General features: G+C 37.9%; 1 protein-coding gene across 1 annotated transcript; it reads right to left on the bottom strand.

Annotated features, from left to right (window-relative positions):
• Window positions 1–24,828: 24,828 nt before the first annotated feature.
• MAL2 (mal, T cell differentiation protein 2) lies at window positions 24,829–54,496 on the bottom strand. The gene is made up of 4 exons (XM_049773517.1): window positions 54,319–54,496; window positions 40,645–40,815; window positions 32,309–32,467; window positions 24,829–27,399 (listed from the first exon to the last, which is right to left on the bottom strand). The coding sequence occupies exons 1-4, from the start codon at window positions 54,442–54,444 to the stop codon at window positions 27,328–27,330; spliced, it is 528 nt and encodes a 175-aa protein (XP_049629474.1). The 5' UTR covers window positions 54,445–54,496; the 3' UTR covers window positions 24,829–27,327.
• Between the last annotated feature and the right edge of the window lie 17,593 nt (window positions 54,497–72,089).

The following is a 72,089-nucleotide window of genomic DNA, read 5'->3' as shown; positions in this document are numbered from 1 at the left end:
TCTCCCGATAACTTTAGCTATGTTGTAGCTGACCCTCTAAATAATACTTCTTAATTTTATTTGTTTTTCTCCTACATATGTATTGATGTTGCTCTTCCCTTTCCTTGGATACATTTTAGTGGTGGGATCATCTACCTCATCTACCAGTCATTACTGACTACTCACATGATCATATCTTGAAAGCTGTCTTTAGTTCATAGACCTTCTACCATGAATTAACTATTACATCTTTGTTCATATCTTCAAAGGTAAATATTCACCTTATATGTTTCTCTAAGAACAGGATCTATAATTGAAAAAGCATTTGTGAATTCAATTGAGCTAATTAGTTTCAAAAGTAATTTATTATCCCTTTAATATTCATATATAGGGCTTGCTTTAATGAAAGGTATTGCCATCTTGTTCAACTTCTGGTAACAGAATGCTGAAGAAAAATTTTGTTGTTTATACCTCTCTTTTATATTCTCTGTACATTTTTGTTTCTCCATCATTTATTTTGCCACTTGAATTTCATCTCCTCTTGCTCAGATGACTCAGTTGTCTCCCACTAAACCCCTTGTTTTAGCAATCATTCCTTAGAATCCATCTTTCAAATGTTATCAGAGAAATTTTCTCATGCAAAACTCAAGTCACAACTCTGTTTTGTCTAATGGCTTTTTTGTTGTCAAGATTAAGTCTAACCTTCCTTGTATGACTAGACTCCAGTTTACTAATCCTCTAATTTTTAGTTTTATATCTAGCACTAATGCTGAATTCATGCTTTCATCTTAAAACAATTTATGGTTTTCCAAACATGCATATGTGTCGTTTAGTCCTAGTGCTCTGCACATAGAGTCTCCACTTTCTCTAGTTGCTCAGATGACTAATTAACTTCCATATCTAAATCAGACACAGACACTTGTTCCTTTGGGAAGATTTTCTGATTATGCTCAGCTGAAATATCACACCTATCTGACTCAATTTATAACTGTACTGTAATATGTATTGTGATTTCTATTTTCTAGATTGTTAGATATTTGTAAGAAGAGGCCAACAAGTTCATATTCTCTTCAGCTAGAGAAGTACCTAATCCATTAATCATAATATCCCTCAATAAATTTTGTTGAATTAATAGATGAATATGCCCTTATTCTTCACATTTTAAGTTTTTTTAGGAACTATGCAATATGATCATCTACACTCATAAAATATTGACTAGTATCTTGAAAACTCCTTTGGGAATATTTTATAATTCTTTTTTTGGTTTTGCACCATATCTTGTAGTACTCAGGATATGCTCCTGGCTCTGCACTCAGGAATCACTCTTAAAAGTGCTTGAGGGACTATATGGGATGCTAGGGATCATACCTGGGTTGGCCACATTCAAGGCCTCTGCCATGTATGCTTTGATGTCTACCAGATCCCATGAGAAACAATCTTTTTTTTGGGGGGGGGAATCATACGAGGGGATGTTCAGGTATTACTTCTGGCTATGAGATCAGAAATTGCTCCTGGCTTGGGGGACCATATGGGACACTGGGGGATTGAGTTGAGGTCCATCCTGGGTCAGCTGTGTGCAAGGCAAATACCCTACCGCTGTCCCATCACTCCAGCCCCAAACCCATGAGTAACAATCTTGAGTCTTGGAGCTGGAGCTGTGGTGCAAACGGTAGGACTCTTGTCTTGCACATGCTAACCTAGGAAGGACTGCGGTTTGATCCCCTGGCATCCTATATAGTCTCTCAAGCCAGGAGACATTTGTGAGTGCCTAGCCAGGAGTAACCCTGAATGTCACCAGGTGTGGCCCAAAATGCAGAAAAAAAATCTTGAGTCTTAGAGGTCATCTAGTTTCAACTCAGCACATGTGTCCTAAGCAATAAAATTAATTTGTGACAGAAACATGAACCATCTTGAGTCTTTCAAATGGACCATTTTGAGTCTTTCAAACCCAACAAAATTTTATGTACAAATTCTTGGGTTTAGTTTTCTACATTGAAAACTACACCTTTATGATAAAAACATAGTTTGAAAGCATAACGGGGCGATTTTTTTTTTGTTTTTGGGCTACACCCCGTGATGCTCAGGGGTTACTCCTGGCTATGTGTTCAGAAATCGCTCCTGGCTTGGGGGGAGCATATGGGATGCTGGGGACCTCTGACGTACTGCAGGGTCTGTCAGAGGTCAGCACAAGGCAAATGCCCTACTGCTTGTGCCACTGCTCTGGCCCTGAAATTGTAACAGTTTTAATTTAAAAAGGAAATTGCTAGATGTATAAGTTTATTTTATTTATCTTCTACATAGCATCCCAAACCCCAGTTTTCTTAATATCCAAATCTTGAATAATATCCTTCTTCCTACTCCTATCACCCTGATCATGATCTTTTTATATCTATACTCAACATTAGCTTGTTGGCTTACAGTTACTGAACCTCTGATCTATTTCTGTGCATTACAGTGAAAATAATCTTAATAAAATATTTCTTGCATGTTTGTGCCCCCAGAGCTGAGAGTAAAATATTAAACCTAGTGCTTATCATCCAAGGCTTATAATTTGCTCCAAACTTCCACTGTGACTGCATTTTCTCATCATTCCTCTGTAAAAGATATTGGCTTATACAAACTGGTTTTCATTGGGCTTTCTCTTTCTTATCTGTACTGGTGTAATAATGACAGAACCTATTTCACAGGTTTGTCATAAAGATAGAAGGAAGCAATAAATGAGAACCCCCTAGTAGACTGCCCTGACATTTTGATAATATTGTGGCCCATGGTTAAAAAGACACATTACACCTGACTTTGCATCAGCAACACCTTATTACCAGTGCCAGTGCAGTGTGACAATGTGTTGTCTTCCATTCTTTAGGATTCCTGGAGAATAAAGATCATATCAACCAACATACAAATGCTAGTCATCCAGGTTGAAAGCTACATAGTTATAATTCAGCTATTTTTGATAAATCATGCTTGTCATTTCACCTAAATTATAACATACATTTCTTTAGTTCCAAGTCTTGCTTAGTTTCTCTGGGATTTCCAGTGATTAATAAAAGGGGCACTATTATTTTGAAGATCATAATTTTTAGCTTTCCACATGGCATGTTATAATCCATTATGTTTTGTGGTATTACAGAGGGCTCAAGGCAGTAACAGCATCCACTGATATACTTGCTGCGAATAAGTGCTTGGTCCCATAAAAATGGTTCCTAATTTCTAAGTGTACCCTTGTTTAAGTTGTATAAAATTGGCCTGATAAGAAAATACTAATGCTATCTTGAAGAATTAATACCTGACTAGGTGTCTGAAAATCTGTCTTCTGAGATCTGTTAAAAGCTAATGGTGTGATCCATTAGTATCAGCTTATATCTTATTTGACTTCTCAAAAAACTGTAATAAATAACAAAAGGTATTGATGGAAGTTTTTTTTTTGCTAAAGTTGTTTAATTCCTATATGAAAAGAACACATTCAAGTTTAGTTTGAGGTACAAAGCATGCAAGAAGGACATTATAATTGTGGCATTTTCTGGAAACATTACTTCTGAATGTCAAGTCAGAGAACTTTCTAAAAGGTAACTATTGCATTTAAAGCCAACCACAAGTATCAAGAATATTTTTAAATTTTTTTATTGAGACCATTATGAATTACAAATCCTTCATAGTTGTATTTCAGGCATATAGTGACAGTGAATTGATCCATTCCCACTACCAGTATTGACCTTCCTCTACAAAAGTTCCCAGCATGCATCCCATACCTCTACCCTTAGCTCCCTGCTCTACCAATGTAATAGGTCCATTTTGTGTTTACATAAGAATGTTTTCTTAACCTTGATTTCTCTTGATATTGATCTCAAAGGAAAGAAGAAATATAGAATATATTCTTTCGGCCACACCCGTTTGATGCTCAGGGGTTACTCCTAGCTAAGTGCTCAGAAATTGCCCCTGACTTGGGGGGGACCATATGGGACGCCGGGGGATCCAACCGTGGTCCTTCCTTGGCTAGCTCTTGCAAGGCAGACACCTTACCTCTAGCACCACTTCAGTCCATTCTTATGTAAACACAAAATGGCCCCAAAGATACATTCTTTATAAAAGAAGGAATTTGAGAAAAATGACATTTTTAAGGTGACAAAATCTAAATTTTAATAGCTTGTTACTTAAAATGGTTTGGGTTATTAATAACCAAAATTAAAAGCTCTGTTACTACACAGATGGCAGTCTCTGGTTAAGCTGCTTTGGTCCAAAGAGTCGTGGCAAAACTATAGCAGCAGTCCCAGCTGCAACCCCTGTTGCTCAGCAAAATTACTCATCTTCCAGAGAAGAGGAAAACATTGACCCAGAAATCAAGAACCTGATCCTCAGTCTTATGACTAAGTCAAATATAAAACAAGTTCTACAAGGCCTTAGAGTCTTTGTTCCTTTGACTGCACTATCTGATCAAGCTGGATCTAAGAATAACTGTGAGTTTAAGAAAACAAAGACTTAATTAGAAAGTTTCCTACACATAATATCTGCCCTTTTTAACAATTGCATGAAATTCTTTCTTTTTCTTTCTTTCTTTCTTTTTTCTTTCTTCTTTCTTTTTTCTTTCTTTCTTTCTTTCTTTCTTTCTTTCTTTCTTTCTTTCTTTCTTTCTTTCTTTCTTTCTTTTTTCTTTCTTTCTTTCTTCTTTCTTTCTTTCTTTCTTTCTTTTCTTTCTTTCTTTCTTTCTTTCTTTCTTTTTTCTTTCTTTCTTTCTTTCTTTCTTTCTTTCTTTCTTTTTTCTTCTTTCTTTCTTTCTTTCTTTCTTTTTTTTCTTTTCTTCTTTCTTTCTTTCTTTCTTCTTTCTTTCTTTCTTTCTTTCTTCTTTCTTACTTTCTTTCTTTCTTTTGTCTTTCTTTCTTTCTTTCTTCTTTCTTTCTTTCTTTTTTCTTTCATTCTTTCTTTCTTCTTTCTTTCTTTCTTTCTTTTCTTTTTTCTTTCTTTCTTTCTTTCTTTCTTTCTTTCTTTCTTTCTTTCTTTTTTCTTTCTTTCTTTTCTTTCTTTCTTTCTTTCTTCTTTCTTTCTTTCTTTTTTCTTTCTTTCTTTCTTTCTTTTCTTTCTTTCTTTCTTCTTTCTTTCTTTCTTTCTTTCTTTCTTTCTTTCTTCCTTCTTTCTTCTTTCTTTCTTTTCTTTCTTTCTTTTCTTTCTTTCTTTTCTTTCTTTCTTCTTTCTTTCTTTCTTTCTTTCTTTCTTTCTTTCTTTCTTTCTTTCTTTCTTTCTTTCTTTCTTTCTTTCTTTTCTTTCTTTCTCTTCTTTCTCTTCTTCTTTCTTTCTTTCTTTTTTTTCTTTCTTTCTTTCTTTTCTTTCTTTCTTTCTTTCTTTCTTTCTTTCTTTCTTTCTTTCTTTCTTTCTTTCTTTCTTTTCTTTCTTTCTTTCTTCTTTCTTCTTCTTTCTTTCTTCTCTCTTCTTCTTCCTTTCTTTCTTTCTTTCTTTCTTTCTTTCTTTCTTCTTTCTTTCCTTCCTTCCCTTCTTCTCTTTCTTTTTTCTTTCTTTCTTTCTTTCTTTCTTTCTTTCTTTCTTTCTTTCTTCTTTCTTTCTTTCTTTCTTTTTTTTTCTTCTTTCTTTCTTTCTTTCTTTCTTTCTTTTTCTTTCTTTCTTTCTTTCTTTCTTTCTTCCCCTTCCTTCCTCCTTCCTTTTTTCCTCTTCTTTCTTTCTTTCTTTCTTTCTTTCTTTCTTTCTTTCTTTCTTTCTTTCTTTCTTTCTTTCTTTCTTTCTTTCTTTCTTTTTCTTTCTTTCTTTCTTTTCTTTCTTTCTTTCTTTTCTTTCTTTCTTTCTTTTTTTTTTAATTTTTTTTTTATTTAAACACCTTGATTACATACATGATTGTGTTTGGGTTTCAGTCATAAAAGGAACACCACCCATCACCAGTGCAACATTCCCATCACCCAAGTCCCAAATCACCCTCCTCCCCACCCAACCCCCGCCTGTACCCTAAACAGGCTCTACATTTCCCTCATACATTCTCAATATTAGGACAGTTCAAAATGTAGTTATTTCTCTAACTAAACTCATCACTCTTTGTGGTGAGCTTCCTGAGGTGAGCTGGAACTTCCAGCTCTTTTCTCTTTTGTGTCTGAAAATTATTATTACAAGGGTGTCTTTCAATTTTCTTAAAACCCATAGATGAGTGAGACCATTCTGCGTTTTTCTCTCTCTCTCTGACTTATTTCACTCAGCATAATAGATTCCATGTACATCCATGTATAGGAAAATTTCATGACTTCATCTCTCCTGACAGCTGCATAATATTCCATTGTGTATATGTACCACAGTTTCTTTAGCCATTCATCTGTTGAAGGGCATCTTGGTTGTTTCCAGAGTCTTGCTATGGTAAATAGAGCTGCAATGAATATAGGTGTAAGGAAGGGGTTTTTGTATTGTATTTTTGTGTTCCTAGGGTATATTCCTAGGAGTGGTATAGCTGGATCGTATGGGAGCTCGATTTCCAGTTTTTGGAGGAATCTCCATATCGCTTTCCATAAAGGTTGAACTAGACAGCATTCCCACCAGCAGTGGATAAGAGTTCCTTTCTCTCCACATCCCCGCCAACACTGTTTATTCTCATTCTTTGTGATGTGTGCCATTCTCTGTGGTGTGAGGTGGTATCTCATCGTTGTTTTGATTTGCATCTCCCTGATGATTAGTGATGTGGAACATTTTTTCATGTGTCTTTTGGCCATGCGTATTTCTTCTTTGTCAAAGTGTCTGTTCATTTCTTCTCCCCATTTTTTTGATGGGGTTAGATGTTTTTTTCTTGTAAAGTTCTGTCAGTGCCTTGTATATTTTGGAGATTAGCCCCTTATCTGATGGGTATTGGGTGAATAGTTTCTCCCACTCAGTGGGTGGCTCTTGTATCCTGGGCACTATTTCCTTTGAGGTGCAGAAGCTTCTCAGCTTAATATATTCCCATCTGTTAATCTCTGCTTTCACTTGCTTGGAGAGTGCAGTTTCCTCCTTGAAGATGCCTGTAATGTCCTGTAGTGTTTTGCCTATGTGCTGTTCTATATATCTTATGGTTTTGGGGCTGATATCGAGGTCTTTAATCCATTTGGATTTTACCTTTGTACATGATGTTAGCTGGGGGTCTAAGTTTAATTTTTTGCCAGTGGCTATCCAATTGTGCCAACACCACTTGTTGAAGAGGCTTTCCCTGCTCCATTTAGGATTTCCTGCTCCTTTATCAAAAATTAGATGGTTGTATCTCTGGGGAATATTTTCTGAGTATTCAAGCCTATTCCACTGATCTGAGGACCTATCCTTATTCCAATACCATGCTGTTTTGATAACTGTTGCTTTGTAGTACAGTTTAAAGTTGGGAAAAGTAATTCCTCCCATATTCTTTTTCCCAATGATTGCTTTAGCTATTCGAGGGTGTTTATTGTTCCAAATGAATTTCAAAAGTGTCTGATCCACTTCTTTGAAGAATGTCATGGGTATCTTTAGAGGGATGGCATTAAATCTGTATAATGCCTTGGGGAGTATTGATATTTTGATGATGTTAATCCTGCCAATCCATGAGCAGGGTATGTGTTTCCATTTCCGTGTGTCCTCTCTTATTTCATGGAGCAGAGTTTTATAGTTTTCTTTGTATAGGTCCTTCACATATTTAGTCAAGTTGATTCCAAGATATTTGAGTTTGTGTGGTACTATTGTGAATGGGGTTGTTTTCTTAATGTCCATTTCTTCTTTATTACTGTTGGTGTATAGAAAGGCCATTGATTTTTGTGTGTTAATTTTGTAGCCTGCCACCTTGCTATATGAGTCTATTGTTTCTAGTAGCTTTTTGATAGAGTCTTTAGGGTTTTCTAAGTAGAGTATCATGTCATCTGCAAACAGTGAGAGCTTGACTTCTTCCTTTCCTATCTGGATTCCCTTGATATCCTTTTCTTGCCTAATCGCTATAGCAAGTACTTCCAGTGCTATGTTGAATAGGAGTGGTGAGAGAGGACAGCCTTGTCTTGTGCCAGAATTTAGAGGGAAGGCTTTCAGTTTTTCTCCATTGAGGATAATATTTGCCACTGGCTTGTGGTAGATGGCCTTCACTATATTGAGAAAGGTTCCCTCCATTCCCATCTTGCTGAGAGTTTTGATCAAGAATGGGTGTTGGACCTTATCAAATGCTTTCTCTGCATCTATTGATATGATCATGTGGTTTTTATTTTTCTTGTTATTGATGTTGTGTATTATGTTGATAGATTTACGGATGTTAAACCAGCCTTGCATTCCTGGGATGAAACCTACTTGATCGTAGTGGATGATCTTCTTAATGAGGCATTGAATCCTATTTGCCAGGATTTTGTTGAGGATCTTTGCATCTGCATTCATCAGTGATATTGGTCTGTAATTTTCTTTTTTGGTAGCGTCTCTGTCTGGTTTAGGTATCAAGGTGATGTTGGCTTCATAAAAGCTATTTGGAAGTGTTTCTGTTTGTTCAATTTCATGAAAGAGTCTTGCCAAGATTGGCAGTAGTTCCTCTTGGAAAGTTTGATAGAATTCATTAGTGAATCCATCTGGACCTGGGCTTTTGTTTTTCGGCAGACATTTGATTACTGTTTTATTTTCATCAATGGTGATGGGGGTGTTTAGATATGCTACATCCTCTTCCTTCAACCGTGGAAGATTATAAGAGTCCAAGAATTTAGCCATTTCTTCCAGGTTCTCATTTTTAGTGGCGTAGAGTTTTTTCAAAGTAGTTTCTGATTACCCTTTGAATCTCTGTCATATCAGTAGTGATCTCTCCTTTTTCATTCCTGATACGAGTTATCAAGTTTCTCTCTCTCTCTCTTTCTTTGTTAGGTTTGCCAATGGTCTATCAATCTTGTTTATTTTTTCAAAGAACCAACTTCTGCTTTCGTTGATCTTTCGGATTGTTTTTTGAGTTTCCACTTCGTTGATTTCTGCTCTCAGCTTTGTTATTTCCTTCTGTCTTCCTGTTCTTGGGTCCTTTTGTTGAGCATTTTCTAGTTCTATTAGCTGTGTCATTAAGCTACTCAGGTAAGCTCCTTCTTCCTTCCTGATGTGTGCTTGCAAAGCTATAAATTTTCCTCTCAAGTACTGCTTTTGCTGTGTCCCATAAGTTCTGAGAGTTTGTGTCTTTATTGTCATTTGTTTCCAGGAACCTTTTTATTTCCTCCTTGATTTCATCTCGGACCCACTGGTTATTGAGCATGAGGCTGTTTAACTTCCAGGTGTTAAAGTGTTTCTTCTGAGTCCCTTTGGAGTTCACAAATAATTTCAGAGCCTTGTGGTCAGCGAAGGTAGTCTGCAAAATTTCTATCCTCTTGATCTTATGGAGGTATGTTTTATGTGCCAGCATGTAGTCTATCCTGGAGAATGTCCCATGTACATTGGAGAAGAATGTGTATCCAGGTTTCTGGGGATGGAGTGTCCTATATATATCCACTAGGCCTCTTTCTTCCATTTCTCTCCTCAGGTCTAGTATATTCTTGTTGGGTTTCAGTCTGTTTGACCTGTCCAGTGTTGACAAAGCCGTGTTTAGGTCCCCCACAATTATTGTGTTGTTGTTGATATTATTTTTCAGATTTGCCAGCAGTTGTATTAAATATTTTGCTGGCCCCTCATTCGGTGCATATATGTTTAGGAGAGTGAATTCTTCCTGCTCTACGTACCCCTTGATTAATATAAAATGTCCGTCTTTGTCCCTTACAACCTTCCTGAGTATAAAGTTTGCATTATCTGATATTAGTATGGCCACTCCAGCTTTTCTATGGGTGTTGTTTGCTTGGATAACTTTTCTCCAGCCTTTTATTTTGAGTCTATGTTTGTTCTGACTATTCAGGTGCGTTTCTTGTAGGCAGCAGAAGGTTGGATTGAGTTTTTTGATCCATTTAGCCACTCTGTGTCTCTTAACTGGTGCATTTAGTCCATTGACGTTGAGAGAAAGAATTGTCCTGGGATTTAACGCCATCTTTATTTCAAAATTTGGTGTGTCTTTTGGGTAGTCTTGTCTTAGATTAGGTCTTTCAGTTTTTCTCTTAAGACTGGTTTTGTGTCTGTGAAGTTTCTGAGCTGTTTTTTGTCTGTGAAACCATGTATTCTTCCATCAAACCGGAAAGTGAGTTTTGCTGGGTATAGTATTCTGGGTGAAGCATTCATTTCATTCAGTCTTGTCACAATATCCCACCAATGCTTTCTGGCATTGAGCGTTTCTGGTGACAGGTCTGCTGTAAATCTCAGGGAAGCTTGCTTGAACATGATTTCCCCTTTTGATCTTGCTGTTTTCAGAATTCTGTCTCTATCTGTGGGATTTGTCATTGTGACTAGGATGTGTCTTGGGGTGGTTTTTCTGGGGTCTCTTTTGGTTGGTACTCTTCGGGCATGCAGGATTTGATCACATATATTCTTTAGCTCTGGAAGTTTCTCTTTAATGATGTTCTTGACCATTGATTCTTCCTGGAAATTTTCTTCCTGGGTCTCTGGGACTCCAATGATTCTTAAGTTGTTTCTGTTGATCTTATCATAGACTTCTATTTTCATCTGTTCCCATTCTTTGACTAATTTTTCCATTGTCTGCTCATTTGCTTTAAGTTTTTTGTCCAATCTCTCCTGCTGTATGGAATTGTTATGTATCTCATCTTCCACAGCACCAAGTCTATTCTCAGCTTCTGATACCCTGTCCCAGAGCTTATCCATTTTGTCATTCACTTCGTTTACTGAGTTTTTCAGGCCTGTTAGTTGACATGTTATTTCAGTTTGGAGTTTTGTCATTTCTGCCTTCATATTTTCTTGGTTCTTATTAGTGTTCTGTTCAACTCGATCCATGGTTTCTTGGAGTCTGTTGAGCACCTTCCATATTGCTAGTCTGAAGTCCTTATCTGAGAGGTTGATTAGTTGTTCAGTCATTATCTGGTCCTCAGAATTGTCATCTTCATTCTCTATGTCTGATGCTGGCCTGCGCTGTTTCCCCATTGTCACATTTGTATTGTGGGTTTTTCTACGTGTTGTAGTGGTATTCATTGTCTATATGATGTAGGCAGCACACTCCTCTGGCTCCTCCCTTTCTGGATGGGCTGACTTGCCTCTAAGGGAGGGGAGTCCTCCGTGGATGAAGCCTCACACTGAGTCAAATCTTAGGCCCGAGCATGTAACAGAGAAGACAGTCCAGAGAGAAATGTTTGCTTCTGTGATATAGCGCCGTTCTTAGTGTGATTTTTCCTTCTTGTTGCAATGGAGTTCTTTCCTTAGAAAGAGTGCACGGCCGCGTAGCGAAGCGGAGCGGCCGTGCTCCTCTGAGCCTCTTTTTGCCCCACTCGCAAGAGTTTCACGCAAGAGGACAGTAGACAGACATAGACAGGTCACACTCACAGTCTTTCACAGCTGAGCCCCACTGGGCCGGTGTACTTTCGCGGATTTTCCCCGCCTGGTGTCACACACAGGGAGCCCTCTTTCTTTCTTTCTTTCTTTCTTTCTTTCTTTCTTTCTTTCTTTCTTTCTTTCTTTCTTTCTTTCTTTCTTTTCTTTCTTTCTTTCTTTCTTTCTTTTCTTTCTTTCTTCTTTCTTTCTTTCTTTCTTTCTTTCTTTCTTTCTTTCTTTCTTTCTTTCTTTCTTCTTTCTTCCCCTTCCTTCCTTCCTCCTTCCTTCCTTCGTTGTTTCTTTCTTTCTTTCTTTCTTTCTTTCTTTCTTTCTTTCTTTCTTTCTTTCTTTCTTTCTTTCTTTCTTTCTTTCTTTCTTTCTTTCTTTCTTTCTTTCTTTCTTTCTTTCTTTCTTTCTTCTTCCCCTTCCTTCCTTTCCTTCCTTCCTTCCTCGTCCTTCCTTCCTTCCTCGTCCTTCCTTCCTTCCTTCCTTCTTCCTTCCTTCCTTCCTTCCTTCCTTCCTTCCTTCCTTCTTCTTCCTTTCTTTCTTTCTTTCTTTCTTTCTTTCTTTCTTTCTTTCTTTCTTTCTTTTCTTTCTTTCTTTCCTTTTTCCTTCCTTTTTCTTTCTTTCTTTCTTTCTTCTTCTTTCTTTCTTTCTTTCTTTCTTTCTTCTCTTTCTTTCTTTCTTTCTTTTTTCTTTCTTTCTTTCTTTCTTTCTTTCTTTCTTTCTTTCTTTCTTTCCTTTCTTCCCCCTTCCTTCCTTCCTCCTTCCTTCCTTCGTTGTTTCTTTCTTTCTTTCTTTCTTTCTTTCTTTCTTTCTTTCTTTCTTTCTTTCTTTCTTTCTTTCTTTCTTTCTTTCTTTCTTTCTTTCTTTCTTTCTCTTTCTTACTTACTTTCTTTCTTTCTTTCTTTCTTTCTTACTTTCTCTCTTTCTTTCTTTTTCTTACTTTCTTTTTCTCTTTCTTTCTTTCTTTCTCTCTTTCTTTCTTTCATTCTCTTTCTTTCGTTCTTTCTTTCTTTCTTTCTTTCTTTCTTTCTTTCTCTTTCTCTCTCTCTTTCTCTTTCTTTCTTCTTCTTTCTTTCTTTCTTTCTTTCTTTCTTTCTCTTTTCTTTCTTTCTTTCTTTCTTTTTTTCTTTCTTTCTTTTCTCTTTCTTTTTTTTCTTTCTTTCTTTCTTTCTTTCTTTCTTTCTTTCTTTCTTTCTTTCTTCTTTCTTTCTTTCTTTCTTCTTTCTTTCTTTTCTTTCTTCTTTCTTTCTTTCTTTCTTTCTTTCTTTCTTTCTCTTTCTTTCTTCTTTCTTTCTTTTCCTTTCTTTCTTTCTTCTCTTTCTTTCTTTTCTTTCTTCTTTCTTTCTTTCTCTTTCTTCTCTTTCTTTCTTTCTTTCTTTCTTTCCTTTCTTTCTTCTTCTTTCTTTCTTTCTTTCTTTCTTTCTTTCTTTCTTTCTTTCTTTCTTTCTTTCTTTCTTTCTTTCTTTCTTTCTTTTCTATTTGGGATTACTCCTGGCTATGTGCTCAGAAATTGCCCCTGGCTTGGGGACCATAAGGGATGCTGAGGGATTGAACATTGTTCTTTCCTAGGTTAGCATGTGCAAGGCAAACACCCTACCACTTGAGGACCATTCTGGCCCCTGCATGAAATTATTATTTTTTGTTCTGTTTCTGGGTCACATTCGGCAGCACTCAGGCTCTATGCTCAGAAATCGCTCCTGGCAAGCTCGGGGGACTATATGGGACTTGAACCACCATCCTTCTGCATGCAAGGCAAAAATCTTAACTCCATGCTGTCTCTCCAGCCCCCTGCATAAAATTCTTGTTAACTATATTTGGTATTCTTGATAACTATATTTGATATTCTTGATAACTATAATTGTCACTTAATCACCACTAAAATTTTCTTTTTTTTTTCTTTTTTCTTTTTGGTGTTTGGACCACACTCCGTGACACTCAGGGGTTCCTCCTGGCTCTGCATTCAGAAATCGCTCCTGGCTTGGGGGACCATATTGGACACTGGGGGATCAAACTGTGGTCCGTCCTAGGTTAGTGCTGGCAGGGCAAGTGCCTTACCCTTGTGCCACTGCTCTGGCCCCACCACTAAGATTCTCAGTCTGAAAAAGCAGTGCCCAGTCTTGGTACCAGAAGTGTCAAATCTTGTAAATGAAACACAGTGATTCTGTTCTACTGTTCTTTTGAGGTGTTGAAAGATGACTTGTTTGATAGCATTTCAAAAACTCAAGATAGTTCTAACTCTAAATTCCCCGCAAGACCCTTCTCTAGTACAAACAAGTATTGGGTTACAATTACAAATATTTGTACTTTAAAGATCTGATTTTCTAAAAAAAATGTTTTTATTGAGACCACTATGAACTACAAGTCTTTTATACTGCCATGAATTAGGACCATTCCCACCACCATTGTTGACCTCCCTCCACCAAAATTCCCAGCATGCATCCTATAACTCCACCCTAAGCCCCCTTTTCGTGTTTACCATTTTTTAGCTTGGGTATCTTGATTCTATTGTTGTTGACTTGGGCTTAGTTATTTAGTTGTGACTATTTTTTTCCACCCAAAGCACCAGAGACCACTTGGCCCTGGGCGTCTTCCACTTTTTTTTTCTTTTTTCTATTTGTAGAAAGTCATAGATATATGAGGTAAAACAAAGTGATTCATGTTCCAAGCATCTATGAAAAAGGTGGGAGTCTCTAGAATATATAAATAAAATTTTAGAAAATAAAGAAAAAAAGACAAAAGGTTGTGTGGCTTTTTTTGTGTTTGTTTTTCTTTTCTTTCTTCTTTCTTTTTTTTTTGCATAGGTGCAGTAAATGTTGAGAGGAAATTAAAAAGGAAATACCCTTGACCTAACAAAACAAAACAAAACAAAACACAGTATCTCTATCCATGTAGCAGAATGTCATAGGACCAACTACAGGCTCTAGGCATACTAATCCAAGGTCTTTTTTTATGGCACCAGAAAAAGTTCTACTCAATCGCGGTTTTCATTGTCAGTCTTCTGTAATTTTAACTTGGGGCTCCCACCTTTTACATAGAACCTTGGGACATGGATTACTTTATTTTACCATAAATTCCTGCATATTTCTATAAAACTAAGAAAAAGGAATAAAGAAAGTTTGGGGACAGGGGCCATGCGTTCTTGGGTGCATTGGTGGGGAAGTAAATAAGGACAGAACTAAATATCCAAGCCAAAGTCAATGATAATAGAATCACGGGACCTAAACTTAAACAATCTAAACTTAAATGAGCCTGTTATACTGGCAGGCCAGGGGCAAAGAGTGGTGTGATAGGATGTACTCTGTGTTTACTAGTGGAAGGAGTTTGACGCTGGTAGTGGGAAGGGCCCTGACTCAATGTATATCTGAAATTCAAGTATGAAAGACTCTGTAGATCATAATTGTTTCAATAAAATAAAAAAGGGGGGTCCTCGCCCTCATTTCTCACTTAGAACAGCTGACTACATATGGCCTTAAACTTTCCATTTACACCATACCTGAGAAAACTGATTCAAGAAAACATTATTTCCTGAAAAGTAATCTTTTCTGAGGTCTAGAGAAGAACTTACTCTTGAGTAGGTGCTTCTTGGATTACTGAAATGTAATCATATTGCCCTCTCCTGGTTGCACAGAAGAACAGCTAATAGAAGTGTTTAATTATTGGTCTTAGGGCTAAAAACACTAAAAATTTGAACTTAATACAATTAACCTGAATTCACAGTGCAAATATAGATTCCAGAAAAATGATGAACCTGGTCCTTGTGTTAATAGACATCTTGCTGATGTCTATTTATTGTGATGGACCAGACCCCATCTCACTTTGGAGAGGCTCATTTCAGGCTCCATAAACTGTAGGGCCAGATCGAGTGAAGTCCTGATGGAGTCACTGTGTTTCTTTTGGTTCACACACTCCATAGCCTGGTGCCCTTTGTAGTTTTCAAAAGGCTTATGAAAAGGCTGTTATCAGGCTGACACACAAAAACAAAGGATTTAATTGGAGATCCATAAAAAAGGCTGTTTCATTTTAAAACGCTTCAGCCTCTCTCCAACATTTATTAACCAAATTTATGGTTATGATAAAACTTAAAAATCATTAATTGATTCAAATACTTGCGCCTGGTTCAAAATTATGACCTTGGAAATATTTTAGATCCCCGCATTTCCTGACTTCTTGAGCTACATTGCTTAGCACTGAAAATGTGCTTGGAATCCTGGTTGCACGAGCTTAAGTAGGTCTCTATCTTTTATGTCAGTTACCACTGGGAAAACAGTGATCACAAGAGGATTCCTGCGTTTACTAAAAAGATAGAATGTGATCCATCTAACTTTCAGGGATCAGTGACTAGACCATGGTTAGGGTTCAATAAATGTTAATTACTAATGTTATTATGTAGACAAAAGAAAGCTTTTCTGAAAAGCTACATTTACAGAAAAATTATAAAACCATCCCTTGACATCTACACCAATATTCAGTGGATAGTATTACTTAAAATATTTTATATAGATTTGTTTTTCTCCCAGACCTTCCTTGTAAATTTTCCCCCACCTTCACTGAGATCCATGTAACTCACAAATAAATAAAACTTTTGCTGCAACTGTTTTGAAGCATATTATAATTTTTTTCTGAAAAGTATGTTCAGGTTCAAGCATCCAATAGAGATTAACATGTCAGAAATGATTTGAGATTATTGTAGGTTAACAGAAAAATTTACAAACTTGTTGTAAGTTTATGGCAAGCCTTGGTTAGTTAAATCATTTAGCTTATGAATTGCAGGAAGGAAAAAAGAAACCTTATGATTCAACAGAAGGAAAAACACAGCTTTAAAATGGAGAGGGAATGCTATCTACCCCTGAGGGCAGTGGAAGAATGTACACACCAGTCTGGAATTCCCTTTATATACCATCATTCCAGCAGTTCTAACTAAAAAAGATGTGGCACACAATTAGGTCATGCATCACATTTGTCCCTTCACTCTTCATTTTGTAGCAAAATAATTGAAAAGGGAGGACATATTTTGGCCACTTGTCATTTCAGAAACAAAAAGGAATGAGTAAAGGTGAGGTAGTGTTGCTGTGCTAGCAGACCAGTACATGGAATACCTGGAAGCTGGTTAATTATGAGAGAGAGCTGATAGACAAAGGAAAGGATTCTAAGTTAAAAGTAGGATCTGTCACCTTCCCATTGTTTGAGGAAGATCCACTACATGTTTCTGAGATGAAACACTACAATTCTCAGAGTGAGAGAGCAAAGTCCAGGGTATTGGAAAAATGCCAACATTCAAGGCAGAAAAACATTTTTATGGATAAAATAAATTAGGGCCAGAGCAATAGCACAGGCATGTGGCCTAGTGGGTTCTATCCTTGGCATCTCAGATTGTCTCCCAACCCTGCCAGGAATAATTTCTGAGTGCAGAGCTAGGAATACTACTGAGTGCATCAGGGTGTGACCCAAAACACACACACACAATCAAAAAGATAAGTTAGAAGATAGCTAGGTAAGAGTGATCCTGAGCCTCTTAGACAGAGCCAAACTTCTTACATTTTTGGGCTAATTTCTAGGCTACACCTGAAAGTTTACTTGGCTTGTTCTGGGCAGTGCTCAGGGAAGTCCTCTTGTGCAAATCATGTACTTCCTAGTCCCTAAACATCCATTATATAAAAATATATTAAAATATAAGAAACACATACAATATGTTATAATGTATATAATATTTATTATAAATATAACATATACATAATTATATTGCTCTTTATTCCACATCCAGCTGTGTTCAGTCCTTACTCCTGGCTCTTCACTTACCAATCACTTGCAGGCTCTGGGGACCATATGAGATGTAGGTTGGCTGCATCCAAAGGTAAGTGTCCTCCTGACCTCCTTTTTTTAAATTTTTTTATTGAGACCATTATGAATTACAAGTCCTTAATAGTTGTATTTCAGGAATAGTGACAGTGAATTAGGGCCATTTCCACCACCAGTGTTGACCTCCTTCTACCATAGTTACCCCCTACATCCTATATCTCCACCCTTAGCCCCCTGGACTACTAGTGTAACAGTCAATCTCCTTTTCTATCACTTTAGCCCACCCCTATTTTTTAAAGTTAAAATTCCTTTTATTTTGGGAATCACACCTTGCAGTGCTCAGGGGTCATTTCCAGATCAGGACTAAGGGGTTACTTCTGGCTGTTGTCAAGGAAGCAGATGGTTCTTGGGATGGACCTGGGTTCCAGACAAGCACTGGCTCCAGTGCATTGGACTGTCTCTCCATCATCATAGCAATCCTACTGGGCCCTAAACATTCTCAATCTATCTATTTCAATATTGAAAAATGATTTCCCTCCCTGCACTAGGAACAATGCAGAACTTTCACCCGAGCAGTGTTCTTGGTGTTTGAGTTTCACCTTGTTTATGAGGCCACCCTTTAGCACTGCTTCAAGGAATGTGAAGAATTTTAAAAGTCCTGGAGTTTACTGCCACACTAGAATTCTTTTTAAGAATCTCCATCACTGTACAATTCATCTTTACTTGCCTACAGCTGTCCTGAAGCAAGCTAATATTTAACTTTAGATACCAAACAGAGATATACTAAAAATATGCCACATCCTGATAATACTTGCGCCAGGCTTTATGGTTCACCCCCCCCCCATAAAGGAATATAAGATTCTGTCATATGCAGAGGAGGGAATTCAAATGGTATATCTAAAGCTAGATATTTTTGTTGTTTTTTAGGAGGATGATCAAGAAAGCAAATTAATTCAGGAAGGGGTTAATTTTATGTAAGGCAATGGGACAAACTAAATTTCACAGGGTTCTTACCAGAATAAGATAACCAAGATATAGACAGGCCATTGGCCTACTGCAGACTAATAGTATCTCCCTTTGGTCCATACAGATTTGACCTAAATGATAACATCTAATCTCATGACTCCTTGTTCTTAAAGATGACATGCATTGTTACTCATGCTCTCAAGATTCCACCTAAATTTTTTCAGGGAAGGAGGAACAGAGAAAGTGTCCCTTTTTTCTTTTGTCCATTCACACTAACTAGCTAACAATGGCAAATAAGAGAACAAAAGGGTCACATGCATAAAACATTTACAGTGGGCAGGAAAGGTCTGTGGCTGGCTACAGAGTGCTCCACACCTTTCCAGCACCATTTACCTGGAGAAATGTTTGTGAGCACCAGCAACTGTTCTTCCTCCCTTCCCAGACAGATACAGCTTGATCTAGAGCTGCACTGCCCCATGAAAAGGAGGAAAGTGTCCCTTTTGAGAAAAAGTCCAATATCTAAAAGCTGGAAGAAGAGAGGAACACACAGCAATTAAGAATCTGGACTTTGGGGGGAAACTCCTATCTCTGTCTGCCTGAAACTGTGCTTCTGAATCCCCCAAGGTTACCTCAGAGGCCTAGGGAGTGACTGTCAACTAGAGACAGCATAAGCTTCGCTTTGCTTCGCGGCCGCGCACTCTTTCTAATCAATGAACCCCATCACAACACGCAGGAAAAACCACACTACAAGCGTGACAATGGGGAAACCTCGCAGGCAAACACCATCCATAGAGAATGAAGACAAAATCTCAGATGACCTAATAAATTCCAACCACCTGATTAACCTTTCAGATAAGGAGTTTAGAATAGAAATATGGAATATGTTCATAGAACTCAAAAAGAGCATAGATCGATCTGAAGAGAACACAAAGACATAAATCAGAAAACTCCAAACTGAAATAACAGATCTGAAAAACACGGCTGCTCAACTGAAAACCTCAATGGATAGCCTCGCCAACAGGATATCAGCAGCTGAGGAGAGAATCAGAGTACTGGAAGATGTGATACAGAAAAACTCAACACACAGAAGAAATTGGAAAAGAACGTTAAGACAAACAAACAGGCAATGGAAAAAGTGCTCAAGGCATGTGAACAAATGAAAATAGAAGTCTTTGATAAACTCACCAGAAACAACATAAGAATCATTGGAGTCCCAGAAACCCAGGAAGGAGATCTCCAAGAAGAATCAACTGTCAAAGACATCATCAACGAGATACTCCCAGAGTTAAAGACTACATGCAATAAAATCCTGCATGCCCGAAGAATACCAGCTAAAAGAGACCCAAAGAAAAACACCCCAAGACACATCCTCATTACAATGACAAATCCCATAGAGATAAAATACTGAAAGCAGCAAGATCAAAAAGGGAAATTACATTCAAAGGAGCATCCCTAAGACTTACAGCAGACAAGTCACAAGAAACTCTCAAGACCAGAAGACAGTGGTGGGATATTGTGACAAGACTGAATGAAATGAATGCCTCACTGAGAATACTGCACCCAGCCCGACTCACGTTCAGGTTTGGAGGAAGAATACACAGCTTCATGGATAAACAACAGCTCAAAAACTTCACAGATGATAAACCAGCCTTAAAGGAAAAACTGACAGGTCGACTCTAAGACAAGAGAGACCAACAAGCACAGCAAATTTATCTACAAAGATGACATTAAATCCTATGACAATCATCTCTCTCAATGTCAATGGACTAAATTCACCAATAAAAAGACACAGAGTGGCAAAATCGGTAAAAAAGATGAATCCAACCATCTGCTGCCTACAAGAAACACATCTGAATAGTCAGAACAAACATAGACTCAAAATCAAAGGCTGGAGGAAAATCAACCAAGCAAATAACACTCTCAAAAAAGCTGGGGTGGCCAAATTAATATCTGATGACACCAACTTTATACTCAGAAAAGTGGTAAGGGACAAAGATGGAAACTATGTACTAATCAAGGGATATGTGCAACAGAAAGAAATCAGACTATTAAACATATATGCACCCAATGAGAGACCAGCAAAGTATCTAATACATTACTGACAAATCTGAAAGAAGAAATCAATAACAACACAATCATTGTGGGAGACTTCAACACGGCCCTATCAACACTTGATAGGACAACCAGACTGAAACCCAACAAAAACATACTAGCCCTGAAAAGAGTTATGGAAGAAAGAGGACTAGTAGATATATACAGGGCACTCCATCCCAAAAAACCTGGATGCACATTCTTTTCCAATGTACATGAGTCATTCTTTAGAATAGACTACATGCTGACACATAAAACATACCTCCATACAATCAAGAGGATAGAAATCTTGCAGGCTACCTTTGCTGACCACAAGGCTCTGAAATCAGATGTTACTTACAAAGCCACACAGAAGAAAAACTTCAACAATTGGAAATTAAACACCCTGCTACTGAACAACCAGTGGGTTTGAGATGAAATTTAAAAGGAAATCAAAACTTTCCTGGAAACAAATGACAATGAAGACACAAATTGCCAGAATCTATGGGACACAGCAAAAGTGGTCCTGAGAGAAAAATTTATAGCTCTACAAGCACACATCAGGAAGGAAGAAGGAGCATACCTGAAAAACTTAATGATGCAGCTCAAAAAATTAGAAAATGTCCAACAAAAGGAACCAAAAATAGGGAGACAGAAGGAAATAACAAAGCTGAAAGCAGAACTCAATGAAGTGGAAAACCAAAGAGCAATCCGAAAGATCAACGAAAGCAGAAGTTGTTTTTTTGAAAAAATAAACAAGATAGATAGACCATTGGCAAAACTCACAAAGAAAGGGAGAAAGAAATCTGATAACCCATATTAGAAATAAAATTGCTGGGGCCCGGAGAGATAGCACAGCGGCGTTTGCCTTGCAAGCAGCCGATCCAGGACCAAAGGTGGTTGGTTCGAATCCCGGTGTCCCATATGGTCGCCCGTGCCTGCCAGGAGCTATTTCTGAGCAGACAGCCAGGAGTAACTCCTGAGCACCGCCGGGTGTGGCCCAAAAACTAAAAAAAAAAAAAAAAAAAATGAAAAGGGGGAGATCACAACAGAAATTGCAGAGATCCAAAGGGTAATCAGAGACTACTTTGAGAAACTTTATGCTACAAAACATGAGAACCTAGATGAAATGGAAAAATTCTTGGACACTTATAACTTTTCACACTTAAGTAAGGAGGATGTAGCATATCTAAACACCCCCAACACTACAGAGAAAATTGAAACTGTAATCAAACATCTGCCCAAAAAGAAAAGCCCAGGCCCAGATGGTTTTCCTAATAAATTTTTTCAAATCTTTCAAGGGGAGCTACTACCAATCCTAGCCAAGCTCTTCCATGAAATTGAAAAAACGGTAACACTCCCAAACAGCTTTTATGAAGCCAGCATCACCTTGATACCTAAACCAGATAGAGATGCTGCCAAAAAAGGAAATTACAGACCAATATCCCTGATGAATGCTGATGCAAAGATCTTCAACAAAATCCTGGCAAATAGGATCCAATGCATCATCAAGAAGATCATACACTACGACCAAGTAGGTTTCATCCCAGGAATGCAAGGATGGTTTAACATCCATAAATCTATTAACATCATACAGAACATCAACAACAAGAAAAACAAAAATCACATGATCATATCAATAGATGCAGAGAAATCATTTGATAATGTCCAACACCCATTCTTGATCAAAACTCTCAGCAAGATGGGAATGGAAGGAACCTTTCTCAATCTAGTTGAAGCCCTCTACCACAAGCCAATGGCAAATATTATCCTCAATGGAGAAAAAGTAAAAGCCTTTCCTCTAAATTCTGGTACAAGACAAGGCTGTCTGCTCTCATCACTCCTCTTCAACATAGTACTGGAAGTTCTTGCTATAGCTACCAGGCAAGAAAAAGATATCAAGGAAATCCAGATAGGAAAGGGAGAAGTCAAGCTCTTGCTGATTGCAGATGACATGATACTCTACTTAGAAAACCCTAAAGACTCTACCAAAAAGCTTCTAGAAACAATAGATTCATATAGCAATGTGGCAGGCTACAAAATCAACCTACAGAAATCAATGGCCTTTCTGTACACCAATAATGATAGGGAAGAGATGGAAGTCAGGAAGGCAATCCCATTCACAATAGTGCCACACAAACTCAAATATCTTGGAGTCAACTTGACCAAAGACATTAAGGACCTATACAAAGAAAACTATAAAGCCCTGGTCCAAGAAATAAGAGAGGACACACAGAAATGGAAACACATACCCTGCTCATGGTTTGGCAGGATTAACATCATTAAAATGGCAATACTCCCCAAAGCATTATACAGATTTAATGCGATCCCCTTAAAAATACCCATGACATTCTTCAAAGAAGTGGATCAAACACTTATGAAGTTCATCTGGAACAATAAACACCCTCGAATAGCTAAAGCACTCCTAGGGAAAAAGAAAATGGGAGGCATTACTTTCCCTAACTTTAAACTGTACTACAAAGCAATAGTTATCAAAACAGCATGGTATTGGAAGAAAGGCAGACCCTCAGATCAGTGGAATAGGCTTGAGTTCTCAGAGAACATTCCCCAGACATACAATTACCTAATTTTTTGATAAAGGAGCAAGAAATCCTAAGTGGAGCAGGGAAAATCTTTTTAACAAGTGGTGCTGGCAGAACTGGTTAGCCACTTGCAAAAAAGCGAACATAGACCCCCAGTTAACATCATGTATGAAGGTAAAATCCAAATGGATTAAAGACCTTGATATCAGACTGGATACCATAAGGTATATAGAACAACCCGTCGGTAAAACAGTCCATGACATTGAGACTAAAGGCATCTTCAAGGAGGAAACTGCACTCTCCGAGCAAGTGAAAGCAGAGATTAACAGATGGGAATACATTAAATTGAGAAGCTTCTGCACCTCAAAAGAAATAGTGCCCAGGATACAAGAGCCACCCACTGAGTGGGAGAAACTATTCACCCAACACCCTTCAGATAAGGGGCTAATATCCAAAATATACAGAGCACTGACAGAACTTTACAAGAAAAAATCATTTAATCCCATCAAAAAATGGGGAGAAGAAATGAACAGACACTTTGATAAAAAAGAAATACAAATGGCCAAAAGGCACATGAAGAAATGCTCCTCGTCACTAATCATCAGGGAGATGCAAATCAAAACAACAATGAGATACCACCTCACACTGCAGAGATTGGTGCACATCACAAAGAATGAGAACAATCAGTACTGGCAGGGATGTGGAGAGAAAGGAACTCTTATCCACTGCTGGTGGGAATGCCGCCTAGTACAGCCTCTATGGAAAGTGATATTGAGGTTTCTTCAAAATCTGGAAATTGAGCTCCCATTCAACCCAGCTATTCCACTCCTAGGGATATACCCTAAGAACACAAGAATACAATACAAAACCCCCTTCCTCACACCTATATTTATTGTAGCACTATTCGCAATAGCCAGGCACTGGAAACAACCAAGATGCCCTTCAACAGACGAATGGCTATAGAAACTGTGGTACATATACACAATGGAATATTATGCAGCCGTCAGGAAAGATGAAGTCATGAAATTTTCCTATACATGGATGTACATGGAATCTATCATGCTGAGTGAAATAAGTCAGAAGGAGAGAGAGAGACACAGAATCGTCTCACTCATATATGGGTTTTAAGAAAAATAAAAGTCATTTTTGTAACAATCCTCAGAGACAATGAGAGGAGGCCTGGAACACCAGCTCACTCCATGAAGCTCACCACAAAGAGTGGTGAGTACAGCTATAGAAATAACTACACAGAGAACTACCATAATCAAGTGAATGAATGAGGGAACTGGAAAGCCTGTCTGGAGTACAGGTGGGGGTGGGGTGGGATGGAGGGAGATTTGGGACATCAGTGGCAGGAATGTTGCACTGGTGAAGGGGGGTGTTCTTTACATGACTGAAACCTAATCACAATTATTTATGTAATCAAGATATTCAAATAAAGAAGAAAAAAGTATATATAACTTACATAAAATAAAAAAAAGAATCTGGACTTTGGAGTCAGATCAAAAAATCAATGATGTTTAAATCTCAGCTTTCTCATTGGCTTAAGATGAGTTTCCGCTGTTTAAGATCTGAGTGTTCCCTTGTTTACAATTGAATACTTACTTCTTAATATACTATAGAGAGCTTTCATATTCATTGAAATAATAATGCATATAGTTATTATGATATCACTGCACATAGTTGTTATGGTATGTGAAAGATTTAATGTGATAATATTTGGAAATGCTTAGGACACTACTTAATTCATTTTAGGTATTATATAAATGTGGTTTTGGCTTTATTTTGGGGCCACACCTGGCTGTGTTCAGGGATCACTCTTACTTTATGCTCAGGGACCATTTTTGTCAGTGCTCAGGAACCATATGCAATGACTGCGATTAAATCTGTGTTGGCAAAAGGCAAGACAAGCACACCACCCACTCTATAATCTCTCTTGCCTCATACATATCTTTTTGAATAAAATGTAATTCTCATTTAAACTTCTTTTATGTTACTTCCAAGACTTACCTCTTTTGAGAGACTAACCTTATACTTAGAAATGTCTAAACATGAACAGTTTTAGAAGTTTCAAATCTGCCAAGTTTATATTAAACCTTTAACTTGAATTTCAAAATGAATTGTATAAAAAATCATAAAAGATTATCAAATGAATACTTTATTAGTTATAACACTTATAAAATAAAATTCTTTTCATTATGGTGTTACCAGATTTTAAGACCAACCAAGACTTTGTTATCTTTTTAGCTAAGATATATAAATTCTTTTATGCAGTGTTTTTGTTCAAGTGCTTTGTCACTCAGCTCACAAATCTAAAATGCAATTAATCTACAAATCTAAGTATATTCACAGTTAAATGAGTTTTAGGCTTGGTTCTTAATTATCTAGAAGCAATTCATTTACAAAAATACTACCAAAGCATTTCCATGAAACCATTTAATGTACTATCAGCAGGCTCAGACCTGTGTACCTTGGAAACAAAAATAAAATTTCACAATTCAATCTAGAAGACTAAATGATTCCAGGTAGAATAGACTATATATCCTTATGGCACATTTATAATTTTGTAATATATAATTTTTTAACAAGGTTTAAATGTGTGCTGTGGAGCTAGCAAGCCTAGGGAGCAGGATATTTATAGAAAAATATGATATGTACATAAAGTCATAAAGCTGATTTCCTTTGACCACCTACTGAAACATGTGTTTTATCTTTATATTTCAAAAAACTAGACTCTAATAAAGTTTTTCTTTCTAGGAGAGCATTATATAAATAGCAGTAGATTATGGAGCATGGATCATACTACTCATTTATCATTGCTCTATGTTTGTAAAGTCTAATATAATAGCCCAGTTCGTATATGGCACACCCGAGGGAATGTTTCAGGTAAAAAGGATAAGGATTGAACATACAGAGCAATTAGAAGCCCTTTTTTTGCCAGAGGCAGGATTGTGGAGCAAGAGATAAATACCCTGCTTAACCAGTGGATGGGGAGCTAGGAATTCCCTGCCCCAGTGTGTTGGGAACTAGGAAGATGGAAATCTAACTTACTCCCTTCATTTAAGCCTGTACTGGCACTTGTTCAAAACTCAGGCTTTACAGAAAAAATACTTTCTCTTTTTAAAATGTGCTAGTTAGCCAGAGACAGTTTATTTATACTTATTTCTTGATGGCTGCTATTTATTTTTGGTTTTAGGGCAACATCTGCTAGTGCTCAAGAGCAACTCACTCCTGCCTCTGAGCTGAGTCTGTATTATTCCTGGTGGGCTCAGAGAACCATCTGGGGTGCCAGGAATTGACCTGAGCTGGTCACATGCAAGGCAAATGTACAAACCCCATTATAATCACTCTGGCTCCCGATGGCCGTTATTTTAAAACTAACTCTGTATTATTTGTCATCGATGCAAAAAGAACACAGTTGTGGTAAGTAAGGGTCATTATAAGACAATCTGAGAACTTACAATCGGAATATACAAGTTCTACTATATTCAAATTTAACTCAAAGAATAATATACAATAGTAGAAGTTAAAACTTATTCCAGAGATTTGGTAAAGATTTACACACCCACACACAATATTCATATAATCATGCATGGGGCATATTTTAAAGAGATACATTTTAAAGCATGAAAAAATTAAAAGATGTACATGACAAGATACCAGTTCTAGTGGTAGCTAATGGTATCTAGGACTCTTCTTGTTAAGGATGTGAAGACAGAGTTTTGCTCATTCATTGGAAAACCCTCAATTTGGTCAGGTCACGAGAGTTCAGTTCATAAATTCTATTTTCTGGAACCTAAAAATCTGATTGAAATACCTTGAGAAATTATATGCCCCTTAATACTTGAGAAACAATAAGCCTGCTCAAGGGTATCTGACCATTAACTAAAAGGCATTGTGATTATTGCATTATGATACAATTGTGAGGCTTATCTAATTAACTTTAGCTCAGAACAAAATTTTAATAAAATACAGAACATACAACCAAGGTTTTATACCAGAGACTAAGAAACTCCAACCTGAAATATACAGGCTAACTCAGCCTTCTGTGTGTTTTTATAGTCTTACTGGAACAAAGCCACATGCTTTCATTTACGTTTTGTCTACAGCTACTTTCCTTTAAAAAAAGCAGAGGAAAGCAGGGGCAACAGAGGGTGTAGAAACCTGTGAAGGCTGGAATATTTACCATATCTTCAACCCTCTAAAGAAAAAAACTCTTAACCCATTTTATGTTAAAAGATAAGGTTCAGTGGGAAACCTATTTGGAATGTTGCTTTGGGACATTTTAGTTGAACATCAAGGTTTAACTGCTAAATTTCAAGGTTAAAGCTTCTGGACAACTAGACAAGAGAGACCCTCTTTTCCATGAATATTATCTGTGCATTTTATGGATATAAAATATATTTGAAAAAAAAGAAACATGTAAAATCAATGGCTATAGATACATTTAAATATAAAAATTAAAATTCTACCCAGGAAGTAAGACTAGACTTACTAGTACTTAAATTCTCTTTATAAAGAAATTAAAGTATGTTTGGAATGTTCTTATATCCAGACAAAATGGCACTCAAATTAATCAGACTATAATACAAAGCAGACAAGTGAAGCCCACACATGGACAGTTCATTTCCAAGGAGTGCTATGGTCGCCATCTTCGTAAAGCCAGACCCAAACTGCAACCATAACACGCTGTCGTCACAAAGGCAAAAATCTAAGAAAAAAAAGAATCAAAAATTCACATCAGATTTGTAACACTGAGTTTAAGAAAACACAGATATTAAATTACATTTGAAAGTAGACTGACCTATGCTAAAGATACTCAATGCTCAGAAAATGTTTCTATGTATCTTTATAAAAATGGTTTCTACCACTATTTTTCTCTCACCCTTACATCAATTTTCTTTCTTGAAGCACTCTGACCCTTAAATATAGGCTTTTTTGTTGATAGCATCATGGAGGACATCTGGTCACATTGAAGACTCTCTTGTTAAGTAGTCAGAAATCTTCTGACTCACGGAAGGCTATCTAGCATATTTTTTCAAAGAAAACTATTGGATAGAATGGAGTATGGCTGATGAATACAACAGAGGTAAAGGAAAACAACTTCCAACCAAGAAAATTCTACCCAGTGGAGGTTCATTTAGATTTGAAGGAAGAATAAAATACAAACAACAGTAAAAGGAATTCAGACACTGGTCCAACCCTCCAAGAAATATTTAAGAGACTTCTATGAAGAGAAAAGAAACTCAACTTTGAAGTAGCAAAATACCTAAAAAAACATGTGGGAAAAGAGGAAAATAATAATGATATTTCTCTTTGCAGCGACACAGTACTCAGTTGGTAGAGTATTTCTTATAAGTCTGCTCACACTGTGAAAACTAATCAAGCTATTTACTTAATAAAATGAACTTTCTGGCCTGATATGCTTAAATAATAATACACTTTAAAGCCAAAATAAAGTAGAAAACGAGAAAAAAAGAATTCATTATAAGATGCCTATTCATACAGAGATGTCACAGGTGAGGGAAGTTTAGGTTCCAGAATTGGAGGATGTAGCCAATAATTTCTGTGACAAAAGAAATTTATTTTAAAATAGAACCAGGAAACACACAGAAATGAATCATTAGGAATTCTCACCTTCACTTTTCTAACAAAGATTTCTTTAGCACTCATTATGTGTATCTTTGAATATTTGGTTTGTAGATACATGTTTGGGTCTGAGTTTTTTGTTTTTTTGTTTTTTTTTTTTTGGCCACGCCTGGCAGCACTCAGGGATTCCTCCTGGCTCTGCCCTCAGAAATTGCTCCTGGCTTGAAAGACCATATGGGATGCTGAAGATCGAGCCCGCATCCATCCTGAGTCAGCTGCTTGGAAGGCAAATGCCTATTGCTGTGCTATCACTTTGGGCCCACATAAATATGGTCCTCACTCCTTGGGGGTTTGTGATCCATTGAGGCAAAGCAATTAAGTATAATAAAATGTCATTTAGTGCATGGATCCTTTATTAGAAAACTATAGCATGAAAAGAAATATCAGGTTCAACTATAACATTTTTACAGTTCAGCCTGCTATTTCCATGCCCTGTACTACTCTCCAAAGCCCACCTCCCACCCCATGTTTTTCTGCTGGTTGTTTTTCTTATACATTGATAATCTAAATATTCCTTGCTAATTTGCAGATAACCACTTTTGATATTATTATTGAAAAGGCATTTTTCTCTCTCAGATATATGGGAATAGAAACAAGGCACTAAATATAATGTCACAAATCAATGGCTCATATATTCGTTATAAGGACTCAGAAGTAAAAGATTTACTTTCACTGGACTATGGATAAAATGGGTCTTAATGTAGGCAGCTTCACTTAGTTTGGGAGATTAAGGAGCTAATAGCATAAGAGAAATAGAACAGAATCAAAGGGACATTAGTGTGAAATTGTGAAAATTTCAAGCTCATTTTTTATTTTGTGGTTTTGGGAGTGAAACCCAGAGTATCATACATATAAGTGGACTATCACTATGGCTCCATTAGTGACATCTACTGCCTCTCATAAGGGAATTTGATCACCTGTTGTTTTTGTGAAAGTGGGATCTTAGGGCGGTTATAATTATAAATATACCAACTTGGGACTATTTCATGTTTCTGAGTGAGCCTATGCCAATGAAAAGAAGGGATTAGAAATAGTAGTGTTAAATCCAGTTGGGATGTGTGGCTAATGAGAAGGACACTTGAAGAAAATTCAATTCTGGTCCTTAAACTTTTCTTTGAAAAACTGTTAAAATTATGGTCTTTAACTGAACATTTGTGAGAAAATGAGAAATTGATTTTATGTGAAGGGAGTATGGAATGAATTCAAGAATGTCTTCTCCATTCCAACAATGTCACTGTGCTTTTACCTTCTATCTGCATTGAACTGGAAGATTTCAGCAAACAGAAACAATTTCATTTTTTTTTTTTGGTTTTTGGGCCACACCCGGTGATGCTCAGGGGTCACTCCTGGCTGTCTGCTCAGAAATAGCTCCTGGCAGGCACGGGGGGCCATATGGGACACCGGGATTCGAACCAACCACCTTTGGTCCTGGATCGGCTGCTTGCAAGGCAAACGCCACTGTGCTATCTCTCCGGGCCCCAACAATTTTATTTCTTATGTAAGAAATGGATATTATATTCTTAATATAATAAAATCAATTGATTTACTTTACTGGTGACTTTAAAAATCAGATCCATACTTCCATTCTGCTACAATCACCTATTAAGTCTAATTTACCAAGAAAATGATTATTGAAAAATCCTAACAGGGTTGGTACATTGATGAGGGTACATCTTGGGATCATCTCTCCTCTACCCTTCAAGCCCCACATTCTAGACCTGGACTGTCTCTGTCACATGTGGCTATTTAAATTTAAAGTTGAAATTAATACTGCTATCATGGTATACATAAACTTAGGGGAACTCAGGAGACATACCAGATGTATCCCCAGATTTTCCTGGTGTTGAGAACTGAAATAACTCCCATGAGGTTCCTCAAAAGGCCTGTTGTGGATGCCTTTTCCCCTGCATGGATAGCTGAGGAATTCCCGAAGATATAAATCCAGGCTTGATATTACATTTTCTGTCATTATTTGGCTATCTCTTCTTTGTAAAATCTCAGGCAAAATTATGGCCTCAATCAAATAATTTGGTTCAGAAATTCTAGCACCAAAGATTACTAAGATAACCCTTTTTTTGGATAATATTTAGCACCTAAAAGCAAAGACAATATATTTTTTCTCTTTTTCAAATATATCCTTGCAAGCTTCAGTTTCTGGTAATCAAGGGCATAGCCAGAATACAGATCCTGGGCTATTGACTCTTCTCAGAAAAAGGGAGCCACACTTTAGGGGATTTGGCTCCTTCCTTTACTTGACCTATAAAACAACAGAGCCCAGCTCAGCAAAGACCATGTTCTTAGATATCTTCTATTTCCTAATAATTCCTAATTTTGCATTTGAAGTAAGCTTGCAAAGAGCTGCCTTGAGTTATAACCTTCTCCTTTGTAACTCAGAATCCTTATGACTCACACCCATAGCTTAAGCATTGTTTACTGTTAAACTTTGCTTTGTAATTGTAAACATTCTTCTTCTACCTATGATTGGCTTTGCACCATATAAAGCCCCCTGCTTAAAGATTAAACTTGTCACATTCCTGCCAGAAGTATGTTGATTCCACATACTCTGTATGTGGTTTCATTATTTCATATTTCATATTTGGCCGCTTGTGTTACTTGTTTTCCTCTTGTGAAGGATTTATTCCCCACTAGAAATGCTGAGACACAAGACACCTGCAGCATGCTTCTTTTTTTTTTTTTAAATAAAATTTTCACTTAAGCACCATGATTACAAGCATGACTGTATTTGGGTTTCAGTCATAAACAGAACACACCCATTCACCAGTGCAACATTCCTACCACCAATGCCCGCCTCCCTCCTTCTCAACCCCTGCCTGTATTTGAGACATGCTATTAACAATTTATCTCACTCATTAACATTGTCATGATAGTTGTTAGTGTAGATATTTTTCTAACTGCATCACTACTCTTTGTGGTGAGCTTCATACTGTACTTGCTTCTTAATTGACTGCATTTCAGTAGCTTAATAGCAAATGTGGTTCCTTTGGAAAACACTATCATTTTTTAATAAAAATTTTAATGAGACCATTGTGAATTACAAATCTTTCACAGTTGTATTTCAGGCACATAGGGCCATTCTCACCACCAGTGTTGTCCACTCTCCACCACAGTTCCCAGCATGCCCCCATACCTCTACCCTTAGCCCTCTAGACTACTAACACTATCATTTTTAAGATTCTCTTATGTTGTACTTATCCAGATAGGTTTGAATGGCTAAGTGGGATGTTCATATGTTATGTTTAATATAAATAATGTAAATAGTAATATGAAGATTACTTTCTATAGAAACATAAAATATAAAAATTCAAACCTGACACCTTGAAACCTATCTAAAAAGCCCCAAATATTATTCATTCAAACTACTATTTATTCAAACCAATGCTAATATAAAACTACAAATTCACTCAAGTGAGCTTAGCATTGAAGAGGATGAGAAAAATTCCAGCACTTTCCTGCCTAGGATACATTCATCTCCAGGTCATCTATTATAACGGCTTGTACCCTTCCCCTTCATCTGCCTTTTCCCCAGTGGTAGATTATGAGCCTTATTCAGTCCTTTTCCCAATAGCCAACAGGCTACTTACAACATGGTATTAGCTGAGCTAAAAATGAGATAGAAATAGATAAGTTTTGATAATAATGGATCTCCCTTACCATGCCTAAAGTCACAGAAAGTGGAAGAAAGCCCACATAATTCTTTTTCACAAAGAACACCTACTTCTGCAAGCTGAACTTTTATCACTGCCTGGCTAGAATCCTTTGTGGTGCTTCAGTGTCAAACTCAGGGTGTTTTATTTCCATCATCTACAACACCACAGGTAGCACCATAAAATACTTAACCATCAGTTTAACAACCATCAGTTGTTTTTTATAAACTTTTGCTGCCAGTGTTTTCCTGGAGACCCTGACATGGTAGGGGAGGGACTGATAAACTGTGTCCATCAGACACTTACCGTGGCTGCTACATTTATATTATACTGGTTGTCATCCAGGAGTGGTGTCTCGGCCAAGGTTGCATTGCATGAACGTAGGTTGCTCAGGGATGTGGCTGCTGCTTCCAATAAGAAGGCGCCAAAGTAAAAGACAAATACTGTAAAGTGGTATGCAAAATCCTGGAAGAAGAGGAAAAGAAAAACACCACCTATGAAAATGAACATTTCTTTTTTTGTTCTGTTTTAAAATGTTGCTTAGGTTGGGGAAGATGAGAACATTGAATCAAAAACCTTCAACTACATCTACCATTTGAATAAATTTGACAAAGCCAAACTATTCAATCCCAAATGACATTGAGTCAATGGACCCACTGCAACAGACACTGTGGCAAAATTTCTGATATCCTAATTTTTTGTTTATTAATATATTTTTAGGCACCATGGTTACAAACATATTTGTAGTTGAGTTTCACTCATTAAAAGGTACACCCCCATTCACCCCTTCACCAGTGCAATCTTCTCACCACCAATGCCTTCTATTATTTCCCCCTCTACTTCTAGCCCTTTCCTTCTTGTGGTTGGTGGTGAGATGACCAGGGTTTGTGGACTCATCTGCAAGGCACCAATCGAAAATGATAGTGCTGCTGAGATTCTTCTTGGCACTTGGGGGCAGTACCAGAATTCTCAGTCTGAGCTACAGGCAAATCTGTGACCGTGCCATATCCCTAGGTGTTTTCTTATTTACTATCTTCAATGCAAAGATATGATTTAAATTTAAAAACCAGTCCTTTATATTAATGCAATATAAAAAATAACAACATTGGCTGTCCTCAGCTTTATTTTTGTAAAAGACACTAAAATAATTACATCTGTTGTAGCTTTTCCATCCTCCCTCCTTCCCTCCTTCCCTTCCTTCCTCCTTCCCTCCCTCCCTCCCTCTCTCCATCCATTCCTCTATAGTCTTTCTTGATCTTTTTTTCTTTTATAAAGAACCATTTGTGATGCTGTGGATCAAACCTGGGTTAGCCATGTGCAAGGCAAGTTGTTATCCTAATTTTTTAAATGAAAATTTTGTGAGTAATTATATTCTTATTCATTGATCATGACATCTCATACATTGAAAGACCTACAAAACCAGAGAACTGAATGATATATAGTCATGCATTCTGGAAAAACAATATATTGTATACTTCTATAAAAGGTACAGGATGTTTCCATATAAATCTTTATGGAGCTTAATTATATAAAAAGTTCTATCATACCAGAATTAGTAGACCAAAAAAAAAACATTTCCATATACCACATAGTTTATACTTTTTATCTTTCATCCAAACTTCCCTTGAGGTGATAATATCTCCATTTTGTATACAAGGAACTTCCTTCTTTTGAATTAAGTGACAGTCTAAAGTCCATACAAAGATTAACATTTGGAGGACCAACTCAAACCATATGATCTTGTAGGGTTGTAAAGCTCGCATTATTTCTTCTCTAGCCAACTTATAGTTAACTGACACAACAGCATAAGCTAAAAGAATAAGGCACTGCTTATATATATTATGTTATGTTATGTTATGTTATGTTATGTTATGTTATATTGTGTCCTTCAAAGCCTGCAAGAAATTTAAGGAAAGGGACACACATGGGTTACATGCTTAACCCTTAAGAGGTGTGCTCAACTGCACATAGTTAGCCAATAAACATTAATTGATGGCCAAATCCCAACGTGGCTTGGGATTAAATGTAGTAGAGTTGGATTTTAACAAAGTAGTAAAGATCATAAAGGAATGTTTGAAATTATCAAGCAGCCACTTAATTCAATGGATTGAACCCTTAGAAAGGACCTCTTTTATCTGAGATAGGAAGGGAGAAATTGCAATGTGGTGCAATGCTTGATAAAACACGGTCCTATAATTTTTCACCAGGTGCCTCTGATGCCACCTTCCTATCTCTCGACACCAGCTACCTTGTTTTGGTTCTAGGAAGTGCTCATTACCTCAAGACTAATGTTCTTTCTTATTTTATTTTGTATTTTTAATTATAGGGGACACTTCAAGTGGAGCTCGGCTCTAAGTGGCTAGAAGTGCTCAGAGTGACCAAAGCTATATCTTGCAATACTGGGGCATCCATGTGGTTCTGGGGCTCAAATTCAGAGCCTTGCACATACATGCTCTATATCCTGAGCCAATTCTCCTGGCTTCAATTCTGATGCTATTTACACAGGGTCTCTGACTGAAAAAACAAAATCTTTCCCACCACCAGCCACTACGTGCACCTACTCTTTCCCCCTTTTCTCACTCAATCTTTCTATTTTAGACTAGTTGTTCCTCCCACTTCTATTAAAACATTCCAAATTGTGTTGTAGTGAAGAATTTTTTTCTGCTACAGACCTGTGTCTTCCTTTTCACCTTTCATATATATATCTGTTAATATGTACTTGACACTGTTGTTTCTGTATGGCCTAAGTCACAGTTGTAAATATTACTCTAGGGTCATTTGTATCTTTTTAAAAATAATTTTATTTTTTAAAATAATTTTTTAAAATAATTTATCCAAAGTGGATATGATGATAGGGTCATTTGTATCTTAAAATGTGGGATGGCCAATTTATGGCCACACCAGTGAGAAAATCACTGCATAGCATTCTAGAGATTAGGGCCGATATACAGTTTGCAGTGGTGAATCACACATCTTTGAAAAGCAGTCCCTGGTAGAGAAGGAATACTTAATCTTGAGAAACTAAACAATCAAGCTCCCAGAAATACCTATTGTGAACATGTGTTAATCTGGCTATCGGACTGGTTCAATGAGTTGAGTTAATGATTTTTTATATGCAGGTGACAGTTTCAATCTGTCACTGTTTGGTCTTCTGAGGACCATTGGGAGTGACCCTAAGCACTGCTGATGCTAGATCCCAAAGAAACAAAACTATGAGTTCTCTCAAAGCTACCAACTCATGATGATGGGCAATTCAGAGCAATATTTAGTAAGATAAAATTGACACAGCAAACTAAAACAGGCAAGCTGAAGGGAATGAGTCAGACTCATGGGGAGGAGGAACAGAGAGCAAGTCCTACTCCATTTATCAGAATGGAATCACCCTCTTTCCCCCTCTGACACCTTTGGACACAGGGAGAGAAGGAAAAACTAAGAATAATGGAAAAAGACAGAAAATCCTGTGCTCTATTTCTGGTAACATGGGATGTGGATGGAAGGGGACAGCGGTTGTGTCTTATATGCAGTACAGCCCCAAAGGAGGCTGGCTTTCAAGGGAATGGTGATAGAACATGGTACACACACAGAGCTATGAGCTGTGCAGCATATTCTAGACTTTATTCTAAACTAAGAGTGGCCAAGATGAGAAATTAAAGACTTGTGATTAGTAATGAATGGCTTGGAAGGCAAGTTGGGGACCTGGGAAAACAAAAGATAAAGAGCTCACAGTCAAGGAAGATTGGAGTTGGGAGGTGGACTTCAGGAATTCGGTGCTAGGTATGAAGACCCTTCTTTCAGCCTCAGGATCATGCAGATCACGAATATCCACTGTAGAATGCCACACAGTGAAAGTAACCTGAGTAGTTGAGGCTAGCCAACATTTGTCACCCTGTAACTGGCATTACTTTCACCTGAGCAGACCAGCATGGTGATGGGAAATAGATGGGATATAAAGATCCAGTAGCTGCAACACCTAATTTTTAAAGTTCATCAAGCTCCTGTTTCTTCTGAATCTCAAACCAGCAAGAAAGCCTCTGAGACCTTGAGATGTCACATGGAATAGGACATGTTAATAGGAATGTACTGTCTTAGGAAACTGCACTTCTCAAACTACCTGGAAGGCAAAATGGTTTATTTTCACAAAAATCCCTGCACTTATTCTGAACTTGGACTTGCGTTTTCTGTCCTCAGAGCCTTGGCCACCATCAACATCCATGGACTTACAGAATGTTTAGTGCACAGATAGCAGCTGAAAAACTAGTTTCTCAGAAAGAAGAATAGGCATGTCCCCAGAATGGCACATTTGTTGTACCATAGACTGTTCCTTTTAAGAGTTTTGGTCCAACAAGGACTATCTTTTTGTTTTCCCTTCTCTCCCTCCCTCCCTTCTTTCTTTGCTATGCAGCAGACATCCTGTTACTTGGGTACTTAGAAAATGTAAATATTTTGCCATATGGGATGTGTGTAAGCGGGTCTGCTACTCACAAAGTTTACTGCTTTGGATGATGCACTAGGTCTCAACTACTGCAATGTATCAGAATCAGAGATAGTTGGGTCTCATCCTCAGGGGTTTAGACTTACTAGTTTCTGGAAGAATTGGTATTTCTGCAATTCTAATCAGCTCTCAGGTGATGCTGACATTGGCCACAAACAACTCTTTGAGTGCCCCCTATCCCAAACTCTTGGTACCTCTCCCTGAGCACAGGCCTTTTGGCTTCCCTCGCATACCCTTGCTCTGGCACAAGGCTTGTGACACTAAGCAAAGAGTGAACTGCCCATACATCTTTGCCTTCATTCTTAAACAATATCAACCTCATGCCTCAATTGATTTTTTTTGTTTTTTGTTTTGTTTTTGGGGCCACACACGGTGACGCTCAGAGATTACTCCTGACTCTGTGATCAGAAATCGCCCCTGGCTTGGGAGACCATATGGGACACCAAGGGATCAAACCATGGTCCTCCCTAGGTTAGCATGTGCAAGGCAAATGCCCTACTGCTTGTGCCACCACTTCAGCCCCTCAATTGATTTTTGTAAGGATGAAGTGACTATCGTCCACATTCTATTCTGATCAAGCTCAAGGTCAGATTTTCACTATGTTAAGTTAGATAAGCATAGGTATGTAAGGAGGTTCTGGTTTATATAGAACAGCATGAGAAAGGGACTGCAGTCACTTTGAGCTTTTAAGTGTGCTCATCTATAAAAATGATAGCAGGGGATAAAGCTCCAAAGGTTGAAGCTTACATTTATAAGACCCTGAGTTTGATTCCTTATATTTACAAACTCCGAGTTTGATCCCCGGAACTCCATGGTACCTTGGTAACAAAGGGTTCAAAAATGTGGCATCACAGAGTCCTAGCACCACTTAATCATTAAGACTATCAACCCCCCCACCCTGCCCACAGGCAGCCTAATGCCGGGAGTAGGGCTGGGAAATACTTTGCCAATCTCAAACAACATTTAAAAAATAGAATGATAATAATATCTGTCTTAACATAAAAATTGTCAGGAAGGCCAAATACATAAATATTGGGTCAGAAAAATATGCTCAGGACATTAAACATTAATTTATACACAAAACAAGTAAATGATCAAATGGTACAAGTTATGGTTTGGGGGAATAAAGGAAGGCATGCATGCTTAATTGCACGTATATTGTATGTATTTTTTCTAAGATAAATTGCCCTCTAATATTCACCCTCGATCCTTAAAAAGAAAAGTGAATATGGTGTATCTTGCTTAATTTAAAACAAAATGGCATTATATTTATCTCTTCCCTACTAAAAAGCAAACCAAATCAATGAAACTATTTTCAAAATCAAAACCACTGTCTACCCAAATTAGAAAGGAGCAAATTGTTAGCAGTTACTGTGCAATAACAAATTATATTTTTAATTCATTATAATGATGCTGAAAAGCTTGGGAGAAAACTAAAAATCTCATGAATATTAATTTACTCTCATAATCAGTAAAGGCTAGAAGCTCTAAATAGTCAATATTCCTCAACAAATACCTTCCAAAAATAAATTCTTTATTAAATGCAATCTTGCTTCCTATATGCCTGGTATACAAGTGATATTAAACTATTATCACAGAAAGAACAATTATTTTCAGCAATTAATGCCTAATAATTCAGAATACAGAAATTAAGAATTGTTACCACCTGGTGATAATGCCATGATATGCATGGCTCAAAATTTTTCTGGCTGGTGCTGGCGAGGTGGCACAAGAGGTAAGGTGTCTGCCGAGGTTCGATCCCCCGGCGTCCCATATGGTCCCCCCAAGCCAGGGGCACTTTCTGAGCGCTTAGCCAGGAATAACCCCTGAGCACCAAATGGGTGTGGCCCGAAAAACAAAACAAAAAAAATTTTTTCTGGCTAAGAATGCACAAGACATATTATAAAACTCTTCTAAACAACCATATTATTAATGACTGAATGTGCAGAAAGACATTAGGTAAAAAACAGGTCTATTTATAAAAGCAAACAATCCAGTAAACTCCTTGAAGGTAAAAGTTGGCTCTGAAGTAATATCATCATAGTATAATATAGAGTATGTAGAGTCACAACTTGTGTTGTGTGTTACTGTTTCTATTTTTTTCTCAAGTAAAAGTGATTATTTCAGCTAGAAAACAAAACAAAACAGGATATTCTCTTCAGGTGATTTATCAGAGAGACTATTAGATCTTTCAAATAGATTTATTAGGTCTTTCTATAGAGACAATTAGATCTTTCAAGATTCTACTTGCCCCTTTTGTAACACAGTTTAACTGAAACAAATGTTTTTAATTGCTGGCATATCAGACAGAATGCTATAATTTGGAAAGAAATGACAATTAGGGGACCTACTACATTAGTGAGGAAATGGATTATTAGACTCTATAACAAAGATTAACACTTTATGTAAGCAAACAGGAAAAGACTGGCATGGGCATATATCTAGTAAAACTATCAGTAGTATTGGAAAAATGCTGAATCATAAAGTAGACATGAAGATCAATCAATTAAACAAGAAAATGAACATAGTAGAATCTGGAAACACTTAATTTTTCCAGGCAATAGCCTTTTAGTTATTGAGCTACTGGGGATTTAGGAAAATCCTAAAATCAGGGCTTGTGTGAAGGGTATCATCATACTTAAGATGAAACAGAGAGATGGGGCAATGGCTTCATATCAACCAGTATCAAAGTCTATACCTAATGTATAGACTAGCTAAATGTCATCCTTAAGCCTGATACTTAAAGAACTTAGTCATTTGAACCACTTACATTACATGATGCAAGTCATTATATTCTCGCATTGTATTATTCTTACATTCTTACATTATATGAGGAAAGTCAGACATTTAGACATTTAGAAAGAGGGATTATGCATCTAGCTGACATTTAAATAGACACCTCCAATCTTCATAGTATTCTTTACCTTCATACTATGCAGGGGTTTATTAGTTATGCAGTGGCACTATTTAAAAAATGAACATGCTTTAATTAAAGTATATTGAGTTGCTAAAAAATAATGCTGACCATTATCTGAACTGTTGGAAAATAGTGCCACTAGACCAAGCACTTTTGTCACAAATCATATCTTATACACTTTGTTTTTGTTTTTGTTTTGGGTCCATTTGGCAATCCTCAGGGGTTCCTTCTTGCTCTGTGCTCAGATATCGCTCCTGGAAGGCCCAGGGGACCTTATGGGATACCAGGGATTGAACCCAGGCCAACTGTCTGTAAGGCAAATGCCCTCCCTGCTGTGCTATTGCTCTGTTCCAATTTCTTGTACACTTTGAACCAGTAAAATTTCTGAGACATTTATATCATGAAGTTATAATCACCAGGTGGTAGCAATTCTTCACTGCTGCATTTTGGAACTGATTATATTCAAACACAATAAAAAGAGACATGCAGGTACTTGAAAGGAATAGATAATACATCAAGCACAATTAAAGGTCTGACTTAAGTTTCTAACTATAAAAATGTGATGACAAACTATGGCAGTTTATTCATAGACTCCATTAAAGCACTATTCTCCATGGATGAAAATTCATGCCTCACAGGTCCATCCAGATATTGGTGGCCTCTTTCATATAATAGGAAGAGGCCACCAATAATGTCTGGGAAAGAGAAAAGGCATGTCTGATGTCCTGTCATCATCATTTAAGAAATGAAGTTGATGGCAAATTTATTTTCTTGAAATTCAGCATTATTTTTATAATTTGGGACAAGTACTGACATACTAGAACACTTCTTAGTTTCTGCAAATAGCATATCTGTATTTAAATATCTAAAACAGAAATCAAGAACTTTTACTTGAGTGTCTTCTATATCAAGCATCTATTACAGCTTCTTCCAAAGGCACATAGATTTACATGATCTACATAGATCAATGACAAATAAAATTCACTTGCCCCAAGAAATAAATCTTTAAGTAAAGGTCCTCTAACTCCTAGAAGACTTAGAATGATTCGAAGAATAACCATATCCTATGAACATGGGAATTATAAAAATTGGGTCCTTGTTGTACACCAATGCAGCCCAAGAGAGGGAGAGCAGAACCTATAGGCTTTCTTTCCCAATGAAGTCAACAGAGAAAAAGAGAAACAAATTTTGTAGGTCTTATATATTCCTGAAGCTGACTTTCAAGTCTCTTACCAGGAAGTTCCAGTTGGCATCAATCTGAGTCACCATGCCGGAGAGGAACACGCTCAGGAAAAGGAGGGAGAAGACAAACGCCGTCACAGATACAAACATGACCCATCCTTGCAGCAGAGGTAGAGGGACGTTGGAGGAGGCCACCAGAATCCAGACTAGCCCCCCAAACAGCTGAAAAGAAGCAAGCCAGAGAGTCACAGGTTTGCACAGCAGAACTAGATGGTCTCGCCTTCCCCGTCCCACTGCTCTACTTGTTTTGGGTTGGCCCTAAAACAAAAATAAAATTAACAAAAAAACCCAAAAAAGATAGATAATTAAGAAGTAGCCAGATGGTAACTAGTAATTGATCAAATGTGAGTTGCGACATCAAAAGAATAGATAAGGAAAGTGCCCAGGCTTCCAGCTTGGGGAGCTAGCAGTGAGAGCATGGATACAGGAGGAGAAATGATGAGAGGCTGAAGATGGATAGATTTTTATTCGGGGTCTCTGGGGGCATTTTGGCCATACCTAATGGAGTTCAGAGGTTACTCTTGATTCTATGTTAAGAATCATTCTTGGCAGGACTAGAAACCCTATGGGGTTCTCAGGGCTGAACCCAGAACAATTGCATGCAAAGCAAGTACTCTATTGCTTTCCTATTGTTTCAGCCACTGCAGATAGGAAGTTTTTTGACTAACCATACTGAGTTCTGGGCTAGGCATTCCAGGCCTTGGCTATTCTAAACTCTTCAATCCTGTCTCTTACCATTAAGCCATTCCTATTTTAATAGAAGTCAAATTCACTGTCCAGAGACAAAGCTCTCATATCTGAATGATCTGGCAGGAGAGACCAAAATATCATCCCCTCTCTCTTTGTTCCCTGTCCCATAAATGTAAGAAATTTTACTCCTGTTTTATACTCAGGGGTCCTTTCTTTCTAGGGGAAGGTTCCTTATTGTGTTTATGTTACCTTGGTATTATACATAAATACCTAAGTGCCCTGAAATTTCTCAACCTGAGCTTTTAGACATTTATAGCAGCCTGTATTTTTTTAAATGTCTTTGTACCCAAAGCTATTTGATTATTCCACATAACAACACTTTCCTCACTCTCAATAGGGCAATATGGGCCATTTGAAATTGTAGCACTTAGGCACTACCTGTCATGAAGACACATGTAAGTATATAGGAATAATCCCTAACAAATATGTGGATAGGACAGAATTATTAGGTAACCAAATAATGTGATTTACCCAGTTTGTTTAATATTGATGAAAGGAGATATACTCGGGGCTAGAATTATAGTACAGTAGTTTTGGCGATTGCTTTTGCATGTGGTCAATTCTGGATCTATTCCCCAGCATCCTATATGGTCCCTTGAACCTCATTAAGAGTGATTCTTGAGCTCAGAGCCAGGAGTAAACCCTGAGCACTGTGGTGTGTGGTTGCAAAACCAAACCAAATCATAACAGAAAAGAGAAACAGTCAATTCTATTTTAAATTACTGACTGTGGGTGTTTGCCTGCTCTTCCCATGTTGGTGTCATATCTCTGGGTTCTCCAGCTTTCTCCCTCCCACAATCCAAAGTGTTTGTGAGGCTCACGGGTATGTATGGGTGCTGCAAAGTAGGGCTCTCACTGCATTCAGATGTCCTGTGATGTTTTTATGACTAGAAATGTGCTACAGGAACTTAGTTCTTGTTTATATAGACTTGGTTAGGGTGAAACTATCATTGAAATCACTTTACTTAAAGCTATAGTTTCTGTGTTCCTCTAACTGACATCAAGGACTTCCTGTCCAAGCTGGTATACAGAAAGTGCTCAGCTATTTGCTTAACTCAATAAACTCCTAGTGGAGCCATATGAGAACACTTGGTGCTCTAGAGAGTAAAATCCAATTGTGTGTATCTTGCTTCTTAAATATCTAAAATACAGTAAAATTTGCATTGTTACTAAACTAGTAGCTAATAAATTAGTTATTGAAACTAAAAAACACAGGTTTTAATTCAAGTTTATAAAAGGGGTCTAGTCATACAAGTAATTACTACTTTAAAAAAACATTTCTAAAAGTCTAATCAGTTACTTGATCACTTAAAGCACCAATCTAATACATGTATATCTGGGTGATTGTAAGTCAAGAACTAGTTTCAAAACTTCATAATCAACCTAGAAAGTCTTATGAAGCAAATATAAGTCATGAAGATTAATGCATATTGGAAGTTTAGTCAAAAGTTTATCAGTGTACATGATAAAAATAATCTTCACAGTAAGTCTCTGCTCTTTTATGCTATTTAATAAATTATTGAAGATGTTAAGGTTTCAAAACTTTCCTTCCCCCTCTCAGTCTCTTCTTTCTGCAGTTTTTCTTATTCTCATTCTTCATATAACCTGCATTATTCTATTGCTTAAAAATATATACCAGTAAGTACCAGAAAAATTACACAATAATAAGGAGCTTAGATGTATATGGCTAACCTGGGTTTGATCCCCAGCACCTGGCAGGAGTGATTTCCTGAGCACAAAGCCAGGAGTAAGTCCTGAGCACTGCTGTGTAAGACCCCAAAACAAAACCAAAAAAGGAAGTGTGCATTACTATTTCTGCAAATTCAACAGTTACTTAATGAGAACCTAGGTGTAAGAATAAAACAGAATAAAGAACAATTGCTCACTGTTTATTAGGGAGAGGCAGACTTGAATAGATAAGTATAATTATATGCCATAGGGATTATGATAAATTGATACCTATAAAGAATAATCACCTGATATTAAACATAACATTTAATAAACTTTGGACCTTAAACAGGGGTTGTCAAATCAATTGCCAGGCACTTTAGAATATTAAGAGAAATAGGAGGAGATGGAGATAAGTTTCTGTCTTCTGGGAACTCTAAATAAAGGAGAGACAGACTCCATTAAATCTGATTCAAGGGCAGATTTTGGGGAGTGCTATAAAAAGAGCTCAGTACTTCAAGCTGAGAGACTTAGGTGGGAGAGAACAGAATGGGAATGATCTAGAAAAGTCTGAAGCAGGTTTGTAAGACTGAGCAGAGCTTTGGCACCACATGAACATGAAATAGTAATGGTTAACTGTTCCCATCATACTCAGAATTACAGCCCTTCTAACACCTCCCTGGTCTGGAAAGCAGACTACAGGCTTCTGAGATGAGTGAGTCCCTTCCCATTTGGGGTGAATATATTGTATGCAAAGATGGAGGGAGGAAGAGGCATGTGTATCTCCAATATTCTGCATGCACACTTGCACACAAACACATCCTTGTTTTAGATATTCTGTTTTACTCACACCTGTCTTGCTCATATTAACAACTAAACATGACAGGATAGTCTAGAAATGTAATTCAGCTCACTGTAGAGTTCACCTTCCTTTTTCACTCTAATTGTTGGGGGCACTCGGGCCTCCACACTCTTATGAACTTCTGATTTCATGATTTCCTTCAGTCAGGAGCTACATTTGCTTCTCAAACTGAATCCAATTTAACAACTGAGATCTTTGAATAATTGAAATGTGAATCTATAGATTCACTTCATTGGATTCTGGAGGTTCCCGAGCTCAGTTTTTACTAGTTAGTTGCACTGGAGTTTAAATCCGCACTGTATTTAGTCAAGATGGAAGCCTTATTTTTTTAGACATAATTTGACTTAAATGTGCCCATAAGAACAGTTGACACAGTATTGCAGCAACTGGTGAGCAGCTACACAGTGAGCACAGGTGATCACTGTGGTCTTATCTGGGATTGCGTGTCCTCATTGCCCTCTGAATATTCCCAAACATTTCATACCAACATAAAAGACTCCTCTATACACCACTCTTTCTCTCAAGAGAAAAAGTTGGGACAAAAGATTCTTTCTCTCAAGAGCAAAGACAGAGCACATAGTTAAGAATTTCACATTGTAATAGAAAGATGCCCAGCCACACTTAGAGTTCATGAAAAGGGATGAACTAATCTCAAAGTGCATGGAAATCTTCCCAGTGAGTCAGTGTTCTAAATTCAAAATTTAGATACCCAGAAAATATCTAGGGTTCACCTACATTCAAAGTTGCAGTTATTAAATTTCTTTACATTTCTAATCCCATGTAACTCCTTAGTGGCTTACCATATATTCCTTGCTTTAGTTTGGTGCCTGCAAGCTATTGGGCAAAAAGTGATTGAGACCTGCCCATAAGAAAAGTGTGGAAGCCAAAGAGATACTTCAAAAGGCAGGGTAGGTTCTAGCCTTGCATGCAGAAGATCCTGGTTTAAACCTTGCACTGAAAATGGTCCAATAAGCAGAGAACAAGGGATAGATCCTGAGTACTACTGGGCCAGGTCACTCTCTCCAAAAACCTTCATACCACCTACTTCCAAAGGAAAAAAAAGGGTAGATTTGCATGTCAAAGTAAACTGACCCCACTGAGCTGGAATGATAACATGTTTTTTTCTAGAAACTGTGGATGACAAAAACATAAAACCCATGGGGAAAACACAGTATTGAGCAAAGAACCAGTCTTGCAATCTGCCTGCTTACATTACAGACTTCTCAACTTGTCTCCTATTTGGACAGTGTTCTTATTGTCCCCAGATATTTTCTTAAAAAATAATGTCCCCCTACTTTTAACTGTTAGATATTTCCCAATTTTCTGTTTTAAACATACCTTTCAGTGTTGTAACTAATGATTTTCATATCAATTTGACACTATGACCTTAGTATGCTCTTATTGTTGTAAATAGGCCAACTCCTACCTTGACCTATTTTCAATCAATGTCTGGAATGAGAACAGGGAAAGGAAATGAAGGAAAGTGAAACGGAAGGTACAAAGACTGGCTAGTTGAAGGAGAAATACTTCATTATGTAGGACTATCAGTATATAACACATATTTTCTTTCTAATTCTCCAGGATTTAAGTACTGGGCATTTCATTATTAGGTGTGAGAATGAATACACTGGCAAATCTAGAGAAAAAAATTGTCCTAACTCTGGTCTATCAGGTAGTTTGACTAAGACATTCAAACTAAGGAGAATAACAAATATTAATTAGCATTGATCAAACTCCTATTGCAAGCCCTGTTACAATGGGTTAGCTCTACCAACTTAATCCTCACAAACACCAAGAAACAATTGCTTGTTTTCTTCCCACTTAACAGATCAATCAGGCACAGAATTCTCAGTAATTTATCCTAAGTTCATAGCTCTAAGACTGGGAATTTGAACCCCACTCTTGATTCCAGAGCTCATGAGCTTGCACGCTCCTGTTCTATTCCTCTCAAGCTGTGTATTCATCTGAGAAAAGGGTTTTCTAGCCTCGGGTAAAGATTATCTTATGGCTAGGAAATTTTCTTAAATGGACACATAAGTATTTGTGCCTTTTTGTGAGGACCTTTAGAACCAAAAAAACCTACCAAAATTCAGAATATTTCATCTACTTGATAATGAAATTCCTGTTTTAATGTATCTGACTTAGTGGAAACCTGAAAATGAAAAAGTGGTTAAAGAAATGTTTAATATGTTTAGATTACTTACAGAAAATAGATCAATAAAATAACTCCATTTTATCCATGACTTGCACATATCTATCTGTCTATCTATCTATCTATCTATCTATCTATCTATCTATCTATCTATCTATCTATCTATCTATCTATCTATCTATCTATGTTTTGTTTTGTGATGCTCAGTATTTTCTCCTGGCTCTTCTCAGGAATTATTCCTGGTGGTGCTCAGAGACAATATGGGATGTCAGGGGGGACTGAATTTGTTTATGGCGAATACCATACCCACTGTTCTATCATTCTAGTGAATCTAGTCCCTCAAAAATATTTTTTAAACTGGAAACTTAAAGTCAACAGATAAAATAACCCTTATATGTGCTTACAGAAAGCCCTTTTAAGTGCTAATTCATTCACTCACAACTTAAAAGCAGTTCCATGGTAATAGAATTCCTCTTTGCACACTCCTCTCCACCTGTGCTCCTGCAGTTCACCAGATCTATGCTTCTGCCTCACAAATCATTAACTACTGTTTTGCTGGGTAACTGGCCTCCAATTCCAAATCTTCTAGGAAGACCTTGCTAGCCAGATATCATACAAAAGTGTGTCCATAATCAATGACTGGTGTATGTACCCTTGATCATATTCTAAAAAGTGGAAATCATGCATTCAAACAAATCTCTACTTGACCGACTGGCTTGTGAGGTCAGCATTGGTGACATTGATTAAAAACACCACCATAATTTCAGAGCCCAGGATAATGCTTTCTCAAAAAATGCTCAATTGCCTTTTCTTTGAAAATAATGGAAAACTACCAGTGAAATAATGGGTTTAGAATAAAATGCTCCAGAAGTACAGATGCTAGGAACACAATGATGTCTGGAGTCTAGCTCATTCCTGGTACACAGTGGGTGTTCAAAAATAGGCAAGAAGGCTAGAGAGGCAGGAACATGTACTTCTCAGTTTCCAAGTTATTCCTGGCAGTGCCCACCACCTAGGAGTAGCATAGAAAGTTATGGAGAAGTTGGCACATTCTGCCAAATTAGCTCAGGATACACTTTTATTTTGATTCGCCAAATCAGTAGTTTTGTTTATCTCTTCTTTTACAACTATAATTAAAACTTTTTTACTAGGGCAATGCTATTTCCTATTGTTCCCCCTGCTCTTCTACAATCTTTATATGATCCTCACCTTGCTGATTTACATTTAAAATAGTTCCGGTATAGACCCAAATTAGAGCTATAAATTGGCAGGTAAGATGTGTGTGTGTGTGTGTGTGTGTGTGTGAATGAGTGTGTGTGAGTGTGTGCATGTGCGCGTGTGCATTACAAAAAGGAAAACAAGACAAGTTCTATTAGTATTGAGAAATGTAAAATAAGAAGAAGCCTATGTATTAACTATAATGATGCAAAAAAAGTTTAAGTTTTTCAGATTCACATTTGAAAACTTAGGAAGATGTTTAAGGAACTATGAAAAATTATACTTTCTTCCTTCACATCTAATCTTAAATTTAATTTTAGTTTCTTAAATAGCTCATGCTAATCCTAAAAGAAAAGCACATATTAATATCTTAAAAGGGAAACAAAATGTACTGCCCTTTTTAATTTATACTTACAGTTTCCTCTCATTTTTATTATTAACTTACTCTATGGGAAGTGGTATTGGGGACCATACCTGCCATCACTCAGGTCTAACTCCTGGCTTTGTGCTCAGAGATCACTTGTATTAGTGCTTTGAGGACAATAAGTGATGCTGGGCACTGGATATAATTTTCCTTGATTTTTAATACCTTATTTTCATGTTTATAGGTCATTAGATATCACCTACGTTAAGAGTATTTACACATGCCAATGCAAGGGCACATATCACTTTTCTTTTATTCTAATCTCTCTCCTTCTGAAAACGCTTATCAAGGTTAAGAATGCCCTATACTGAGGTTAAGAACAGACATGGCCTCTTTCATCTATAACAGAATACCGGGAATTTAAGCTAAACTGTAAATCCTGGGAGAAGTAAACCCTTTCAGGAGCTGGGCAAGACTTTGGGCTTCACTCTAAGTGCTTTCTCTCTCCTACCAGTTCCCACAAAACTTCACACACTGCTCAATTTGTGCCACTTCTCAATCAAGTGGCATCTGTTAAGGACTGCATGTGCTGTGCAAGATAGTGGGCACATGGGCTGGTTTCTGTCCTTTGTCATTACACAGTCCTTTTAGACAAACATATCCAAGTAGATAGTCCATACTCAGGTACAACATTTCTTTTGGGCTCTATGAAACAAATCTCTTTCTTTGACCTTCTGCTTTGGAGCTCAGGGTCAAGGTTTTCAGAAACCTGGTTTTCAGTTTTCCATATTTCAGACCTTCTATTTCTTACAAGCTGCTAGGGAGGGCAAAAGACTGCTGAAAATAATTGCTGGCAGGGACAATGGTTTAGTTTCTCTTATAAAGTTTCAAAGACTCTTTTCACATGGGTGGAAATTTTTTAATCCTGAGACAAAGGGAAAAAAATCTTACTTATGGAGTTAAAACCTTTTAGAAAGGGAAAAATATAACTGAGTAGTCTTCTCCTCTCTCTGCCACCAAAAACATATAATGTCCCACAAAAACCCAAACCATTTTTCTGTATGAAAAATTCTTATTTGAGGTAGTGAGGTTTGGGTCATAGCTGGCAGTGCTCAGGGGTCCCTTCTGGTGGCTCTGGGGGGAAGAGCATATATGATGTTGTGTCCAACTGGAGTTGGCTGTATGTAAGGCAGGTGTCTTAACCCCTAGCTCTCCAGCCATTTCACCAGTATTGTGCTGTCTAAAGTCAAAACATTGGACTGAGTAATCTAAAATTTCTCTTCTGGTTTAAACTGCATGGTTGGAACACATGCCTTATCTATGTGTCACCCTCCCCACCATCCTTTCATTAAATGTGCTTTTCTGGCCTAGTGCCTATGAATTGGCTTCATGGTTAACTATGGTTTATTATTATTTCAGGTAATATTCAACTTTAATACTGAGTTGTACTCCAAACCTTCTATTCTTCTATTCAAATCCAAACCTTCTATTCAGATCTTCAATTCTTCTCTGTCTCTTTCCTTTCTTGGATTTCAGCTTCTCATTCCTTCTAAAATACTGTAGCAAACATTTTTTAATCTCCCTCTCTTACATCTCTGTGGCTCTTAACTAAATTCACTACTCAAAGACTTCTAAGACTCAAGTCTAATCAGGTTTATTTCTGCCCTCCAGCAACTCCCTAGCACAGTGAGAATCAATCCTATACCTGGACCTTCTACCTTTCAGAAAATTAAAACTTTAACGCTACCTGATAGTTTCCCTTCCTCTACTATTCTTCAAGTCACATAAATTATTTTCAAAAAGAAGTAGTTAAGACGATTAATAATTTCCAGAAACTTCATCAGCTCCTTCTTGACTATGAGGTTTGTACAGGTTCTTGTTTCTACTTTATCTACTGAATATCTGGGCATCAAGCAAGGCAAACCCAAATGTCACCAACCCACTATGACTACTTGTTGTTGGCCAGTGTTAAGTCTAGCTGAGCCTAAATACAAGAGACTGCCAACTTAGTTCTTTAGGAGTGGAACATGCCTATCTCCAGCTGGATGCACTCTACCGTTTTCACATAGCACTCTGTTTAGACAAATTTTATCATCTCAAAGACAGCTCTCTAGTACTTTCTCTTCATACTTCATAGTACAAGAATTTCTTTCCAGGGCAGGAAGTATGTAAATTTTTCCAAGTCCCTGGCAAAAAAATAATAAGATCTTATACATTTGGTCAATTTTCAATTACCTGTTAAAGAAACACATACTTTTGTGGTGCCCCAAACACTGTAATTATAACCACATAATTAAGAATTCTAGAATAAGGTCCCATAAGAGAAATGAAAATATCTTAGAGAATATAGTTTCCTAAACACTGAAATAGTGAAACATGCTAAATTTAATAGTGACCTTTATTCCTTTCCATGTTTAATAGCATTGTGCCCATTATTTTTCTCACTGCCATTATACAAGTTAAGTTCATTGAAGACAGAGACCTTAAATTTCTCTCAGCTTCAATAGTACAGGTATACCAGTGATATTTGCTTTAGCTATAGTTCACTTTCTGAACTTGCACTTTCTTCTATAAATGGGCATTATTTGATGTCATATCCTTTTAACTAGTTTCTAGCTCTTTCTAATGAGGAAGCATCTAAAACTTCTTTGTTCTGGAAGAGAGCCTTGACCAAAGAAAGTCATCAATACATAGTTGGTGAAAGATTTTGAGAAAACTAAACAGGACACACAGGGAGATTTTGAAAAAGATTACTTTGGGAGGTGAGTTTTATGCTACAAACTTCAAAAATTCTTCTTGTAAAAATATACCTCCTTGGGGCCAGCACGGTGGCGCTAGAGGTAAGGTGTATGCCTTGCCAGTGCTAGCCTAGGACAGACCGCGGTTCGATCCCCCGATGTGCCATCTGGTCCCCAAAGCCAGGAGCGACTTCTTAGTGCATAGCCAGGAGTAACCCCTGAGCATTACTAGGTGTGGCACAAAAACCAAATATATATATACACCTCCTTGCAACTCTTCATGGCAGATATGCCTTGATAATTCTAGCAGCTTCAGAAAACTGAAAGACTGGCAACTGTTTTAGAAATCCACACCATACATGTGGGGTTGCAATAAACTTTACCTTTGAAGCTTGAAGCAATGAATGGCTTTACCTAGAGCTGTCAGTTTGGCATGTTTTTTATAAATTTTAAAACATTTAAACAATTTAAAATTAAAATATTTTAAAATATTTTAAAAACGTGGGGTGAGGGGCACCCAGAGTTGTTCTGGGTTACTTCTGTAACACTTCTTCTGTGCACTCAAGAAGCACTACTGGTGATGTTTGGGAGACCATATGAGATGGCAGGGATTGAACTAGGGCCAGCAATGTACAAGGCAAGCAAGCACCTTACACATTGTACTATCATGCTGGCCACATTATCTGTTTTCTAATTATCTCACCAACCAGTGGTTTACACTTGAGAGAGTGTGAGTAGGGAATAGGAATTAAAGGATTTGAGCAAAGTTTCTAGATAATGTTTCAATGGATGTTTTCCATTTGCTTAGTGGATGGATAGTAGAGTCTGTCAGATGTAATTCTCCCATGCTAGGTTTTAGAGGGTAGGAGGAGATAAATCAGCAAGACAAAACAATTAGAATAGAAGGTAAAAATGAAGGCATTTGAGATATGGAGACACATCTTGAGAAGCTAAAATAATGAGTCTCTGGAGAGGAGACTGCCTATAGCTTAGAATCATTCCTGGCAAATTCTCACATTTAATTTATACTGTGAGGACTTTCTAAAACTGAATACTTTAAAGAAATCATTCTGAGGAATGGGAATCCTGTATCTCAAGTCTGACCAACACACTCTCCTCTTTCTCCAAGATCATTAAAGTCTTTGGAATATCTTGGTACTTTAATTTGAAGGAGGATTTGGGAATGTGAGACAGGAAACTGATATTCAAGTAAAGGAGATAATGGCAGCCTAGGACTCAAATGTATGAAAGATGCTTGGCCCTAAAATGGAACAAAGAAGGCATCTAAGCTTTCAGAATTGCTGGTCAACCTAGAAGTGAATCAAACTAGTGCTTGGAGGACAAGAAGTCAGAAGAAAGGAGAAACAAGTAACCAACTGGCCACTCTGAGAATAATATGCCTCTGAAAATGGGGAGTGACAGATATTCTAGCAAATTCTGAGAGGGCTGTCTTGTGCTCAAGGCCTGGTGGAGGCTTCCTTCTGCATCAACTGTACATCATCAGGCCTTCTGGGGAGCTGTTTTAAAGAATCCAAAATGTCTCTGGGTATTCCCCCTGGAGACTAGATTTAATTAGCCTATGCTGGCAACGGTATTTTTAAAAGCTACCGAAGTACTTAAGAGCGGCAGGAGTTGAGTACTGGGAGCGCTAAGAGATATGAAGGTGGTGGAGAGGAAAGAGAATACATCACCTTCCACTTCAGCTCACAGGATTCAAGTTCACAAAAGTATGACCAGCTCACAGGTGGTTCCTGTGATGGTGACTGATGAAACATGAAGTGTATTTCTCATCACAAAGCAATACATATGCCTAGTAACATACCTGAATAAATATTAGAAAAACAGAACCAGAAGATCCAAGTTGATAATTCCTCAAGTGTACTGCTTGGGATAGAGCTCAGGCAGGTACTTAAGGCAGAAAAAAAATTTATATATATATATATATATATATATATATATATATATATATATATATTGTTTGTTGTTTTCTTGGGTCACACTCGGTGGGGCTCAAGGGTTACTCCTAGCTCTGTACTCAGAAGTCATTCCTGGCAGGCTCGGGGACCATATGGGATGCTGGTATTCGAACCAGGGTTCGTCCTGTACTAGCCGTGTACAAGGCACTTACCGCTGTGCTATCGCTCGGGCCCATGGCAGAAATAAAAATTTATTGATATGACAATTGGTAGATTCCAGCCCAATTACAACAGGGACATGGCAGAAACAATTGGTAGATTCCAGCCCAATTACAACAGGGACATGGCAGAAACTTCTGAAACAGTTATGCAAACTATTGGAATCAGGGAAACATGAAAGAACATAGCCCAAGTCCCTATAACATCTTTCTCCCGAGCTCCTCTCCCAACCCCCTGCCAGGAGCTAGGGCAGGTGCCACCCTGTCCCCATCTCGGATTGGGTAGCCTGAGTCCCCAGGGGAGCCTTTACATGGTTTTGAGCTGGCTCAAACTCCAATCAGCCTCTTCTCCTCAAGATCTGATTACTGATGCCTTAGCCTGCCACTCACCTGTGTCCTTTTCAGAATTCCAATCTGAGCTAAACTTAACTTAGGGTGCTTGAGCCTTAGAAACTGATAGCGCCAACAAATCAATGCTCCTGAGGTGTTCCAGCCCCACCAGCACAAAAGTGAAACCAAAGAGCCCCAAAATCCAGGCTATGCAAACTCAAAGGCAGATGGGGAGTTGGAGAATGAGGGGAGGAGACACAGACACACACACACACACACACACACACACACACACACACACACACACACACACACACTAACCAAAGGGAACAAACAAACTCAGCCTGCAGAAAAGGGCCAGGCCTTCGGGAACATTTCACTCTGTATTTGCCATTCTCGGGGCATGATGCAAGCAGGAGTTGCCCAACTTGTGTTTGCATTTTCCCCCTCCCTTGGGCACAAGAAGCCCTTCAAATTTGCAGCTCCCCAATTCCTTTTGCAAAAATCCCCTCTCCAGAAGGGGAGGTTAGTAGTAGGAGAAGCAGGTGGCCTCCCTGTCACTTGGGCCCAAAGAAGTGTGAGGAGAAGGTGTGCCAAGGGGGAGAGGCAGTGTAGGAAGAGGAAACCAGGAGCTGCCAGCCGCCTTTGCACCTTTTCCCCACCGTTCTCACGCCCACTGGTTTGGCTCTGCCAAGCGCTTGGTGCATAATTCACCTCTCTCTCTCTCTCTCTCTCTCTCTCTCTCTCTCTCTCTCTCTCTCTCTCTCTCTCTCTCTCTCTCTCTCTCTCTCTCTCTCTCTCTCTCTCTCTCTCTCTCTCTCTCTCTCTCTCTCTCTCTCTCTCTCTCCCTCTCCCTCTCCCTCTCTCTCTCTCCCTCCTTCCCTCCCTCCCTCCCCACAGTCCATTTCCTCTTCCAGCTTCATAGGGCATCCCCCAAAATGGGTCTAGATCGGGGGTGGGGGTGGGTGGGATGCTATTCCTCCTCTCCCCGGCACCCCACCTCTCTGCACACCGCATCCCTTATGCCAAGCGTGGCAGCGTGCTGGGCACACTGGGTGCACCTTTTGCCAGCACCCAACAAAATGGCAGGTTAGCCATAGGAGAGGCCCAGAGCGCCTGCCCGGGTTCTCTTCAAATGCGCTCCCGCCCAACCGTCGGGGATGAGGTTTGGGGGTGTCTCTGACAAGGTCCCCAGATCTAAAAGCCTCGAGAGTCCAAGATCTCCCACCCACACCCCCGGGGCCTCGGTGCCACCTGCTCGCGCCTGCCCTCCGCAGTGGGCAGCAGGTGCTCGCTCGCGTAACAGGTGCCAGGAGGGTCCTGAGCTTGGCCCGGGCGGCCGCGGCAGGCAGGCAGGCGCGGTGACCCGCCACCCCGAACCCGCACCCCGCACCCGAGGGGCTGGGGCGCGCGCAGAGGAGCGAGGATGCGGGGGCGCGCGTCACTTACGATCTCCAGGCACACGAAGGCCCCCGAGTAGGTGCGCAGGATGTCGGGGCCGGCGGGCAGGGTGACCCGGGGCGCGGGGAAGGACACGGCGGGGTTCGGGGGCGGCGGGACTCCGCCGGCCGACATGCTGCCGCTCCTGCGTCTCCGCGCGCCGCCGCCCTCGCCCGCCTCCGCCTCCTCCCGGGCCCGCCGCCGCCTCCGCCGCCGCCGCAGCTCAGGTCCGCGGGTCCGGGCGCGGCGCGGGGGGTGCGGCCTCGAGGCCCCGCCTCGTCATGTGGGTCCAGGTGCGGGTCCCGCCCCGGGCTTGGGCACTCCCGGGCTCAGGTGTGGCGCGCGCGGGGCGGGACTCGGGCGCCACTAAGGGCCCCGCGCCTGGCTGGCATCCTCGCAGCCTCGCGGCGGCCGCCCGGTTTATTCCTTCCCTGAGTTGCCCCTGTCCTTCCTTCCAGTCTCATAGTGTCTCCCTAACCCCACGTCTTCTGGGCATTTGGAGTTGTGACAATTTTTAATGTTTAATTTGATTTTAAAATTTGTATTTCATTGAACCCTTTGTGATCCACAGAGCCCTTCATGAATTTCAGAAATAGAATGAGTCAGGGCCCTTCCCACCACCAGCGGCAAACTCCCTCCACCCATGGGCCCAGAGTGCATCCTATACCACCATCCTTTGCCCCTTGGCCTGCCGGTGTAACAAGCCCCTTTGAGTTTAGATTGCTAAAGCTTAGGTCTCTTGATTCTATTATCGTTGACTTCGACCTGGATATTTAGTTCTGTCCTTATTTATTTCCCCACCAATGCATCGAAGACCACTTGGCTTCTGGCCACAGCCTTGCATTATTCTTCTTTTTATTTTTGTAGAAAAATGTGGGAATATGTGGTAACAAAGTAAATCCCTGTCCCAACGTTTTATGAAAAAGGTGGGGTCCCAATTGAAAAGATGAGATAAAAAATACAATAAAGGGCCAGAGAGATAGCAAAGCAGTAAGGCATTTGCCTGGCATGCAGCCGATCCAGGATGGATGGTGGTTCAAATCCCGGCGTCCCATATGGTCACCCAAGCCTGCCCAGAGGGATTTCTGGAGCACAGAGCCAGGTGTGAACCCTGAACACCACCAGGTATAACCCCAAAACAAACACAACAACAAAATACAATAAATAATTTTAAAAAGGTGTGTGTGGCAGGTTTTATTGTTGTTTCTATTAATTTAATTTTTAAAAATAATTTATTTAAGTACCTTGGTTACAAACATGTTCGTAATTGGGTTTCTGCCACAAAATGCACACCCCCCTCACCAGTGCAACTGTCCCTCTATCAATGTCCTCCCATTTCCCATTCCTCCCACCCCCTGCCTGTCTTTAAGACAGTCATTATATTTCTCTATCATTGTCATAGTAGCTGTTAGTGTAGTTATTTATCTGCACTTACCTCTTTTTGTGCTATGGAGCTTTAGCTTTAACTTTTTAGAACCTAAAAAATAAGGTTCGAATATCCTGAAAGTGGACTCTGGTGGAATATGTTGTTGTTGTTGTTGTTGTTGTTGTTGTTGTTGTTGTTGTTGAGGGCCACTCCTACTATTACTCAGGGCTTATTTGTCTTGCTCTGTACTCAAGGATCACTCCTGGGGACCTTACATGATGCCGAAGATCAAGGCAGGAGCCTTACGTGCTGTACCCAAGGCTTTAGAACTAAAGGCCAGGGGAGCCTTTACTTCTGCACTGGCTCAGTCTCCAATCAGCCTCTTTCAGCCGTTGCAGCTAAATAAAGGCTCTCTGGCTCCTCTTGTCTGAACTCACATCCTTGGCATCATGGTAGAAATGGCTCAGCTTCTCCAGCACCTGCTGATTTGCGGTAGCTGCCAGGCAGGCAGGTAACCTGCTTTTTTGGGGGGTGGGGGATTGACTAAATTCTGTTCAGGTTTTACTCCTGGATCTACCCTCCGGGTCATTCCTGGCAGGGCTCTGGAGACTGGGGTGAAGAGCTAAATTGGATAGGGCAATGCAAGGCAGATACCCTACCCGCTGCACTATCGTTCCAAACCCAAACTTACCACCTTTTACTTCACTGGAGAGCTTGGCTATGAAATGGGGTTGGGAGGAACTATCAAGTCCAGCTGCCCGAAATATTCAGTACAACAGGAAAATGACTTAGAATATAATACGTGCTCTTTAATGGGATTCAATAACATGGCAAAGATATTTCTCATTTTTACATACTCAATTATGCTCTTTTTGAAAAAGAATACATATTTTTAATTTAACCTTCCCGGAAGGTGTGGATTTCTCTGGCCTTTTACACATTTAACAGAATTCAAACTATATATATATATATAGTTTGAACTATATATAGTTTGAATATATATAGTTTGAACTATATACAGTATGAAAATATATATATGACACACCCAGCGGTGCTCAGGATTTTTTTTCAGGCTCTGTGTTCAGCGCTCAGGGATCATTTCTAGAGGTGCTCCATATGGGATGATGGGATTGCGGGATTGAATCCAGGTCAGCTACGAGAAAGACAAATGCCCTACGTGCTGTGCTCTGGCCCCAGCCCTTAAACAATATTCTTGTCTGGTTTGAATTCCCTGACTCAAATTGGCCTATTTTATCTTTGGTTGTAATGTCCATATTTTGTTCAGAGAAATAAAGTGTATATATATATATATATATATATATTAAGATAGTCAAATATAAAACTATATCCATGTATGTGTAATCAACTAGATTAAGTACATGTACTTCTGGCTAGAAACATTGGATAACAGCAAGAGATGTTTTTTAAAATTGAGTACTGATCTTGTCTGTTGGTTTAGTCTTTGAGGGACTGTATATAGCACTATGCACTGGTCAGCAGATTTTAGTCATTTCATTTCTTGAGTATTTTAATAAGCAAAACTCATAGGTGTGGTGGCAGCATCAGGGTAAAACCACAAAGTAGGGTGTAGGTGAAACCCTTTGTACATACCTCCCATCCACTCTACTTCTTAGTCATCACATTCTGATATAGCATATAGTATTTATTTAGTAGGAAGCTTAATTTTTTTCTTCCTTGATTATGTTTGATCAATGAACACACTCTGTCCACAGGCTCTGATTAGCTTAAAATAATTTATTTTATTTATTTTTTGCCCAAATTTCTTCCTTCCTTCCTTCCTTCCTTCCTTCCTTCCTTCCTTCCTTCCTTCCTTCCTTCCTTCCTTCCTTCCTTCCTTCCTTCCTTCCTTCCTTCCTTCCTTCCTTCCTTCCTTCCTTCCTTCCTTCCTTCCATCCTTCCTTTCTTCTTTCTAATTTTTTTTATCATATGCTCATGGCTTTAGTCTCAATGATTGCCTCACAACTTGTACAGCAGTATGTACCTATGCACAATATCCAATATTCTGCTTGTGTTCAGCCTATCCCTTACATCTGCCATCTCATAATTTGATTTCACATTGGTTGCTATAAGAATGTTGTTAGAAGCACTCTTGTTTTCACCAATAATTTACATTAGCTGACCTAGTTAATATTAACTAATTTATATTAACTTTTTAGAAATTTTAAGCTGTCATTTTTCTGTCATTCTTACTTGCAGTTCTCTCACTTGTTCCATAGTTTCATTTTTCAGTCTTTATGTCTGACACAAGAGGCAATAGGTCCAAAGAGTAAAAGCAAATTTAAGCTATTGTAACCTGAACTTATTTCCCTTACTTTGCAAAAACTTTCAGAACTAGTAATACTTGTTTCACTTAAAACACCTAGCATCAGCTCAATTATCCAAGACAAATATCTGGATGTTTACCTTGGAACCACCTCTCATGATGCATATTTAATCAGTCATAGGATCTGAAAGTTCCATTGTCTTGTTCTGCAGATTATAAGTCCCCTTTCCCACTGCTCTGATCTTCAGGGTATTGCCCTTTCAAAAAAAAAAAAAAAAAAAAAGCACTGTTTCCCTGTCTTGAATTCTGTATGATAACAACAGGATGATTTCTAAAAAGAAATTGTTAACAGTTACACATTTCGTTAAACAACTCTACAACTGAGTGCAGAGTTAATGTTAGTAAAGAAGAAAGGGGTACTTGCTTTACATACTTTTGACCTGATTTTACTCGTGACCCAGGTTTCACCTGGAGTCCCCTATATGTATCTGTGAGCCTTGTCTCCTCCTTGCCTAGAATAATCTCTGAGCTCAGAGCTAGGAGTAAACCCTTAGGGTGTGGCCTCAGCTCCTTCAAACTATCCAGAATTCTCTACTGTTCTAAGGATCAATTAAAAACATCTCAAAATAAATTTTCAGGCATTTTAAGTTTATTATGGGGTAACATCCAGTGATACTCAGGGGTTATTCCTGGCTCTATGCTCAGAAATTTCTCATAGCAGTTCTGGACCATATGGGATGCAAGGGATTGAACCCAGGATGACCATATGCAAATCTAACACACTACCCACTGTGCTATCACTCTGGCCCCACTTTATGATATTCTTTTTTTTCTTTTTTGGTTTTTCGGGCCACACCTGTTTGATGCTCAGGGGTTACTCCTGGCTAAGCACTCAGAAATTGCCCCTGGCTTGGGGGGGACCATATGGGATGCCAGGGGTTTGAACTGCGGTCCTTCCTTGGCTAGCACTTGCTAGGCAGACACCTTACCTCTAGCGCCACCTCGCCGGCCCCCACTTTAAGGTATTCTTGAGGTGTAGCTTCTGATGCACTCTCTGATCCTGCCTATTTTATTAATAGAACTGAAATTGCAATAACTCTCTTGCCTCAAGACTATAATGTATTTTTTCTAATGAAACATCCTTTCTTCTAATTTCTACTTCATATTAATTTTATCCATATTTTGGGGGGTAATAGGGTTACTTCTTATGGCAGCTTTTCTATGACTATTGATGATTATGAGACTTTCTCCCCAATGTTTTTCATAATGTGATGTCATTTTCTACATAGATTATTTATTTTTTCAATTGGTAATCTTATTTTCACTGTTTATATCCCTTAGGGTTTTATAATAGGACTTTAAATTAAGAAGTTTTGTGGAAGCACCAATAATTTTGGGTATTAAATAACAATGTAACCTGTGAATCAAACCAGTCAAAGTGTAAAAAATTTACTGTAGTCTGATTCAGAATCCAGTGGAAAACTGTAAAGCCCTTTTTCTATCAAGGATAATAAAGTTTGTAGAGAGGTGATTTGGAGCATGCTATTCTGAAAGTGACTCTTTACTTTCCCAACTCCCTCTCCCTCATTGCAAGAAACAGTTGAAATTAATTTACTCATATTTCTTAATAGGAGCTTCAGGAGCATCAGCTGATCAAATGAACTCTGTATTCAAATTTCTTTGCTTCATCACCGTTGCTTTTCTTTTACTTATTACACAAGAGTGTTTCTTTTCTCATACAAGATTGACTCACAACTTTCCATTATACACTTTTTATGCTTGTTTTTTTATTAAAAAAACATTCATTTTCTCTTCTCACACTTCTATTTTCATTTAACCTGCAAGCTTTCCATCACTATGAACACATACACATTTTTCTTGTCATTAAAAACACAATTGGCTTCTGCCCCAATAGAATAACCAAGACTGGATATATTTGTTGATTTCAAAAGAGATTTTGTACAAAATATCTGAAGCACTCAATTTTAGACCTGTACTTTAGTCAGTGCGGAGTATTGATCACTTAGAGATGGGAAAGAAAGAAAATAAACCCTGTGATTTTGTTCCCTTGGAAATATAATCAGAACACAGGCAAGAGATATACTTAGGGCTAAAATGGTGAAGCTAGAGATTTGAAAAGACCAGCAAGAACTAGAGTGTACCAAGCAGTAGAGAGTGAAGAAATATAAGATGGAGGATGAGTATGACACTGACTCCAAGAACCAGTTGTTGACTGCTCAAAGGATATTATTAAAAATCGAGTTGATATGAGGAAAATAAAGTTATTTAGTGCCAGCCACCTGAGAAGATGATGGTCTTTTCAAAACCATCTTGTGCTCAGACAATAACTTGGGGTCTGGTGGTAGAAATAGTAAAAGCAGAAAAGGATAGTGGGTTAGTGGGGGACAAGGAATCTGGCCATGTAGGGTATCTCTGGGCCATAGTGAACTGTTTTTTAAAATATAAGATAACTACAGCCTTGTACAGTATTTGCCCTTCTACATGTCATTGTAAGAGATAAGCTTTGGTTGTTTATTCTTCCCTTCTCACTCAAGGTTGGCTTTTAGTTGAACACTAAACATAGATTACTAAAACATTTCTTAATGTAGTTATTTCCCTAACAGCATTCAGAACTCTTGTGGTGAGCTTCAGCTAGCATGGCAATGTTAAAGGATGAGAGAAGTAGAATGCCTGTCATGAACATAGGCAGGGGTGGGGGAAAAAGGGAGCATTGATAGTGGAAATGTTGCACTGGTGAAGGGGAATATTCTGTTTATGACTGAAACCCAACTACAAACATGCTTGTAAACATGGTACTTAAATAAAGATTTATTAAAAAATATTAAGCAGTAACTTATCCTTGGCTGGCATTTGCGTTCTGGGAGTATGCTGAAATGAATAAAAAAAAAAAAACATTTCTTAATTAAAGGGTAAGGGGATAAAGAAGTTGGGAGAGAAAAATTTAGAAGTTGGGTGGATGTGCAATTTGCTCCTTATTAGCAAGGAGATTTTTTTTAAATATTCAGATGAAAGCTGATCAGCACATGAATTGATATTCATAAAACCTTATGCAAGTTCTGGGAAGAAATTTTGCAAAGGGAAGGAAGAATAATTCTAATAGTTCATACAATTCTGGGATCGGAAACAGTTCATGTTTCCACTATCCAGAGTGGAAAATCTCCCAGCAAATGGAGCACTCAGAAATTGTATTGCTTCAATGTTGGTGAAAAGTCAGCCTAGATGAGAAATGCCTCTGACCCTGCACTACAAAATATTTTAAAATGTTTTAGAGTGATCAGATTGTTTTCAGTTAACTCAACTGAATCACAGAAAATACTCAAAGGTATCAAGTATTACAAGAATTTGCAACATCTAGTGAGATGAAGTTCATAATGACAGGCATCCTGGTTAAAATTTACCAAGCTTGCAAAGAAGCAGAAAATGCAAAACACAATGAAAATAATAATCAACTATTAAAAAAGACATAAAACTGTTACTGATGATTGTATTAGTAGAAACAAGTTATGACAGTAATTATACCTACATTCTACATTCAAGCATGCTAAGATTAAGCACAGGATGTAAAGGTATTTACATGTAAAGAAGTATTTACTAATCTAATCAAAATTGTAATCATACATAAAATAAATTTAATAAATCTTCAAGATTGGAAACATGAAGAGATTCACATCAACAAATATCATAATTAATTAAATTTCTTTACAGCAATGAAAAGGAAAATTGTGTTAAAATAATCAGAAAATATATGCATATATATGTATATGAATATATATGAATATATTCATTATACAGAAAAATGTGGCAATAGACTTCCCACTGGAAATAACATACTCAAGAAAAGAGTAGAACAACATGTTTAAAACAGTATGCAATGCTTCCCGATAAAACTAAATTCCATTGCCATCCTAAGATTCTTTTTTTTTTTTTTTTTTCGGTTTTTGGGCCACACCCGGCGATGCTCAGGGGTTACTCCTGGCTGTCTGCTCTCCTGGCTGTCTGCTCAGAAATAGCTCCTGGCAGGCATGGGGGACCATATGGGACACTGGGATTCGAACTAACCACCTTTGGTCCTGGAACGGCTGCTTGCAAGGCAAAAGCCGCTGTGCTATCTCTCCGGGCCCACCATCCTAAAATTCTATGTGCAGCAAATGCCTTTCAAAAATAAAGGTGAAATACATATCTTAAACATTTCAAGCTATTTTATTTATATTAAAGTAAAATTACATTGTAATGTTATATAAGTTTCAGCTGTGCATCATATAAAATAAACAAATTATTTTATTTAATTTTTATTTATTTATTTTTTTACACCCTTAAACAAATGATTTAAGCTCAATTGCCTACTCAGTTAAGTAAAAAACATTAGTCTTTCCCCAAGAAATATTCTATGGCTCAGCTCAGTTCAAGGCCTTAGTGGCAATGGTCTGAGGTGGTATTCAGTAAAATAGAATTACTCATCCTTCCGAATCAGTCTTTTGTTTTTTAAGTTTTACTTTATTTTTTTATTTTTATAAAAACAAAGAAACAAAACAAAGCAAACCTTCACCAGTGCAACATTCCCATCATCAATGTCCCAAGTGTCCCTCCTCACCACCCCACACCTGCCTGTGCTCTAGAGAGGCTTTCTACTTCCCTCATTCACTCACATTTTGTTATGATGGTTCTCAGTGTAATTATTTCTCTAACTGCACCCATCACTCTCTGAGGTAGGCTTCATGTCATGAGCTGGATCTTCTAGTACTCCTCTTTTGTCTCTGAGAATCATTGCACAAGTGTCTTTTATTTTTCTCAAAACCCATAGATGAGTGAAACCATTCTGTGTCTATCTCTCCCTCTGACTTATTTCACTCAGCATAATAGATTCCATATACATCCATGTATAGGAAAATTTCATGACTTCATCTCTTCTGATGGCTGTATAATATTCCATTGTATATATGTACCACAGTTTTTTTGGGGAACCACAGTCAATGGTGCTCAGAGGATTTTCCTCAGTGTGTTCAGGGAATCATTATTGGTGGTCTTGGGAGATCATATGGATTTCACTGAACATGAATTGCTGCATGTGAAGTAAATGTCTTATCTGCTATATTAATGTTTTGACCCTAAAAAAGTAAAGGCTGAAGAACACTACTCTGCAAATCTTCGTTTTTCTTTCTTGACCTTCTTTAACCATTTATTCAATTCCACCCTTCATTTCTGAAAACCATCAGTTTTCAGTACCTATGATTTTAGATTTAAAATATTTTTACATTTTACATATAAGAGAACTATCTTTTATGGAGGTTATTTATAATAATAAAAGATCAAGTTATTAAAAAGAATTAAAATTCCTAATGTCTATGGAACTTATAATTGAATTTTGATATTAAGCCAATTCAAAAACAATAGAGTGAAAGATGAAAGAAGAAATAGAGAAATCAACAAATAGAATCAGAGATTTCCTCACAGCCCCAGAAGAAGGATAATCAGAGATTTGAATGACACTATAAAATAACTCTAGAATCACCATGTTTGCATTTGGCTAGCTTCATAGACTCACTCTGTTTCTGAAAGAAATGTAAACCACACCATAAAAAATTATGGGTACACTGACCACACAGTTGAAAGCTGGCAATCTTGGGAGTAGAGGGAGGGCCAAATTCCCAACCTGCTGAAGCCTGCTTCACACACAACCAACCATTACTGCTTCACCAAAGGCCTGCTTTGCCACTCCTCTAAGGTTCTCTGTAGAGACCTGAATTTAAGCAAAACTCCGGGTATATTTGTATTTGATATTTGGGCTGACATCTCTAAGGCTTTTTTTGGAATGAGTGCAAGCACTCTCCCTGTTGCCTTCTCTTATTTCCTGAAGCCCTGGCAGCCCAAATCATGCCTCACAAAAGCTGTAGTATCAGCAATAGTGCTTGGAATTCCTAAACAACTCCATATTTTTTTAATACTGTCATCCCCATGGGAACACATCAATTTAGACACCGATGCATATCTGAAGCCACATAATGTTCAGAAACAAAAGCAAACAGAGTGACCAACTAGCAAGAAACAGAGTGATCAAATAGCAAGAAACCTTTTGACAATGACTTAATTACCTTTTTGAAAGAAACAATCATTTTTGCAAATTTTTGCTTGCTGTGCTGTTTTTTATTTCTTTTGTCTTTTTTCTCTTTTTTTTTTTCTTTAAAAAAATAACACCTTCCTCTTACCTGGAAAAATGTATTATGATCAACTATGAGATACATGGTCTATAATTAAATTAAGTTGTAAAACAAAAATAGCAATAAACCCAAATCTCTGCCTTCAGTTTGGTTCTTCAGAGAGAACCTGTGGGATAGAAATTTGAGTGCATGTGTTTCAGTATAGAGTGCTCTTAGGGGAGATAAGAAAACTGGAAAAGGAGAGTAAAGTAGGCCAAGAAGGAGTGGAATCTGGGAAGGGTGTGATCTTAGGTGAAAATCAGTCTCATTCTGTCAGGACAACTGAAATGTAAGTTATGTCTCAATTCTCTCCAAAGCTTTCATACTTTGCCACTTGATTCTAAGTGGGAAGGGCTATAAAGGGAGAAGAGAAGGATACTCTCAACTCTTCCAGCCATTTGCACATGCAGATGATACATTTCCTATTGCCTTTCAGAGATGGGCCACAGATGCTGATGGCTGAACCCAAGCATAGATGCTGAAGAGTGCATAGAAGTGGATGAAGACATTTAAGGGAACCAAGGATAGCACTGACACTATTTACTTCACTCCCTAATCTAGACCCCAATACAATTTCTCTTAATCTCCAACCTCTGTTTTCAAATAAAAATAGAATGTGCTGTACATTAACTAAAAATGTTTCACATTTGCTTTCTCTGAAAAACACCTTTCCCTGTTCTTGGTTTAACCATTTTTCTTACAATTATCCAGACTTTAATTTTACATTTAATCATTTTCTTCTATTGTGCCTCATGCATTCATTTTCAAAATATTTGCAATCACACTTCTTTGATAACTCATAGCTCTATACCATTAATTCATCTCCACTATAGAGAATAATTCTCTAAGAGTTCTTTGAATTATAGCAGTAGTTTCTAAAATCTGACATTATAGTTTTAGTCTTTCTATTGTGAATAAAATTCCAAATAATTCTCTCAATTTGATTTCCTCATAACAATTAATGTTATTTTCCTTCCTAGTAATGTTTCTATTTATTTTCCATGAAATTATAAATTTATTTATAATTGAGTTTCAGGTATACAATGTCTCAACACCAATCCCTTCAATGTCAGTGTCCACTTCCCTCCACTATCCCCTCCTAACCCCACTCCATTTGCCTTCCATTTACCAGGCTGCTTCTACAAAATACACATTTTAATATATGACTTTTGTATTATAGAATTTTATACTGTCATTTACAGTATTGTTACTTATGGGTTTCATACATAACACTTTACTACCTTTCAGTACCAACATCTCCTCCTAATTGAACTGTTTCCTCCACCATAGATATTGCTACCTCCCTATCTTATCCTCCAGGCATTTTATGGGGCTTGTTTCTCTTTTTTTTTATTGAAAACAAGTTTTCATATTCTTTTTTTATTTATGTTTTTATTATATAATATCTTTATTTAAACATCTTGATTACAAATATGATTAGGTTTCAGTCATGTAAAGAACACCCCCCTTCACCAGTGCAATATTCCCACCACCAATGTCCCAAATCTCCCTCCATCCCACCTCACCTGTACTCTAGACAGGTTTTCCAGTTCCCTCATTCATTCACATGGTTATGGTAGTTCTCAGTGCAGTTATTTCTCTAACTGCACTCACCACTCTTTGTGGTGAGCTTCATGAAATCAACTGGAAGTTCCAGCTTTTCTCTCTTTGTCTCTGAAGATTGTTGCAAAAATGACTTTTGTTTTTCTTAAAACTGATAGATGAGGGAGACTATTCTGCATCTATCTCTCTCCCTCTGACTTATTTCATTCAGCATAATAGTTTCCATATCCATCCATGTATAAGAAAGTTTCATGACTTCATTTTTCCTGATGGCTGCGTAGTATACCATTGTGTGTTTGTACCACAGTTTCTTTAGCCACTCATCTATTGTCGGTTATCTGGGTTGTTTCCAGATTCTGGCTATTGTAAATAATGCTGCAATGAATATAGGTGTGCAGAAGGTATTTTTGAATTGTGGTTTTGTTTCTAGGATATATCCCTAGCAGTAGTATGGCTGGATCATATGGGAGCTCAATTTCCAGTTTTTTTTAGAAATCTCCATATTAGCGGAAACATTCTTGATTTGATAAACTTTCCCACACCTTGCCACAAACTTTTATGGCTTCTGTTGCTATTTTGAATTTATGAATGGATGTCAGCATTAGTGTTTTGAATGATGCTTACATAATTAAGTTTTCAATTTTTCTTCAGATTTGTATAGTAACACATATTCCCTACACAATCATATTCAATAGGGTGTTTCAAATATTTTCTGATTTTCTTTATTTTCAATAACTTCCTTCTGGTTCATATTGCCTTAGTAATGATGAATATAATATTAAGAGGATTACTAAATGCTAATTTTAAATCATAACAACCCATACTAATAAGTGATATATTTACCTTTCTTGTGCAAAATTTCCTTTCAGCCTTAGTGCTTATTGTCTTTAGCTATTATAAGGGTTTTCAAAGTGGTTTACAGTCAATATAATCATTAGAAGGCAGACTTTTTAATTAAACAATATTTTATTATAATTAATATGCTGTGTACTCATTAAGTAGAATTATCATTTTTTCTCCAAACATTGAATTTCGTTGCAAAGCCTTAAACTGTCTTAGGATTCTCCAACTCTGCATACTTATTAATCTTTTCTGTTCAGATAGATTCTTATTTGGTCCTCAGTGAGTTTAGTCTTTTCTTTCTTTCCTTTGATTATTGTTGTTTCCTAGGAAGGCAGTTTCACCCACTCCCTTTTGTTTATATAACAACTTAGTTCCTGGATTTCATAGCAATGGCCAATTTTTTATTATTGTTACTAATGAATATAAAAATGCCAAATCTATACACATGCACAGATATATACACATATATGTTTTTCATTAACATGTACATGATGATTAGATATTTTATATGAAAACTAAAGCAAATATATCTGTAACCAATTACATAGCATGTATTTTATATTGTGCATGATATATTGTACATATTCTCAATAGAATTTACACATACTATATGTGATCATTATTTATAATATATGTATATGTATGTTAATATGATAAATATATAATATTTCTCTAAATATTTTCTTAAAACAAAATTTTATCCTAGTTAAGCCAGCTATTAAATACAACGCCTGTTTTTTCACTAGTAAGTATAATTTTGTGCAAGTAACTTTATCTCTTTATTTTTCTGTGAAAAAGAAAAGATAACAGCACCTTTCTCCCAAATCAGAATGAATCATAAGATTTTGATCATATTTAATAGATTTTAAATTCACTATTTTATATTTATTAGGGTTTTAAGTCTTAAAATATAAGGAATGCATTGTAGGAATGTAAAATTATAAAACTTCAGGAAGAATCTCAGAGAAACAAAGTTCTAAAAAAATCAGAAAAATGTTGAAACCCATAGCCTAACCTCAGTGGATGAGAGCTCAGATATCAAGCTGGTGAAAGAATCTCTGAAGGTTGTTGGCTCTTTATGGTGGTTGCATCTATGAGTTACTCAATAAAGACTCTTGAGGTAGGCCCATGGTAGGCTCCGATGTATCCTGTATTCAGAAACAGAACAAATACATTTCTGGGAAGTTTATCCTAAATATTGCATGAGATGTACTTGTGATAATAATATAAAAAAAAGTCCTCTTAACTGAGGTCCAAATATACTTCAACATCTCTGTAGATTGATTTACTAATTTTTCCATTCCTATTCTAGGGCCACTTTGGGATAAGGGCCACAAGGCCTGTAGTTGAAATCAAGATCTGGGTATGGAACAGGTGAAATTAAGAATATGGTGGCATTTATCAGTATTTCCCAGATCTCTCTCACTAAAGTCTGCCTAATAATATTTTTTCTTTTTTGATTTTAATCAAATTGGATTACAAATCTTTCACAGTAATATTTAGGTACATAGTGATAGTGAATCAGGGGCATTCCCACCACCAATATTGTCCTCCCTTCACCCCTGTTTCCAGCATGCATCCCATATCCCCCTCTTTCAACCCCTAGGCTGTTAGTATAGGTGGTCCTCTCTGTGTCTAGTATGTTGTGAATTGGGTATCGATTCTGTTGGCTTTGGATTTGGTGCTTAAGTTTGAACTATTTTTTGTTTCTACTTAAAGTTCATGTGACTGTTTGGTTTTTGTACCCTCCATTATTTCCCCCTCCATTTGTGAGGTGGAGAAAAATGGTTCAAGTTGTGTGGTTCTGTTTGAAGGAAAGAGAAAATAAAATAATAATAATAATAATAATAATAATAATAATAATAATAATAATATAAAATGGGGCAAAAATCGAACAAGCAAAAAATGAGAGGAGTCCTTCTAGAGGCTATATCTATCAGTTTAAGAGCAGGAAGGAAAAAGGAAGAAAAACATAACAACAGTAAAAAAATTAAAAATAGACACAGAAGAGCCGCATTAAAAAGTGGAAAGAGGAGAAAAAAAAAACCGGCAAGCTTTTGCAGAAGCTGGGTCCCCTGTTTGGGACAACAGGTGGGGAAAATCCACGAAACTACGCCTTCCCAGTGGGGCCTAACTGAGAAAAACTGTGAGTGCTACCTGTAAATGTCTGTCTACTGTCCTATTGCGTGAAACTCTTGGGAGTAGGGCAAAAAGAGGCTCCAGAAAACTTGCTCTCCCAGAGGCCATTTTCAGGGCGGGACTCCAGAACACAAAAACCAGCAAGCTTTTGCAGAAGCCGGGTCCCCTGTTTGGGACATCAGGCGGGGAAAATCCATGAAACTACACCTACCCAGTGGGGCCCAACTGTGAAAAACTGTGAGTGCTACTTGTAAATGTCTGTCTACTGTCCTCTTGCATGAAACTCTTGGGAGTGGGGCGAAAAGAGGCTCCAGCAGGGACCTTAACACAGCTTTGTCAACACTGGATAGGTCAACCAGACTGAAACCCAACAAGAATATACTAGACCTGAGGAGAGAAATGGAAGAAAGAGGCCTAGTGGATATATATAGGACAATCCATCCCCAGAAACCTGGATACACATTCTTCTCCAATGTACATGGGACATTCTCCAGGATAGACTACATGCTGGCACATAAAACATACCTCCATAATATCAAGAGGATAGAAATTTTGCAGACTACCTTTGCTGACCACAAGGCTCTGAAAATATTTGTGAATTCCAAAGAGACTCAGAAGAAAAACTTTAACACCTGAAAGTTAAACAGCCTCATACTCAATAACCAGTGGGTCCGAGATTAAATCAAGGAGGAAATCAAAAGGTTCCTGGAAACAAATGACAATAAAGACACAAACTATCAGAACTTATGGGACACAGAAAAAGCAGTACTGAGAGGAAAATTTATAGCTTTGCAAGCACACATCAGGAAGGAAGAAGGAGCTTACCTGAGTAGCTTAATGACACAGCTAATAGAACAAGAAAGTGCTCAACAAAAGGACCCAAAAATAGGGAGACAAAAGGAAATAACAAAGCTGAGAGCAGAAATCAATGAAGTGGAAACCCAAAAAACAATCCGAAAGATCAACGAAAGCAGAAGTTGGTTCTTTGAAAAAATAAACAAGATTGATAGACCACTGGCAAACCTAACAAAGAAAGAGAGAGAGAAAAACTTGATAACTTGTATTAGGAATGAAAAAGGAGAGATCACTAATGATATGACAGAGATTCAAAGGATAATCAGAAACTACTTTGAGAAACTCTACGCCACTAAAAATGAGAACCTGGAAGAAATGGATAAATTCTTGGACTCTTATAATATTCCACGGTTGAAGGAAGAGGATGTAGCATATCTAAACACCCCCATCACCATTGATGAAATTAAAACGGTAATCAAAGGTCTGCCGAAATACAAAAGCCCAGGCCCAGATGGATTCACTAATGAATTCTTTCAAACTTTCCAAGAGGAACTACTACCAATACTGGCAAGACTCTTTCATGAAATTGAACAAACGGAAACACTTCCAAATAGCTTTTATGAAGCCAACATCACCTTGATACCTAAACCAGACAGAGATGCTAAAAAAAAAGAAAATTACAGACCAATATCGCTGATGAATGCAGATGCAAAGATCCTCAACAAAATCCTGGCAAATAGGATTCAATGCCTCATTAAGAAGATCATCCACTACGATCAAGTAGGTTTCATCCCAGGAATTTAACATCCGTAAATCTATCAACATCATACACAGCATCAATAACAAGAAAAATAAAAACCACATGATCATATCAATAGATGCAGAGAAAGCATTTGATAAGGTCCAACACCCATTCTTGATCAAAACTCTCAGCAAGATGGGAATGGAAGGAACCTTTCTCAATCTAGTTGAAGCCATCTACCACAAGCCAAAGGCAAATATCCTCAACGGAGAAAAAAAAAGCCTTCCCTCTAAATTCTGGTACAAGACAAGGCTGTCCTCTCTCACCACTCTTATTCAACATAGCACTGGAAGTACTTGCTATAGCGATTAGGCAAGAAAAAGATATCACAGGAATCCAGATAGGAAAGGAAGAAGTCAAGCTCTCACTGTTTGCAGATGACATGATACTCTACTTAGAAAATCCTAAAGACTCTACCAAAAAGCTTCTAGAAACAATAGACTCATATAGCAAGGTGGCAGGCTACAAAATTAACACACAAAAATCAATGGCCTTTCTATACACCAATAGTAATAAGGAAGAAATGGACATTAAGAAAACAACCCCATTCACAATAGTGCCACACAAACTCAAATATCTTGGAATCAACTTGACTAAAAATGTGAAGGACCTATACAAAGAAAACTATAAAACTCTGCTCCAAGAAATAAGAGAGGACATGCGGAAATGGAAACACATACCCTGCTGATGGATTGGCAGGATTAACATAATTAAAATGGCAATACTCCCAAAAGCACTGTACATATTTAATGCGATCCCCATAAAGATACCCATGACATTCTTCAAAGAAGTGGATCAGGCACTTTTGAAATTTATTTGGAACAATAAACACCCTAGGATAGCTAAAGCCGTCATTGGGAAAAAGAATATGGGAGGAATTACTTTCCCCAACTTTAAACTGTACTACAAAGCAATAGTTATCAAAACAGCATGGTATTGGAATAAGGACAGGCCCTCAGATCAGTGGAATAGGCTTGAATACTCAGAAAATATTCCCCAGGCATACAATCAACTAATTTTTGATAAAGGAGCAGGAAACCCTAAATGGAGCAGGGAAAGCCTCTTCAACAAGTGGTGTTGGCACAATTGGATAGCCACTTGCAAAAAGTTGAACTTAGACCCCCAGGTATCATCATGTACGAAGGTAAAATCCAAATGGATTAAAGACCTCTGTATCAGCACCAAAACCATAAGATATATAGAACAGCACATAGGCAAGACACTCCCGGACATTACAGGAATCTTCAAGGAGGAAACTGCACTCTCCAAGCAAGTGAAAGCAGAGATTAACAGATGGGAATATATTAAGCTGAGAAGCTTCTGCCACTCAAAGGAAATAGTGCCCAGGATACAAGAGCCACTCACTGAGTGGGAGAAACTATTCACTCAATACCCATCAGCTAAGGGGCTAATCTCCAAAATATACAAGGCACTGACAGAACTTTACGAGAAAAGAACATCCAATCCTATCAAAAATTGGGGAGAAGAAATGAACAGACACTTTGACAAAGAAGAAATACAAATGGCCAAAAGACACATGAAAAAGTGCTCCACATCACTAATCATCAGGGAGATGCATCAGTGAGATACCACCTCACACCCCAGAGAATGGCACACATCACAAAGAATGAGAATAAACAGTGTTGGTGGGGATGTGGAGAGAAAGGAACTCTTATCCACTGCTGGTGGGAATTCTGTCTAGTTCAACCTTTATGGAAAGCGATATGGAGATTCCTCCAAAAAGTGGAAATCGAGCTCCCATATGATCCAGCT

Source organism: Suncus etruscus, chromosome 5 (genome assembly GCF_024139225.1).
Source record: "Suncus etruscus isolate mSunEtr1 chromosome 5, mSunEtr1.pri.cur, whole genome shotgun sequence".
Lineage (NCBI taxonomy): Eukaryota > Metazoa > Chordata > Mammalia > Eulipotyphla > Soricidae > Suncus > Suncus etruscus.
The sequence above is the reverse complement of the archived record's forward strand: the minus strand, read 5'-3'. Positions and strand labels throughout refer to the sequence as shown.

Bases quoted from the DNA above. Each gene is read 5' to 3' on its own strand.
- MAL2 (XM_049773517.1), bottom strand. From the start codon at position 54,444: ATGTCGGCCGGCGGAGTCCCGCCGCCCCCGAACCCCGCCGTGTCCTTC. The intron at 32,468-40,644 runs GTAAGAGACTTG...CTCTTCTTCCAG, and splicing joins ATGCCAACTGGAACTTCCTG to GATTTTGCATACCACTTTAC. The intron at 27,400-32,308 runs GTAAGTGTCTGA...TTTTTTTCTTAG, and splicing joins ATATAAATGTAGCAGCCACG to ATTTTTGCCTTTGTGACGAC.